The sequence below is a fragment of the Dendrobates tinctorius genome, unplaced genomic scaffold (genome assembly GCF_039654945.1).
Source record: "Dendrobates tinctorius isolate UK_male_01 unplaced genomic scaffold, ASM3965494v1 ptg000006l, whole genome shotgun sequence".
Lineage (NCBI taxonomy): Eukaryota > Metazoa > Chordata > Amphibia > Anura > Dendrobatidae > Dendrobates > Dendrobates tinctorius.
The window spans coordinates 2213814-2285902 of record NW_027361674.1 but is presented as its reverse complement, the minus strand read 5'-3'; the positions used below and the strand labels follow the sequence as shown (position 1 = coordinate 2285902).

The 72089-nt window shown below is 43.7% G+C and overlaps 1 protein-coding gene across 1 annotated transcript; it reads left to right on the top strand.

Annotated features, from left to right (window-relative positions):
* The first annotated feature begins 12007 nt into the window (after nt 1-12007).
* LOC141084777 (uncharacterized) lies at nt 12008-70969 on the top strand. Its single transcript, XM_073569697.1, has 11 exons — nt 12008-12388; nt 20679-21207; nt 24144-24240; nt 26641-26742; nt 27544-27644; nt 39347-39442; nt 63667-63790; nt 63919-64020; nt 66202-66345; nt 68079-68203; nt 70621-70969. The coding sequence occupies exons 1-11, from the start codon at nt 12136-12138 to the stop codon at nt 70799-70801; spliced, it is 1854 nt and encodes a 617-aa protein (XP_073425798.1). The 5' UTR covers nt 12008-12135; the 3' UTR covers nt 70802-70969.
* Nucleotides 70970-72089: the final 1120 nt, after the last annotated feature.

The window sequence follows — 72089 nt, the reverse complement described above, 5'->3', positions numbered from 1 at the left end:
TTGGATCTTGGCAGGATCCATACGGAAGCCTGTGCTTGAAACCACATATCCTAAAAATTGTACCTCCTCCGCAAAAAAAAAAACACATTTCTCCAGTTTAGCGAACAGGGAGTGTTCTCGCAGTCTCTGCAGTACGGAGCGAACGTGCTGAGCATGTGTCACAGGATCAGCAGAATAAATCAAAATGTCATCTAAATACACGATGACATACACCCCACAAATGTCCCTGAAAATGTCATTTACAAAGTGCTGGAACACGGCAGGTGCGTTACTGAGTCCGAAGGGCATTACCAGGTACTCAAAGTGGCCAAGAGGGGTATTAAAGGCTGTCTTCCACTCATCGCCGTCTCTTATGCGGACTAGATTGTATGCCCCCCGGAGGTCCAGTTTAGTAAACCAACGGGCTCCCATTAGCTGATTAAAAAGACCAGGGATGAGTGGAAGCGGATACTGGTTCTTAATGGTGATTGCATTCAATTCCCGGTAATCAATGCAGGGTCTGAGACCACCATCTTTCTTTTCTACAAAGAAGAAGCCAGCTCCAACTGGTGAAATGGACGGTCTAATAAACCCCTTTTTTAAGCTATCTGCTATGTACTCGTTCATAGCCTGACGCTCTGGACCTGAGAGATTAAATATTCTCCCTTTTGGGAGACGGGCATCTGGAATCAGATCTATAGGGCAATCATACTTTCTGTGAGGGGGTAGCTTTTCAGATTTTGCAATAGAGAAGACATCCTCAAAATCTCTGAAGGCAAACGGTATGTGGAGGGGTTTAACTTTAACTTGGTTTACTGTTAGCGACATGCAGTTTTCCTGACAGTGTGAACTCCAGCGTATAACATCGCCTAGGTGCCAGTCGATGACTGGGTTATGCTGGCGTAGCCATGGCATCCCCAATATGACTGCAGCAGACAAATTATCCATCACAAAAAATGACATAACCTCGGTATGCAATGCTCCCACCGACATAGTGATTTTGTCAGTAACAAATTTAACCCCCTCCTGGACAATAGATGTGCCATTAATAGCCATAGTTTTTATAGGGGCATTAAGTTTTAATAGGGGTACACCGAGACTTTTAGCAACCAAAGAATCCATAAAATTCCCTTCAGATCCACAATCCACATATGCGTTCACACACTGAGATTTCTGACCAAAAGAAAGGGCAATAGGCAATAAAACTTTAGCCGCATCTGCGGGCAATACCTGTGCCCCTGGGCAACCATAGCCAGAGTTGCCCAGAGGCCGATGTCTCAGTAGTATGGATCTCTGACGCTCAGCTCTCTCTCTGAAGGCTCCAGACTGCAGCATACTGGTGCAGGAAGATGAAAGTGCTCCTTCAGGCTGTGCACTGAACCAGGTGTTTAGGCCAGAAATCAGCTCAATCAGAAGAAGGGAGAGAAAAAAAAAAAAAAAAAGTTCAGGGAGACTGCTTTTGTATATGGTGGATATATACACAAGAAGCAGTTTTTTTGTATGTGGCCGGATATAATGTGACGTCTGCCTGCGGGTCTGGGCTGCAGCCAGGCAACACCCCGAGAAACACTGATACCCTTTACCCCTATACAGGGATCTGGATTTATAGCAGAGCCCAGGAGGCGCTGTCTGAATAGGAGCAGTGACCAGAGCAGGACGGTCGCCAGAAAGGTGTTCCAATACGGGACACAAACGTGGAGATATGCAAGTCTAAACCAGTCGGACAGCAATGGTACAAAAACGGTAGACAGAAGCAGAGTCAGATTCAGGCCGAGAGTCATAAACCAGGAGAGTAGCAGAGGTACAGAATCGTTAGGCAGAGGCAGAGTCAGATTCAGGCCGAAAGTCATAAACCAGAAGAGTAGCAGAGGTACAGAATCGTTAGGCAGAAGGAGAGTCAGAAGTCCAGGTCAAAGTCAGAGTCAGTCAGAAAGTAATTCACACAGTAACACACAGGGGAACCAAGAATATATCCGGCGGCTTGCAAGACCAGTCCCAAGGTATTTCAGGGTTCAGGTCACCCCTCATAGGTTTCTGAACTGATGATGTCATCAGTACCGCCCCCAGGACCAGGCCAGATGGAGATGCAGTAACCTCTTGATGACTGACAGAGGGGCGGAGCCTGCGTCCACCAGATGCCTGCGCAGGTGCCCTTACTCTGTCAGCACCATAACTCCCGGGCGAGCCATAGCGCCTCCTAGTGACCACGACAGGAGCAGCAGACCCAGAATTTAACGGCGACGTGACAGACCGGCGCCTCCTAGAGGCTAAAGCCGGGACAGTAGGCTCTGAGCCTGACGTGACAGAACCACGGCCCCTTCCAGTGGCCGAGGCAGGAACAGCCGTCCCTGAGTCTGACGATAAAGTGGCGGTACGGCGCCTCCTAGTGGCCGCGACCGGAACAGCAGGCCCTAAGTCTGGCGGAAACGTGACACATGGTATAATACAGCCCACCATGGTATAATACAGCCCAACATGGTATATAGCCCCCCAGAATGGTATAATACAGCCCAGCATGGAATATAGCACCCCGGAATGGTATAATACAGCCCAGCATGGTATAATACAGCCCAGCATGGTATAATACAGCCCAGCATGGTATATAGCCCCCCCAGAATGGTATAATACAGCCCAGCATGGTACAATACAGCCCACCATGGTATATAGCCCCCCCAGAATGGTATAATACAGAACAGCATGGTATAATACAGCCTGGCATGGTATATAGCCCCCCCAGAATGGTATAATACAGCCCAATAAGGTATAATACAGCCCAGCATGGTATATAGCCCCCCCAGAATGGTATAATACAGCCCAGCATGGTATATAGCCCCCCCAGAATGGTATAATAAAGCCCAGCTAGGTATAATACAGCCCAGCATGGTATATAGCCCCCCTAGAATGGTATAATACAGCCCAGCACGGTATATACAGTGGGGCAAAAAAGTATTTAGTCAGTCAGCAATAGTGCAAGTTCCACCACTTAAAAAGATGAGAGGCGTCTTTAATTTACATCATAGGTAGACCTCAACTATGGGAGACAAACTGAGAAAAAAAAATCCAGAAAATCACATTGTCTGGTGTTTTTTCATTTTATTTGCATATTATGGTGGAAAATAAGTATTTGGTCAGAAACAAGCAATCAAGATTTCTGGCTCTCACAGACCTGTAACTTCTTCTTTAAGAGTCTCCTCTTTCCTCCACTCATTACCTGTAGTAATGGCACCTGTTTAAACTTGTTATCAGTATAAAAAGACACCTGTGCACACCCTCAAACAGTCTGACTCCAAACTCCACTATGGTGAAGACCAAAGAGCTGTCAAAGGACACCAGAAACAAAATTGTAGCCCTGCACCAGGCTGGGAAGACTGAATCTGCAATAGCCAACCAGCTTGGAGTGAAGAAATCAACTGTGGGAGCAATAATTAGAAAATGGAAGACATACAAGACCACTGATAATCTCCCTCGATCTGGTGCTCCACGCAAAATCCCACCCCGTGGGGTCAGAATGATCACAAGAACGGTGAGCAAAAATCCCAGAACCACGCGGGGGGACCTAGTGAATGAACTGCAGAGAGCTGGGACCAATGTAACAAGGCCTACCATAAGTAACACACTACGCCACCATGGACTCAGATCCTGCAGTGCCAGACGTGTCCCACTGCTTAAGCCTGTACATGTCCGGGCCCGTCTGAAGTTTGCTAGAGAGCATTTGGATGATCCAGAGGAGTTTTGGGAGAATGTCCTATGGTCTGATGAAACCAAACTGGAACTGTTTGGTAGAAACACAACTTGTCGTGTTTGGAGGAAAAAGAATACTGAGTTGAATCCATCAAACACCATACCTACTGTAAAGCATGGTGGTGGAAACATCATGCTTTGGGGCTGTTTCTCTGCAAAGGGGCCAGGACGACTGATCCGGGTACATGAAAGAATGAATGGGGCCATGTATCGTGAGATTTTGAGTGCAAACCTCCTTCCATCAGCAAGGGCATTGAATATGAAACGTGGCTGGGTCTTTCAACATGACAATGATCCAAAGCACACCGCCAGGGCAACGAAGGAGTGGCTTCGTAAGAAGCATTTCAAGGTCCTGGAGTGGCCTAGCCAGTCTCCAGATCTCAACCCTATAGAAAACCTTTGGAGGGAGTTGAAAGTCCGTGTTGCCAAGCGAAAAGCCAAAAACATCACTGCTCTAGAGGAGATCTGCATGGAGGAATGGGCCAACATACCAACAGTGTGTGGCAACCTTGTGAAGACTTACAGAAAACGTTTGACCTCTGTCATTGCCAACAAAGGATATATCACAAAGTATTATTGAGATGAAATTTTGTTTCTGACCAAATACTTATTTTCCACCATAATATGCAAATAAAATGAAAAAAAAACAGACAATGTGATTTTCTGGATTTTTTTTTCTCAGTTTGTCTCCCATAGTTGAGGTCTACCTATGATGTAAATTACAGACGCCTCTCATCTTTTTAAGTGGTGGAACTTGCACTATTGCTGACTGACTAAATACTTTTTTGCCCCACTGTAGCTCCCCTAGAATGGTATAATACAGCCCAGCATGGCATAATACAGCCCAGCATGGTATAATACAGTACAGCCCAACATGGTATATAGCCCCCAGCATGATTTAATACAGCCCAGCATGGTATAATACAGCCCAGCATGGTATATAGCCCCCCCAAAATGGTATAATACAGCCCAGCACGGTATACTACAGCCCAGCATGGTATATAGCCTCCCCCAGAATGGTATAATACAGCCCAGAATGGCATAATGCAGCGCAGCACGGTATATAGCCCCCCTAGAATGGTATAATACAGCCCAGCATGGTATAATACAGCCCAGCGTGGCATAATACAGCCCAGCATGGTATAATACAGCCCAACATGGTATATAGCCCCCCGGAATGGTATAATACAGCCCAGTATGGTATATAACCCCCCAGCATGGTGTAATACAGCCCAGCATGGTATAATACAGCCCAGCATGGTATATAGCCCCCCAGAATGGTATAATACAGCCCAGCATGGTATATAGCCCCCCCAAAATGGTATAATACAGCCCAGCACGATATAATACAGCACAGCATGGTATATAGCCCCCCTAGAATGGTATAATACAGCCCAGCATGGTATAATACAGCCCAGTATGGTATATAACCCCCCCAGCATGGTGTAATACAGCCCAGCATGGTATAATACAGCCCAGCATGGTATAATACAGCCCCCCTAAAATGGTATAATACAGCCCAGCACGGTATAATACAGCACAGCATGGTATATAGCCGGCCTAGAATGGTATAATACAGCCCAGCATGGTATAATACAGCCCAGCATGGTATATATCCCCCCAGAATGGTATAATACAGCCCAGCATGGTATAATGCTGCACAGCATGGTATATAGCCCCCCCCCCACAATGGTATAATACAGCACAGCACGGTATAATACAGCCTAGCATGGTATATAGCCCCCCAGAATGGTATAATACAGCCCAGCAAGGTATGATACAGCCCAGTATGGTATATAGCCCCCCCCAAGAATGGTATAATACAACCCAGCAAGGTATAATACAGCCCAGCATGGCATAATACAGCCCAGCATGGTATAATGCAGCCCAGCATGGTATATAGCCCCCCCAGAATGGTATCATACAGCCCAGCATGGTACAACACAGCCCAGCATAGTATAATACAGCAAAGCACGGTATTATACAGCTTTGCATGGTATATAGCCCCCCCAGAATGGTATAATACAGCCCAGCAAGGTATAATACAGCCCAGCATGGTATATAGCACCCCCAGAATGGTATAACACAGCCCAGCATGGTATAACACAGCCCAGCATGGTATAACACAGCCCAGCATGGTATAACACAGCCCAGCATGGTATATAGCCCCCCCCCAGAATGGTATAATACAGCCCAGCATGGTATATAGCCCCCCCCAGAATGGTATAATACAGCCCGGCATGATATAATACAGCCCGGCATGGTACAATACAGCTCTTCATGGTATATCGCCCCCCCCAGAATGGTATAATACAGCACAGCATGGTATAATACAGCCCAGCATGGTATATAGCCCCCCCAAGAATGGTATAATACAACCCAGCAAGGTATAATACAGCCCAGCATGGCATAATACATCCCAGCATGGTATAATGCAGCCCAGCATGGTATATAGCCCCCCCCAGAATGGTATCATACAGCACAGCACGGTATAATACAGCCCAGCATGGTATATAGCCCCCCCCAGAATGGTATAATACAGCCCAGCATGGTGTAACACAGCCCAGCATAGTATAATACAGCACAGCACGGTATTATACAGCCCAGCATGGTATATAGCCCCCCCAGAATGGTATAATACAGCCCAGCAAGGTATAATACAGCCCAGCATGGTATATAGCCCCCCCAGAATGGTATAATACAGCCCAGCATGGTATAACACAGCCCAGCATGGTATAATACAGCCCAGCATGGTATAATACAGCCCAGCATGGTATATAGCCCCTCCCCAGAATGGTATAATACAGCACAGCACGGTGTAATACAGCCCAGCATGGTATATAGCCCCCCCAGAATGGTATAATACAGCCCAGCAAGGTATAATACAGCCCAGCATGGTATGTAGCCCCCCCAGAATGGTATAATACAGCCCGGCATGGTATATAGCCCCCCAGAATGGTATAATATAGCCCGGCATGGTATAATACAGCCCAGCATGGTACAATACAGCCCAGCATGGTATATCGCCCCCCCAGAATTGTATAATACAGCACAGCACGGTATAATACAGCCCAGCATGGTATAATACAGCCCAGCATGGTATATAGCCCCTCCCCAGAATGGTATAATACAGCACAGCACGGTGTAATACAGCCCAGCATGGTATATAGCCCCCCCAGAATGGTATAATACAGCCCAGCAAGGTATAATACAGCCCAGCATGGTATGTAGCCCCCCCAGAATGGTATAATACAGCCCGGCATGGTATATAGCCCCCCAGAATGGTATAATATAGCCCGGCATGGTATAATACAGCCCAGCATGGTACAATACAGCCCAGCATGGTATATCGCCCCCCCAGAATTGTATAATACAGCACAGCACGGTATAATACAGCCCAGCATGGTATAACACAGCCTAGCATGGTATATATCCCCCCCAGAATGGTATAATACAGCCCAGCAAGGTATAATACAGCCCAGCATGGCATATAGCCCCCCCAGAATGGTATAATACAGCCCGGCATGGTATAATACAGCCCAGCATGGTACAATACAGCCCAGCATGGTACAATACAGCCCAGCATGGTACAATACAGCCCAGCATGGTATATCGCCCCCCCTCAGAATGGTATAATACAGCCCAGCATGGTATAACACAGCCCAGCATGGTATAATACAGCCCAGCATGGTATAATACAGCCCCCCTAAAATGGTATAATACAGCCCAGCACGGTATAATACAGCACAGCATGGTATATAGCCGGCCTAGAATGGTATAATACAGCCCAGCATGGTATAATACAGCCCAGCATGGTATATATCCCCCCAGAATGGTATAATACAGCCCAGCATGGTATAATGCTGCACAGCATGGTATATAGCCCCCCCCCCACAATGGTATAATACAGCACAGCACGGTATAATACAGCCTAGCATGGTATATAGCCCCCCAGAATGGTATAATACAGCCCAGCAAGGTATGATACAGCCCAGTATGGTATATAGCCCCCCCCAAGAATGGTATAATACAACCCAGCAAGGTATAATACAGCCCAGCATGGCATAATACAGCCCAGCATGGTATAATGCAGCCCAGCATGGTATATAGCCCCCCCAGAATGGTATCATACAGCCCAGCATGGTACAACACAGCCCAGCATAGTATAATACAGCAAAGCACGGTATTATACAGCTTTGCATGGTATATAGCCCCCCCAGAATGGTATAATACAGCCCAGCAAGGTATAATACAGCCCAGCATGGTATATAGCACCCCCAGAATGGTATAATACAGCCCAGCATGGTATAACACAGCCCAGCATGGTATAACACAGCCCAGCATGGTATAACACAGCCCACCATGGTATATAGCCCCCCCCCAGAATGGTATAATACAGCCCAGCATGGTATATAGCCCCCCCCAGAATGGTATAATACAGCCCGGCATGATATAATACAGCCCGGCATGGTACAATACAGCTCTTCATGGTATATCGCCCCCCCCAGAATGGTATAATACAGCACAGCATGGTATAATACAGCCCAGCATGGTATATAGCCCCCCCAAGAATGGTATAATACAACCCAGCAAGGTATAATACAGCCCAGCATGGCATAATACATCCCAGCATGGTATAATGCAGCCCAGCATGGTATATAGCCCCCCCCAGAATGGTATCATACAGCACAGCACGGTATAATACAGCCCAGCATGGTATATAGCCCCCCCAGAATGGTATAATACAGCCCAGCATGGTGTAACACAGCCCAGCATAGTATAATACAGCACAGCACGGTATTATACAGCCCAGCATGGTATATAGCCCCCCCAGAATGGTATAATACAGCCCAGCAAGGTATAATACAGCCCAGCATGGTATATAGCCCCCCCAGAATGGTATAATACAGCCCAGCATGGTATAACACAGCCCAGCATGGTATAATACAGCCCAGCATGGTATAATACAGCCCAGCATGGTATATAGCCCCTCCCCAGAATGGTATAATACAGCACAGCACGGTGTAATACAGCCCAGCATGGTATATAGCACCACCAGAATGGTATAATACAGCCCAGCAAGGTATAATACAGCCCAGCATGGTATGTAGCCCCCCCAGAATGGTATAATACAGCCCGGCATGGTATATAGCCCCCCAGAATGGTATAATATAGCCCGGCATGGTATAATACAGCCCAGCATGGTACAATACAGCCCAGCATGGTATATCGCCCCCCCAGAATTGTATAATACAGCACAGCACGGTATAATACAGCCCAGCATGGTATAATACAGCCCAGCATGGTATATAGCCCCTCCCCAGAATGGTATAATACAGCACAGCACGGTGTAATACAGCCCAGCATGGTATATAGCCCCCCCAGAATGGTATAATACAGCCCAGCAAGGTATAATACAGCCCAGCATGGTATGTAGCCCCCCCAGAATGGTATAATACAGCCCGGCATGGTATATAGCCCCCCAGAATGGTATAATATAGCCCGGCATGGTATAATACAGCCCAGCATGGTACAATACAGCCCAGCATGGTATATCGCCCCCCCAGAATTGTATAATACAGCACAGCACGGTATAATACAGCCCAGCATGGTATAACACAGCCTAGCATGGTATATATCCCCCCCAGAATGGTATAATACAGCCCAGCAAGGTATAATACAGCCCAGCATGGCATATAGCCCCCCCAGAATGGTATAATACAGCCCGGCATGGTATAATACAGCCCAGCATGGTACAATACAGCCAAGCATGGTACAATACAGCCCAGCATGGTACAATACAGCCCAGCATGGTATATCGCCCCCCCTCAGAATGGTATAATACAGCCCAGCATGGTATAACACAGCCCAGCATGGTATAATACAGCCCAGCATGGTATAATACAGCCCCCCTAAAATGGTATAATACAGCCCAGCACGGTATAATACAGCACAGCATGGTATATAGCCGGCCTAGAATGGTATAATACAGCCCAGCATGGTATAATACAGCCCAGCATGGTATATATCCCCCCCAGAATGGTATAATACAGCCCAGCATGGTATAATGCTGCACAGCATGGTATATAGCCCCCCCCCCACAATGGTATAATACAGCACAGCACGGTATAATACAGCCTAGCATGGTATATAGCCCCCCAGAATGGTATAATACAGCCCAGCAAGGTATGATACAGCCCAGTATGGTATATAGCCCCCCCCAAGAATGGTATAATACAACCCAGCAAGGTATAATACAGCCCAGCATGGCATAATACAGCCCAGCATGGTATAATGCAGCCCAGCATGGTATATAGCCCCCCCAGAATGGTATCATACAGCCCAGCATGGTACAACACAGCCCAGCATAGTATAATACAGCAAAGCACGGTATTATACAGCTTTGCATGGTATATAGCCCCCCCAGAATGGTATAATACAGCCCAGCAAGGTATAATACAGCCCAGCATGGTATATAGCACCCCCAGAATGGTATAATACAGCCCAGCATGGTATAACACAGCCCAGCATGGTATAACACAGCCCAGCATGGTATAACACAGCCCAGCATGGTATATAGCCCCCCCCAGAATGGTATAATACAGCCCAGCATGGTATATAGCCCCCCCCAGAATGGTATAATACAGCCCGGCATGATATAATACAGCCCGGCATGGTACAATACAGCTCTTCATGGTATATCGCCCCCCCCAGAATGGTATAATACAGCACAGCATGGTATAATACAGCCCAGCATGGTATATAGCCCCCCCAAGAATGGTATAATACAACCCAGCAAGGTATAATACAGCCCAGCATGGCATAATACATCCCAGCATGGTATAATGCAGCCCAGCATGGTATATAGCCCCCCCCAGAATGGTATCATACAGCACAGCACGGTATAATACAGCCCAGCATGGTATATAGCCCCCCCCAGAATGGTATAATACAGCCCAGCATGGTGTAACACAGCCCAGCATAGTATAATACAGCACAGCACGGTATTATACAGCCCAGCATGGTATATAGCCCCCCCAGAATGGTATAATACAGCCCAGCAAGGTATAATACAGCCCAGCATGGTATATAGCCCCCCCAGAATGGTATAATACAGCCCAGCATGGTATAACACAGCCCAGCATGGTATAATACAGCCCAGCATGGTATAATACAGCCCAGCATGGTATATAGCCCCTCCCCAGAATGGTATAATACAGCACAGCACGGTGTAATACAGCCCAGCATGGTATATAGCCCCCCCAGAATGGTATAATACAGCCCAGCAAGGTATAATACAGCCCAGCATGGTATGTAGCCCCCCCAGAATGGTATAATACAGCCCGGCATGGTATATAGCCCCCCAGAATGGTATAATATAGCCCGGCATGGTATAATACAGCCCAGCATGGTACAATACAGCCCAGCATGGTATATCGCCCCCCCAGAATTGTATAATACAGCACAGCACGGTATAATACAGCCCAGCATGGTATAATACAGCCCAGCATGGTATATAGCCCCTCCCCAGAATGGTATAATACAGCACAGCACGGTGTAATACAGCCCAGCATGGTATATAGCCCCCCCAGAATGGTATAATACAGCCCAGCAAGGTATAATACAGCCCAGCATGGTATGTAGCCCCCCCAGAATGGTATAATACAGCCCGGCATGGTATATAGCCCCCCAGAATGGTATAATATAGCCCGGCATGGTATAATACAGCCCAGCATGGTACAATACAGCCCAGCATGGTATATCGCCCCCCCAGAATTGTATAATACAGCACAGCACGGTATAATACAGCCCAGCATGGTATAACACAGCCTAGCATGGTATATATCCCCCCCAGAATGGTATAATACAGCCCAGCAAGGTATAATACAGCCCAGCATGGCATATAGCCCCCCCAGAATGGTATAATACAGCCCGGCATGGTATAATACAGCCCAGCATGGTACAATACAGCCCAGCATGGTATATCGCCCCCCCTCAGAATGGTATAATACAGCCCAGCATGGTATAACACAGCCCAGCATGGTATAACACAGCCCAGCATGGTATATAGCCCCCCAGAATGGTATAAAACAGCCCAATAAGGTATAATACAGCCCAGCATGGTATATACAGTATGTCATAAAATGGTCAATAATATTACATTTTCATGTTGTATTTCATTAGGGGAAGAACTGAAACCAAGGTGGGAAGTTCATCTTTATTTAGCCTTTTAGTTTTCTGCCTTGTGGTCAAAACCGTTGTCACAGACTATAAATTTCCTAGGCGTGGTTAATTCATTTCGGGATTACCTAGTATGTTGGAGAAGTAAATAGAGGAGGAGCAGACCCTGCGGGCGAGCAGACTGGCAACTGGCAGGCACAAGGACACAGCTTCAGTCTGCACAGGAAATCAAAAATGCCTCATCCAAATATGCAGATGGGCAAGAAGAAAAACCCAATCAAGAGAGTACTGAGTAAGCTCAAGAAGATTCACGCATCTCACCCTGAAAATGGCCCCCTACTGCCTCAAAAAGGCCAGCACAAGGAAAATCCTTGCCTGAAGAAATTTAAAGAAAGTTTCAGATTTGACGTCCCCGTCCCTAATTATGTCAAATTGAGAAACAAAGTGAATCTTGTTTCTGAACCTCCGGGAAATTGCAAATCAAAAGGTAAGTCTATTTTTTAATCATCTGTGTTAAACTTTGTAATCCAATAACCATTTTGAAAATCTCAGCTTGCTGTCAGTGAATGAGAAAACAGGCTGCAAACCCCTATAGATCTAGTTCTGATCACACATCTGAGGGATCCTTACAATTGTATCCAGCCTAGACAATGCTCTGTGAGCTAAACAGCCAGGACTGATACATTGTTGCTCACAGAGAAGTAGCCACTTCTCCACTCAGAGCCTTAGGCCGGGGTCACACTGGCGAGGAATACGGCCGAGTGAGAGGCGCTAAAAGCACGCATTAGACACGGACCAATGATTCTCTATGGGGTCCCTCGCACCAGCCGTATATTTCTCATCCGTATTCTACAGTCCGTGCCAATCGCAGCATGCTGCGAATGTCAGCGTACTACGCCCGTAATACGCCAATGCAAGTCTTTGGGTGCGCAAAAAATACGGATTACACACGGACCACACATGTGACCTGCGAGAAATACGCACCCGGTGTCTTTTAGCAAAGCCGGCAATTCAGTGCGCTATACAGTAAACTCACACTGACAGGTTTAATAAAGAAATGAAAGAATAGATATATATACACATAGAATACATACATATAAATATATATATATGCATTCTATGTGTCTATATCTATTCTTTGGTTTCTGTTAGAAACCCTGTCATAGGGCTCCATTATATGTCCATTTTGCAAGCCTGCGAGAAAATCTCGCCATACGGATGCCATACGGATTACATACGGATGCTGACATGCGCAAAATACGCGACCACACCTTGATTACGGATGACATACGGAGCAGTTTAGGGGCCATTCATCCGTATTACGCATGTAAACTACTGACCGTATTTTGCGTCGGTTAGTGTGACCCCGGCCTTAGTGTTTCATTCACTGACTGAAACAATGAAGAAAGTTGCAGAACTTTTTGTTTTTTAAAGTCAATTAAACATTTACAGAAAACTCTAAGGGTATGTGGACATGTTGCGGATTCATCTGCGGATTTTTCCATGCAGAATCTGCAGAATCCGCAGATCACAATGTCTGCGTTTTACCTGTGGATTTCCTGCGGATTTCCTGTGAATTTCGTGCGGATTTCGCCTGCGTTTTACCTGTGGATTTACTGAAAATGGTAATGAGTATGGTGCAGATTGTAGAGGTGATGAAAAGATGCAGCAGAGCCAGATTACTGATAACTGATTAGCAGAGCTGGAACGGTGATGGCAATATAGCAGAACAGGAACTGTGATGGCTGATGTAGCACAACTGGAACTGCGATGGCTGATGTAGCAGAGCTGGAACGGTGATGGTTGGTGTAGCAGAGCTGGAACTGCGATGGCTGATGTAGCAGAGCTGGAACTGCGATGGCTGATGTAGCAGAGCTGGAACTATGATGGTTGGTGTAGCAGAGCTGGAACTGCGATGGCTGATGTAGCACAGCTGGAACTGCGATGGCTGATGTAGCACAACTGGAACTGCGATGGCTGATGTAGCAGAGCTGGAACTGCGATGGTTGGTGTAGCAGAGCTGGAACTATGATGGTTGGTGTAGCAGAGCTGGAACTGCGATGGCTGATGTAGCACAACTGGAACTGCGATGGCTGATGTAGCAGAGCTGGAACTGCGATGGTTGGTGTAGCAGAGCTGGAACTGCGATGGCTGATGTAGCAGAGCTGGAACTGCGATGGCTGATGTAGCACATCTGGAACTGCAATGGCTGATGTAGCACAACTGGAACTGCGATGGCTGATGTAGCACAACTGGAACTGCGATGGCTGATGTAGCAGAGCTGGAACTGCGATGGTTGGTGCAGCAGAGCTGGAACTGCGATGGCTGATGTAGCAGAGCTGGAACTGCGATGGCTGATGTAGCAGAGCTGAAAATGCGATGGCTGATATAGCAGAGCTGGAACTGCGATGGCTGATGTAACAGAGCTGGAACTATGATGGTTGGTGTAGCAGAGCTGGAACTGCGATGGCTGATGTAGCACAGCTGGAACTGCGATGGCTGATGTAGCACAACTGGAACTGCGATGGCTGATGTAGCAGAGCTGGAACTGCGATGGTTGGTGCAGCAGAGCTGGAACTGCGATGGCTGATGTAGCAGAGCTGGAACGGCGATGGTTGGTGTAGCAGAGCTGGAACTGCGATGGCTGATGTAGCAGAGCTGGAACTGCGATGGCTGATGTAGCAGAGCTGGAACTATGATGGTTGGTGTAGCAGAGCTGGAACTGCGATGGCTGATGTAGCACAGCTGGAACTGCGATGGCTGATGTAGCACAACTGGAACTGCGATGGCTGATGTAGCAGAGCTGGAACTGCGATGGTTGGTGTAGCAGAGCTGGAACTATGATGGTTGGTGTAGCAGAGCTGGAACTGCGATGGCTGATGTAGCACAGCTGGAACTGCGATGGCTGATGTAGCACAACTGGAACTGCGATGGCTGATGTAGCAGAGCTGGAACTGCGATGGTTGGTGTAGCAGAGCTGGAACTGCGATGGCTGATGTAGCAGAGCTGGAACTGCGATGGCTGATGTAGCACATCTGGAACTGCAATGGCTGATGTAGCACAACTGGAACTGCGATGGCTGATGTAGCACAACTGGAACTGCGATGGCTGATGTAGCAGAGCTGGAACTGCGATGGTTGGTGCAGCAGAGCTGGAACTGCGATGGCTGATGAAGCAGAGCTGGAACTGCGATGGCTGATGTAGCAGAGCTGAAAATGCGATGGCTGATATAGCAGAGCTGGAACTGCGATGGCTGATGTAACAGATTGTAACTGAGATGGCTGATGTATCATAGCTGTAACTGCAATGGCTTATGTAGCAGAGCTGTAACTGTGTTGGCTGATGTAGCAGAGCCAGATTACTGATAATTGATTGCCAAAGCTGGAACTGTGACGGCTGATGTAGTAGGGGTGGAACTGCAATGGCTTATGTAACACAGCTGGAACTGCAATGGCTGATGCAGCAGAGCTTAGGACTTAGGATAACAGCCAAATCAGAATCTCAGTTTGCAGACACGGTGTTTCGAGCTATTGGCTCTCGTCAGTGCAAAGTATGAGAACTGATTTGACTAGGTGAGAGGCTCTGGCCTGAGGTCTAGGGGGTAAGGTTTCTCCTTGTGGAGAGTGATATACCAGCTCTGGCTTGTCAAGGTAAGGAGGCTTATTTGCCGTGCAATGCTCCTCTGGGAAAATAATATGCAAATTGCCTCTTCAGAGAAAAAGAGGACTTGAACTCTATAGCGCCACCTGTTGGTAGTAGCGATCCTACAAGTCACAGTCAACCCTTTAACGAGTCTTGTAATATGACTTAGGATAAATCTTTTCCTAAGCTTTTACCCTAAGTCATATTACAAGACTCGTTAAAGGGCTGATTGTGAGTTGTAGGATCGCTACTACCAACAGGTGGCGCTATAGAGTTCAAGTCCTCTTTTTCTCTGAAGAGGCAATTTGCATATTAGTCTGTGTACACACTCTATGTCTGCTCTTCATCAGATAATCTGCTTCCATTACCTGTTTACAGCGGAGGATGCCGCAAGTGATCCAATGCCCCTTGCCTTTGATCATTCTAACTAATAACTTATGACAGACAGGAAAAAGGATAATGATTAACAAGCCAGATCAAGTATCAAAGGTAACAGTCAGCAATATCAGTAGTAGTAACTATTATTGCAATAAAAATTATTTATCCCCAAGTTCAAATTCAATTTATTAGCATAATGTACAAACTTTCTGCTGTTTACAATAAACAAATCCATCTCAAGAACAATGTAAATAGCGCAACACAACTCATATAACAAGTGGCTTCTCCAAATTAATTACAAAAATGACACTTTTACTGACTACTACAGTCTCAGAATTATTCAACCACTTCATGTTAAGCGTCTTTACTACTTAGTACATCACTTTCTGGCTGTTATTATGACCTGCTACAAATGTCCCTCATAGCCAGAAACCTGTTTCCTCATCGGCAATGACCTCCAGGTTACTAAATATTCTAAGGTTTGCTGCTACAACCACCTTCTTCACATCCCACTAAAGATTTTCGATAAATTTCAAGTTTGGCAACTGTGATGGCCACTACAGAACCTTGTAGGACTTCTTTTGAAACCAAAAATTAGTGGACTTTAAGGTATACTTAAAATCATTGTCCAGAAGACATGACATTTTATTCTAGAATTTTCTGATACTTAATTGAATCCATCTTGACCACCAGAATGCTGCAGGTTTACAGTGCCAGAGAAAGCAAAGTAGCCGTAGAGCCATCACAATGCTTCACTGTAGGCATCACCGAGCCACTGCCATGCTACACTGCAGACGTCATTAAGACCCCAGCCTGATTCACTGTGAGTAGGCTGTTCTTTTCACCATAGGCCTGAAAAGTTCCAGTTTTGTTTCATTGCTCTAGGGCAAAGAATCCCCAAACCTCTGTGGGTTATTTATATGCCTTTGAAGCCAACTTTTCTTGTCCTTTTAGTTCAGTAGAACTGTATGTCTTGCAGTTTAGTCATGGAGATATTGAGAGTCTAATATTCTCCTTTATGGGCAAATGGAGACCTCAGTGCCTGCTACTACCAAATCTTGCTTCAGTTATTTTGCAGTCACTCAAGGGTTTTTGACCACCTGTCCACACAGTGATCCCGAGTATGAGGTTCTGGAACTTCGAGAACAGGACTCTGCAGCCCCATTGTGAATGGAGTGTAGATGCCAATCTATAGGTTCAGCTCCTGTCACTGTCTATGGGACTGCCTAGCACAACACTCGGGCTATTTCCATCAGTCCCATAGATGATGAGCGGAGTAGATCCCGCTACATGCAGGATGGGGCTGTAGTGCCCCATTCTTGGGTTCCCTGGGTGTCTGATGGCTAGGTCAGCAAGTTATCTCTTGTAAATTCTAAAGTGGCTCAGGATGGATGTGGGGAAGGTGAGTAAAGCGCTTTTAGTTTTTACATATCAAACTGTCTCAAGGGACTGGTATTTTCTGAAAGGTGACAACCCTTTTAAAGGGCTGAAGAAGACTTTGCTTTTTACACTCCAAGGGTTGGTCTTGCCCTCAAGTTGTGGCACAGTAATTGGCCTGATAGGTCCAGCAAAAGACAGAATTTTTGGATGCATTTCACTTGCAGCTAAGGATATTTCCTATAGAATGATTCCCCAAAATAATTTCCTCCTGGAGCATCCATCACAGAAGTGAAAACATTTTTTTTTAATATTTATCAATTATTAGGTGGCTAATCTCTTTGGCAAGTATTTTTCAATATCTCCACTGCATAGAAATACAGGGTGGGCCATTTATATGGATACACCTAAATAAAATGGGAATGGTTGGTGATATCAACTCCCTGTTTGTGGCACATTAGTATATGGAAGGGGAAAAACTTTTCAAGATGGGTGGTGACCATGGCGGACATTTTGAAGTCGGCCATTTTGGATCCAACTTTATTTTTTCCAATGGGAAGAGGGTCATGTGACACATCAAACTTATTGAGAATTTCACAAGAAAAACAATGGTGTGCTTGGTTTTAATGTAACTTTATTCTTTCATGAGTTATTTACAAGTTTATCTTTGTTTACAGCCATTGACATGTCGCAGAGGTTAAGACGTGAGGAATGGATAGAAATTGTGTTGATGTCTGGTGAATGCAGTACCCGGGTCATTGCAGCAGATTTCAATGCAAGACACCCTACACAAGAAAACTGTCACCATTCCTATTTTATTTAGGTGTATCCATATAAATGGCCCACCCAAAAAAGTTTGCCTCATCATTGAACATAATGTTCTGTGTAAACTGAGGGTCCTGTTCCAATTTTTGTTTTGCCCATTCTGCAAATTCAGTGCGCTGATCTGGCATCAGTCGAACATCCCTTCGGCGGATATTAGCTACTCTACTCACAAATGGCATCCTTACAAAATCCAGCTGCTTCAGCATCTCAACGAGGATGACCCAGAGCGGTGCGCTGAATTTGCAGAATGGGCAGGCGCAGTACGACGGTGTTCCGGTGGTGGTACCACGCAAGAGGCTGCGTGAGTGTGTGAGTATGTGTGTGTGAGTGTGACTGAGTGTGTGACTGAGTGTGTGAATGTGAATGTGTGTGAGTGTGTGTGGTGCGTACAGCATATAGAGTGTGTGTGTGTGTGGTGCGACGGTGTTCGCTGGTGGTACCGCGCAATAAGTTGGTACCAGCAGCAGTTTCCATATTGAGACACCATCACTTGGATGTCCCAATATGGCGGTCGGTGAACTTCCTCCACTTGGAATTCTGGGATACGGTGACATCTGGACAGAACTAGAAATGAAAACATTAGAAGACAATTATATAAATAGACTAGATGGAGGCCTGATGCTATCGCATTGGGAGGGCAGTAATGTCACGATGGGGGCAGGCTTTGCAGCATTGAGAATCTCTCCCCCCCATGTGCTCACCCACCTATCCACTCTCTCTTTCCCCATGTGCTGACTTCTCCCATCTGTGCTGTCTTCCTTGACCTGTCTCTACCACAGCTCCTAGGCAGGGGAGGAAGCAAAAGACAATACTGACAATACAGCAGGAGATCGCAGAGGATACATTTTGTGAGGTAAAATATTTTTTAAAAACAGTCAGTGAAATATTTTACCTCACAAAATGAATCCTCTGTGATCCCCTGCTGTAATGTCAGTATTGTCTTTTGCTTCCTCCCCTGCCCAGGAGATGTGGTATGCTCCGTACACGGTCAGACACAGACAATTTTTAAAATGAACTAGATGAAGAAGACTTTGCTTTTTGTTCAATGGAAAACCCCTTTAATGTGACCGGCTTCCTCTGCCTGTAGACACGTCGCGCATCTGCCGCCGGGATCAGCCGAATGATTCACTGCACTTGCGTGGAATTCGCGCAGGCACATTAAATCAGACAGACGCCATCTTTGTACAGACAGATAGCGGCAGTCACATTAAAACTCAGGTACAAAGATGGCGGTAGTCAGTGAATCATTCGGCTGATCCTGGTGGCAGCGTGTTCGCGACGGTGTTCCGCTGGTGGTACCGCGCAAGAGGCTGCGTGAGTGTGAGTATGTGAGTGTGTGTAAGTCTGAGTGAGTGTGAATGTAAGTGTGTGTGACTGTGAGAGTGTGAATGTGAGTGAATGTGTGTGTGGTGCATACAGCGTATAGAGTGTGTGTGTGTGGTGCGACGGTGTTCGCTAGTGGTACCGCGCAATAGGTTGGTACCAGCAGCAGTTTCCATATTGAGACACCCATCACTTGGGTGTCCAATATGGCGGTCGGTCAACTTCCTCTGCTTGGAATTCTGGGATGTGGTGACGTCTGGACAGAACAGGAAATGAAAACATTACAGGGCAATTGTATAAATAGATAGACCATTTTGCCCTGTCACATACTCCACTGCACTTTATATAATTAATTTCCTGGAAATAAGTTGCCAGTTAACTATATTTAAAAAAAACACAAATATACAAATTATATTCCCATGCACTTTCTACAGCTGATTTTCTACACATGAACACAGAAAAAACAAACGATCAAAAAAGTCCAGAAGACTGAGTTAATTCAAAAGATAAAAAATTCAATCTTTATTATAATATCACCAGGATATATGGAAAAGGGGATTAAGTCAAATATGACCATGGTAGCACGAGGGCAACCAAGTGGGGCATACACTGGGCAAATGGACAACAAAGGGAGGGCACAGGTGACTTAAACATGATTATGATGGTAACATTGAATATATGACACCTATCCCCAAACAATGCGTATTGCATATAAAAACCAAACAGGATACACTGATATAAAAGTTAGCACTGCAATACAGTAACTCTTACAGACATCTTTACCTGTTGGAATAGTATGTAGAGGTCCACCCGGGTATAACCCCCCCAACGCACGTTTCGTCAAATGGCCTTTCTCAAGGGGTGATGGGAAAGAGGAAATGAGGGGTATTTAAGATAGAGTCCACCAATGGAATTGTGAACCACACACATGTGACAAGTCAGGCCAATAATACATGCATCAAAGGTCATTCCCAAATATGGCGCTTGTAACCATGGTTACGACACACACACCAAGCAGCTCCACATATCACCATCTTACATATCAATATCCAGGATGGATGAAAGAGAAGGAAGACAGGTACCACGTCCGAATTTTATTATGATAAAAAGCGCCGTCGCTATATTATGAAAAAAATTCCGCAAAATTCTAGTTCTGGTGGTCATCACCATGTGTAGGTGGCAAGATATACATTGCGGGGGGTAAGTCGTCTCTCATTGATTGTATCTTACAGAACATTTGAAAAGTCTGATCGGCAAACAAGAATACTATGACGCCTGTTTATTCATCCATGATGTAGAACAAAATGGAAAATGTGATGGCAGTCAGCTGTATGAGGCCGTAGCCCAGGAGATGTGGAGATGCTTGACTCTGGCCCTCGATGGTGATTCCGATCAGACTGTGACTCTTCAGTCCATCTCTCAATGTATTCAATGGGCAAAGCAGCAACAATGCAACAAAGGTCCTGACTGGAGCCCACAAATGTGGGTCAATCACATAGAGAGTCTGTTTGAAAATTATGTTAAGAAACACAACGCAAAACTGGACCTCGAAAGTGGCCTGGGCCAATATCTGGAGGAACTTGAAAAGAATCTCTCAGAGGTTATATTGAGACTTGAACATTTTCCAGAGGTCCTGACCGCCTTGCACCTGAAGTGTCTACACATTGAGTTATTTAAACAACTCACATCTTTGGTCGATAAGAAACTAAAATATGAAGATCACGTGCTGCTGTTCAAATGGGCTCATAAGGAGCATAGAAGGTGCAGTATATATTGGTAATACAGATTTGATAAGTATTTTAATAAGCCATGTTGAAGGGTGAGTCTGGAATTCGAAAAACTTGCCTGCTTTCTTCCAAAAACAGTGCAAGAAATGCTATTTCCTACACACATTTATGTACACGTTACACATCACAAATACACACATTACTCCTATTTACATCTCCAAAAAAGCTGTCACGTTATAGCGGTGGAGAAAAGCTGTGGTGAGCAGAGCAGAGGCTGGAGATTTCTTACTTTTCCTCTTCTTTTAGTCCTGACAGAGCTGCTTCCCAGTCGGGTTCCAGCAGCTGGTAAGAAGCTATGGCTGTTGTAACTTAAAGTTGCATTCTCAAGTTCAAAAGTTATTCCCTATCAGCAGGAAAGAGGATAAATTTCCAATCGCTGGAGTTCCCAATGATCTCAAGTACTGGGATCCAGCTGAATGGAGAGGAGGTCAATCATGTTCACTGACACTCCGTTAATTCTACTGGGATTGTCGAAGACTAGCCAAGGTCAGTTTTCGTTAATCTTTCGCTCTGCCATTGTGAGTGAATAGAGCAGCAGTGTTTATGATTGACCACTGACCCATTCACACTGGGCACTTCAGAGTCCCAGTACTCTGTATTGTTGGGGGTCCAACGGTCAGTCCCCTACGTATAAAACACAAATTCTCGCTCATATGACAAAAACTGAGTTTACCCTTTATTAACGTCTTTATTCTCAAATTCTGAACTATGTTAACCACTGTAAAAATCAGTGACAAAGTAAGTTATAAGCCGTCACTAGATGCTCACCTTCACACTGATGGGAACGTCAATCACATCCTCAATCTTATGAGACCCCAGTAGTCTGGAATATTGTCATATGTCATTTTCCCTCATTTTCCCTGCATGGAAATCTTGGGACATTTTTTTCTTTTTATCTAAATGTTTGTAATTTTGGCTAAAAAGCAATTTTGCAATAGGGTTTTTTTTTATTTACTAATTTTTGAATATTTTTGGATTCTATAGTCTCTGTGTATCACTGGATATGTAGCAGATTACAGAGTGAGGCAACAGTGAATCTGTCAGTGAGCTCGTCTGACAGCTGGCTCTGTAAGCTTTATATTTCTTTTCCTGAACTGTGAAAGTTGAACTTTGAGTTGATCTCTAAAAATGTTTCAGCTTTCTGCTTCACTGCCATCAATTCTGCATAAATCAAGGGGAACTGTGCAAGGAATCCTCCAGACTGTTAACACTGAGCAATCAACGAAGTAATATAAAAAGGGAGGGGAGGAAAGGAGAAAACTTAAGGCACTGTAGAAAATGATAAAATAAAAATTGTGTTTATTTAGGAACTTACTCCATTAAAAAGTATGAGATTAATAAAATCATGGAAAAAGGGGGTAAAATGGGGGAAGTTAGAGAAGGGGTAGAAGTGCATATGGACCTCACCTTACGCGTTTCAGACTGACATGAGTCTTTATTCATAGGTCAAATAGGGACTAATGTCAGTCTGAAGCACGCATGGTTCATATGCGATTCTACTATCCTTCCTTAACACCTCCCTCATCTCCCAGTTTTCCACAATTTTATTGCTCTTAAACTTTTTAATTTTTTATTTTACCATTTTCTACAGTGCTGGAAGTTTTCCCCTTTCTTACCCTCCCTTTTTTTTTATTACTTCGTATCCTTAGGATAGGTTATTGATAGGTGGGAGTGGACACCCCCCGCCGATCAGGTGCTGGCCAGAACTGCTTAGTTGTGGAGTTGCACAGCACAGTTCCTTCATCTGCACATAGTGGCTGCAGTTGGGTACTGCACATCCACCTTCTGTTGATTCAATGCCAGCAGTGGGAACAGCTGATCATCAATGGTGCCAGGTGTCGCAACCCCACTGGTCAGACATTGATGATCTATCGTAAGGATAAGCGATCAGTGCTAAAGTCCCGGACAACCCCTTTACTTACCTTACAATGAGAAGAGTTAAAGGCCTTACCGCCGGACAAGCTCGCTGATGGATTCACTGGTAACTCAGTCTACAATCAGCTATGTACTGTGATGCATAGAGACTGTGGAAGACAATGGTCCAAAATTTGGAATATAACCCTGTTAACAATTTTTTTTTATTCTTTGCCAAAATTACTAGCCAGGAGTTATTCACAGATCAAGACTAGGATAACATGTATACTCATCCAGCACACATGTGATACCGTAATATCACAAAGGGAATGCCTGAGTATACGAGCATCTTCTCTGTACAAACAGAAAATGAAACTTTTTCATGCTTTGGAGTTTCCCAACGTCTCTGTAGAGTCGGGAATTTCCCCGTCTTATAAATTTACATTATTGCATGGAAACATTTAAAAAACATGGAATTCTTTCCAAGAGACGAATACCAAAGAACTGTGCCAGTAATACAGCATTCATGATGTGATACATTAGTCTTACTTTCTTGTTAATTTTTTGTACCTTGATCACAGCTGGAGCTCTATTTTTCTGATATAAATCTGCTTATGTCTCCCACAGACTCACACATTAATTACTTTTTTTACCCTACTGGCCACCTTTTATGGTGTGCCACACGCAGCACATGTATATCATAACCCCCTAGCAAATAGACCAGAAGGGACATTCCCACCATGTCCGACCTCCCTTTGGGAAACATGCTCCATACGTGCAGTGATCTCATCAGCTATATATATATATATATATATATATATATATAATGTATATATATATCAGTCGTTGCTAATGGAAATGTATGCCCGAGTTGGCCTCACAGGCTCAGTAGACCCAAGTACCTCCCTGGATTTGTTGAGTGCTAATGCCCTGAGCTCCCTCTATGCCTGCGAGTGACAATAGCCCCTTACTTTGTCTGTAGACTCTATCAGAAAAATTGAATACTTTGTATTGCTGTTTTATATATGATGTAATAATGCCTGCATCCACATACAGGCTGTGCAAATGCCGGGTTGGATCAGAAGATTTCGATCATATGCTGTTTGGAAACTGGTTCTACAAGAGTGGGGACAAGATAGCTGCTACTGGACGTGTAAGTTAATTTAGCATTACGTTCACAAACTTCAATGGGTGGGATATTTGCGGGACAGCCTTCACAATTGACTTTATGTTGCCTGCTACATTACACCCTTAAAGACTTTGCCATTGAAAAAAAACGATTTTTACATTTTTTAGTGGACACTTTTAATTAATACAATTGCATTAACTTTGAGGCTGCAAACTAATTTTTATCATTCATTTTCAAACCTCCCATTATGAAGTTTACAGCCTGATTCATGATTGAGATTGTTCTCTGGTAGAAGTGTCCCTCCCGGTAATATAGGCTGTATGTGAGGTTTATGTTTGCAGAGTGCTGCTGTTTTCACTTGCATCATGAATCAGTACCGCTTCTATCCTGCTCCTAGTTTCTCTTTATGTCCTTTCCTTGTTTGCAGCCTGAGTCTGTTTTCTCTGCACTCCATAAGACTTTAGATACTTTTTCCTCTGCCTATTGCAGATATTTTTACAACTCTCGCTCTTCTGCTGTTATACTTAACAGGGAGTGAAAGGAGAGCGAGAAAGAGAGAAAATGAGGAGTTGGATCTCTGATGGATTTGTAACAATTTTCCAAATCACTCAGCTAGATAAAGAACTGCCACAAGAATTTGTAAAGAAGACTATTTAGAAAGCTGCTTAACTTTGCATTTACAGTAGCAAGCAAATGAGCAATAAAAAGATTTTGCGCAAAGGTGTATACGCCCTCATACAAATTAGATTTAGGTCAACTGATCCCCAATATTGGACATGAGCAGTGAGCCATCTAAGGATAGATGGCTGATGTCAGGAGAGAGAAGAAGCAGACATGTTGGACTACAACTTTCCAGAAATGCTACTCCACTTTTGGTGAATGGTCTAGTCACACCTCCTCACCATCTTTGCCCATTTTGGCAGAGCCAATTCAAACTGGCGTGAAAACGGCAAAAGTTGCAAAATTTTTCTCAACTCTTCAATACATTTTATGCCAGTATTCTGGAGTAAAAACTTTAATGATCGCCCCCTATAATTTACTGACTACTATCATAATATGAGAACTGGAAACTAAGATGTGTATCTTCTCATACACCAAACTGGGCCGGGCTCTGATCTGGGCACTAATAAAATTGACACTTCAAAACTCTTACAAGAAGGAAGCATTGCAGACAAAGGGGCCTTCACCGTACTCTCTGATCACAGGTCACAGTCAGAAGCGTTGTATAGGAGTAGAAGAGAGACTCAAAAGCGCCGTCATCTCTCCTCTGACAGCGGTAGGCGACCGGGACTTGTTCTCAGAGTAAATGAGGCTGTAAGGGTATGTGCGCACGTTGCGGATTCGTGTGCGGATTTTTCCATGCAGAATCTGCAGAATTCGCAGATAAAATGACCTGCCTTTTACCTGCGGATTTATTGCACATTTCCTGTGGAATTTCTGCGGATTTAGGCTGAGTCAACACGCTGCGGATTCACCTGCTGATTTTTCCACGCGGATTACAGGTAAAACCGCAGGTAAAGTGCGGTTTTCCTGCGGATTTTCCAGCAATTTTCCCCTGCGGATTGACGCCTGGACAATGGAACAGGTGTCAATCCGCTGCGGAATCCGCAGAAAGAATTGACATGCTGCGGATTTGAAATGCCATTGACTAACATTGTACTGTACAATGTCTGCGGAACTGCTGCGGATCCGCAGGGCCAAATCCGCTGCGGATCCGCAGCAGAATCCGCAGCGTGTGCACACACCCTTAGTGCGGAATTCTCCTGCGTTTTTACACCTGCGGATTCCTATAATGGAATAGGTGTAAAAACGCTGCGGAATCCGCACAAAGAAGTGAGATGCTGCGGAAAATAAACCGCTGCGTTTCTGCGCTGAATTTTCCGCAGCATGTGCACAGCGGTTTTTGTTTTACATAGACTAACATGGTACTGTACGTCACATGGAAAACTGCTGCGGATCCGCACACAAATCCGCAGCATATGCACATACCCTAAGTGTTGGAAATTGTATTTATCCTACGTTTATGGCACAACATGCAGATTGGAATCGTCCTTAGAGGTTTCAACTCTCGTCCAGAGGTTGTCGCCTTTTTCTTTTCTTCATATGGGTGTTTGGCCAACAAGAATTCCTGAGCGCTGGGACTCTGCTCCTGAAATTTATCCAAGGGAGACTATGAATTTTCAAGTGTGCTGCAAGTCATATTAGTCTGTATTGGTATTGCAGCATTGACTTGAATGTGGCTCAACTGCAATTCCAAACGCAACCTATAGTCAAGAGTGGCACTGTGACTGAAAAAAAAAATTATTTTTTTCTGATAACATTCAATCCTTATTGTATGGATAGTACATAGAAATAATAAAGTAGTCCATTATTATTATTATTTACTTCAGTGAAATGATGAAACCTATAATCTCTCCATTACAGGAAGCAATGTACAGAACATTAGTTGAAATTCTTCAGAGTGAAATTGTGTGGAATTCATATCCAGGCCTAGAAGTTCAGTATTATTTCGCTGATGTCTTGCAGGTAACATTTGTGCTAGGTATTTTACTCCTTCTACATATTTGGCATTGCTTAAAACCAATTATTTTTGGGCCTGGCTGTATGTGTGGTTAGTGCCGCCCGAGAATGGAGATCTGCCATTTTTTTTACCGGAAATCTCAGAAATATTTCAGGAGAATTGTAAGTTATGGTATTAAAATGGGGAGTTGTCCCAGATTTAATTTTCGCTATTAAAGGAGGGAATGATACAAAATGCCTGTTAAATCTCCTGGTGTTACAGTGCATACACATTACATGAACGTTGGATGAACCTGACGATTTTGCCTTCTGACTAGTGTCTGATTTCCGACAGAACTGATATTGATGACCTGTCCTAAGGAAAGATCATAAACATTAGATGCTCAGATAACTTGTTTATTTTCTCTGTAAAATGCCACCATTCCCTTCCTGCCACCCTAGGCACTTGCTCTTTTCATCTCTGCAAATGGTCTCCTACTCATAAAAGGGATAGTCTAGATGATATCTGTGCACATATTATATAATGATGATCATTATGACATTTCCTAATTCATACATGCAGTATCTCCAAACCTCAACTTCGTCACAATAATGCTAGCTGAAAACATTTAAACTCTTTTTTTAGGGAAATTATCTGTTTTCGACGTAAACCAGGTAGTCAGAAACATGGTAGTCAGAAACAACAGGGGACGTTCCCATGTCCCGTACACACACGCAATGGATTTTTCACAACGGAATTGTAAAATAGGAAATGTGTAAAACTTAAGCCACACACTAACCTCAACCATGTCTTGTCTTCAAATGTAGGAATTAACCAGGATATCCAAGGCAGTCGAAGACCTTGGGGATACTTTGGTATCTAGGCTACAATCCTTAGTTTGGGAGGAGTTTTTGCATTTTGTGACCAGGTAATAATCTGTTTATAAGGCACATAGCCCCTATGTTATAATGTCTTTTACACCTCTTTAAGACATCCAACATTTTTCTTGTAAATCTTCACATGCCTCTGTATGAAGGAACATAGACACACTTTCTGTGGGAACCCGATTACTACGCCTTACACAACTGAATCATGCTATGGCTGCGATCGGGTTTTATCAAGTCTAATAAATGTGAATCTAATATATTCATCTGCCTGTGATACTCGTACAGTCTGCAGTTTTCATGTCTTGAAATCATGTGCGGTGCCCCCAGGAGTATGGTCGCCACAGTGGCATTACCTTCCTCCTAGGGAGTGTGAAGTCATGCTTGGAAGCAATAAAGGATCTCTCTGTCAGGTAAATTCAACACACAGCTCGGTTCCCACTCCAGGCCAGCAGAGGGAGCTCTGAACCAAAGCTGGGGGAGGAGCTGCTCTCTGGGGGCCGGGAAGGGGAATTTAGTTCGTGTGAGAAGGGCGAAGTGTTTGGACGAGAGGAGAAGAGCTGGAGGATTGAGCAGAGTTCAGGCTCACTTCTAGCGTAGCGCATGGTCCGGAGTCCGGTCTCCGAGGTTGTATGGATACTGATGTTCCTGCAGCAGAAACCGGAGGAATAGGAAGCTGTAAATGCTCTGTTCCCACATAAGACTCAGAGGCACAACAGCAACGTGTGAGCCAGTAGAAGGAGGCTACAGCTGTCTGCCATACGAGGGGGTTCTAAAAGAGAGCAAGCAAGAGGAACTTCAGTGTAACTCAGTACTGCATGTACCTCAGATAAGCGCTAGAAAGGAGACTACACAACCCATCTGCATAGAGAGATTCCTAAGTTGCTTCCAGGCTGGCCAACTCCTGTTCCATCTGTAATCTGGATCCTGGACTGCACTTGCAAAGCAAAGTAAAGGTAAAGGAAACTACACTCTGTTGTGTCATTGCCTTCTTCCTGCAACCCCTTCACCACTGCTACATCTCTGTGCCTAACACTGCACCCTCTTCCTCAACACCTATTCCCACTGCCCTGATCTTATTACACGGTACAAGATTTTGTTGTTTTGGCTTACTTTGTTGCCATGGTGGTGACTTGGGGTGTTGTTGATGTCATGATTAGTCCCGCCCCTATATTTGCGCATACTTTGGGTGTGCAGGTTGTGGCATTTAGCCAGTGGCAATGTTTATACATGACGGCACATGTTGTTATGTGATTGCTTACCAGGTGCTCGGTAGCTGATTAATGGCGGCCAATTCAGTTGGCTGTTGGGACTTTTTAAACCTTCCTCTTCCTTCACTGCTATACCCCTTGAGAAAGGCTTATACCGCCGAAACGCACGTCGGGGTGGACGCTCTGTGACTGGTTCCTGCTTCCCCATTAGGTACTATGCATGTTACTGTTAATTCTATTTGAATACATTGGGTGCAGTGTTTCTATAACTAATTAGGTTAATTGGGCTGTGTGCAATATATCATGTATGTACATTTATGTACTTTATATTATACATGTATAGCTATTTTGTATGTTTACATCTAATCATATGGCTGCTATGATATTGCTATATTGGTCACTTTGGGCGTCCTATCTCCACATGTGCCACTAGGTGGTACTCTATCCCTCCTTGTAGCTATTTACCCTAATAAATATTTTTGCATATTTATATGATTTCTATTGTATTTTTGTGATCATTTATTTTCTTTTTTGAGTATGTTATATAGACAGTTGTGTGTCTTTCCAAATCAAGTCCTATCAGCTTAATTAAACACAAATGGACTCCAATGAAGGAGTAGAACCATCTCAAAGAGGATCACAAGGAAATGGACAGCATGTGACTTAAATATGAGTGTCTGAGCAAAGGGTCTGAATACTTATGACCATGTAATATTTTGGTTTTTCTTTTTTAATAAGTGTGCCAAAACTTTTTTGAATTTACCAAATGGCTGCAATGAATCAAAGAGTGAAAAATGTAAATAGGTCTGACATGGTCCGTTGACAGTGTAGGCATGAATACTGTGTAGTTTCATTGCACATCCTTTTTTTAGATCTTCATTAGCTAAATATAATTGTTTCCATGTCATTTTTGCATTTTACTCTTATTTTGAATACTTCTGTATCTCTGTATGTCTCAATAGTTGTGTTTTTTCACACTCAGATGACTAATATGTATTCCAGATGCAAACAGAAAGGGTCACGATGCAGCTGATAAACTGTGTATCTATGTGTGTGTATGTGTACACAGGGCCGGATTAAGGTTGGTGGGGGCCCCTGGGCAGAAAATCTGGTGGGGGCCCCCATATCATTAACATTTTAGCCATAACAGTAGAGCGCGAACTGTAGCACTTAGATGTACAATCTAATCTTATCCTCTTGTTCTGCCACATTTCCACCACCACCATCATTGCATTCTCACCCACCACCCCATCATTGCCCTCTCGACCATCACCCCATCATTGTCTTCTCCCCATCACTGCCTTCTCCATCACCCCATCACTGCTTTCTCCCCATCACTCCCATCATTGCCTGCTCCATCACCCCATCACTCCCATCATTGTCTGCTCCATCACCCCCATCATTGCCTGCTCCATCACGCCATCACTCCCATCATTGCCTTCTCCATCACCCCATCACTGCGTTCTCCATCACCCCATCACTGCCTTCCCCCATCACTCCCATCATTGCCTGCTCCATCACTCCCATCATTGCCTGCTCCATCACCCCATCATTGCCTGCTCCATCACCCCCATCATTGCCTGCTCCATCACCCCATCACTGCCTTCTCCATCACCCCCATCATTGTCTGCTCCATCACCCCATCACTGCCTGCTCCATCACTCCCATAATTGTCTGCTCCATCACCCCATCATTGCCTGCTCCATCACCCCCATCACTCCCCTCATTGCCTGCTCCATCACCCCATCACTGCCTTCTCCATCACCCCCATCATTGTCTGCTCCATCACCCCATCACTGCCTGCTCCATCACCCCCATCATTGCCTGCTCCATCACCCCATCACTGCCTTCTCCATCACCCCCATCATTGTCTGCTCCATCACCCCATCACTGCCTGCTCCATCACCCCATCACTGCCTGCTCCATCACCCGGCCCCATCACTGCCTGCTCCATCACCCCCATCATTGCCTGCTCCTTCACCCCATCACTGCCTTCTAGACCATCACTCCCATGTCCCATCACTGCCTCTGCCTGCTCCATCATACACACAGATATACACACACACAGACACAGACATGCATACATACATACATACACTGATACACACATACATACACACACAAGACACCACCTCTCTCCTCTCACCTGTCCTCCGCAGCATCGCCAGCGCTTCCTCCCTCACACAGCAGCGGCCGCTGAATGATGACGTGTGAAAACAGGAAGTGCGGCCTCCGGGCAGGAAGCAGGACGGACCCTTGCCGGCCGCTCCGTTCCTGCTATTCACTGACGGCGTCTAATATTTATCCTCGCGCTGCGTTGGCGGTCGCTGCCCAGTGGTGGGGGCCCCCTTAGAAGCTCTTGTGGTGGGGGCCCCGGGGCTGAAGCCCTGCCTGCCCCTCCTATAATCCGGCCCTGTGTGTACATATATAAATACATACAACTAATATACATGCAGACAGTAAGTGCAGAAATACTTGGATAGTGACACAAGCTTTGCCAGTTTAGCTGCTTACCAATTTACCCAAACATATTCAAAATGCTGTAAAAAAAATCAATATGGGCTTAAAGTGTTGACTCACAGCATTTATTTGAGGGGATTCACATGCTTATTGGAGCAAAGGTTTAGGAATCACAGCTCTTTAATAAGTAGCTGCCTCTTTTTAACCCCTCTCTGACATTAGACTTACTGTTCCGTCCATGTGCCCTGGTCCTGTCTGACCATGGACAGCATAGTACGTCATCGCGATCGGCCTCGCACTAAGGGGGTATGTGGCTTATCTCAGCCGGGTGTCAGCTGATTCTCACAGCTAACACCCCGCAATAAGTGCCAGGAGTGGTCACAGACAGCTCCCAGCACTTTAACCCCCGAAATTCTGCGATCGAACACGATCGCAGCATTCCGGGAGCAGGCAGAGGGCTGACAGCCTTTGGATCAGAGACCGCGGCATGACGCGGGGTCCTGATCGCTGCCATGGAGACCTGATGTCATCATGACGAGATCCAGGTCTCCAGAGCTGAGAAACTTCCTGTCATGTTCAGTGATGATCAGGAAGTCTCTCAGGTCAGTGTGCAATAAGTGCAGCGCTGACAGCTTCCATAGCATGCAGATGCTGCTTCATCTGCATGTTATAGAAGCAATCAGCCTGCACAAAATGATTGTCCCATAGTGGGACAAAGTGTAAAAGATAGAATGAAGTAAAAATTGTTTTAAATAATTGTAAATGTGTGTATATATATAATATAAAAATGATAATAATTAAAAAATCTACATTTATTATAATTTATCGTGTTTAATGACGAATGTAATAGACTGGATTAAAAAAACGGGGCGATATACTAACTACAAATTGGAAATGGAATTTTGTGGTTTGTGGGACCTGACGGCGCTGCTACATACGCCGCTGTCACACATACCGCCAAACATTAAATATTTGGTAATAAGTAATGATACCATTGCCACATGGAAGGCAGTAAGAAAAAAACTAAAAATGTCGAAGCACCTGAATTCTTGGGCATTTCTTGCCTTTAGATTAGGAATAGAAAATAAATTATACACAGAGTGGTTGGGGAAAGGTATACAGACATTAAGGGACTTACTACATCTACAAGAAGGCCACTGGTTGACGGGATTGGAAGTGATAGACAAATTTGAGCTGCCGAGATTTCATTTGATGTTATATAGTCAGTTAAAGCACTATGTATTAGACCTCCTTCAGGATGTGAGGAAGGAAATCGATTCAGAAATATGGGAGGAATTGGTTACCAAAGACATTGGAGAAATATCTATCACCTCAATATATGGGATGCTGAGGGACATATTGCGCCCTTCAGGGAAGGGCAAAATATTTCACAAATGGGAAAAACATATACATGATGAAGAACTTGAGTATAAGATTCTGCGGGGCTGGGAATTGGTAAGAAAGCATATCATCAATGAACAATGGAGAGAGATAGTCAGTTCAGAATAATGCATAAAACAATATGTGGCTTCAATATACCTCCGACTCCGCAGAATCCTGAGAGGCAGCGAGTTACCCAAAATGTACAATGCCCAAAACAGACACAGAACATGGATTGTGGTCATGTCCCAGGACACAAGAACTCTGGTTAAAAGTCCAGGATATGTATCTGAAGATCTGTGGGCTATGGGTAGAAGTAGATCCATTATGTTGGTTATTTCACTTTACGACGGGTAAAACAAGAGGAGGGCGGCTACATGACTTGTTTCACACTATTGCAATGGTGACAAAACGTCTAATTCTGCAACACTGGCTAGCTAAAACACTCCCAGGGATAGATAAAAGAGATCAAGGAAGGTTTAACATCGGTCTTATTTTTGGAAAAAGAGAGAAACCGAAAGAAATAAAAATAAAATGACGAATTTTTTTTTAGAAAAAAATGGAGAGTGTTTATAGAAACGTCACTACCACCTGAGAAATTCAAGACTTAATGAGCGCCTTTGTGGATTCGGATTGGTATCTATTATAGGATTTGAGTGATAATCTGTGTAAACTGAAATGTGTTATATGAGCTATATGGAGGATAAGGTGGAGCTGGAGATAAGGTGTCTGATTTCAGTCAATGTAATCTATGAAAATGTGGACGTAAGGGGGTTTGATAATTTTATATTTGTTGAGTTTATTTTTGCTTCTATTCAGGCTTAGGTGATAATCATGTTCAAATATTTTTTTTGTAACAATTCAATACAACGTTTATTACTTGTAATATGCAACTTCATTACAAAATTAATAAAAATGATGTTTCAAAAAAAAATCTACATTTATTATATCATTAAATAAATATTTGAATAAAAAAAATCAAAACAATAAAAGTACACATATTTGGTGTCGCCGCGTCTGTAATGAACCGACCTATACAACTGTCCCACTAGTTAACCCCTTTTGTGAACACCATAAAAAAAAACATGGCAAAAAACAATGCTTTATCATCATACCACTGAACAAAAAGTGGAATACCATGCGATCTAAAAGACAGATATAAATAAACATGGTACTGCTGAAAACGTCATCTTGTTCCGCAAAAAACAAAACCCTATACAGTTCCATCACCGGAAAAATGAAAAAGCTATAGTTCTCAGACTAAAGCGATGCAAAACTAAATATTTTTTATATAAAATAGTTTTTATTGTATAAAAGCGCCAAAACATAAAAAAATGTAAATGAAGTATTGCTGTAATCATACTAGCCCGAAAAATAATTTTAGCAGACGCGGAACGGTATAAACGCCCCTCCCCCAAAAGAAATTCATGAATTGCTGGTTTTTGTTCATTCTGCCTCCCAAAAATCAGAATAAAAAGCAATAAAAAAAAGTCATGTGCCCAAAAATTGTACCAATAAAAATGTCAACTCGTCCTGCAAAAAACAAGACCTCACATGACTCTGTGTGCCAAAATATAGAAAAATTATAGCTCTCAAAATGTGGTGACGCAAAAACTATTTTTAGCAATAAAAAGCATCTTTTAATGTGTGGCAGCAGCCAAACATAAAAACCCGCTATAACGCCTCTTTCACACGTCATGATATTTCCGGTACCGGAGATGTCAGTGTCCGTGTGTGTAATACTTGCGGCACACGTGTGGCATGCGTGTGCCGCATCAGTACCACAAGGACAGGCGCCAGGGAACAAGCATTACAGTAAGCGCTGTTCCCCGGTGCCGGGTGCTGAACACGGCTCTCATCATTTTCCCCTGCTTGTGCCGATCACCGAAAGAGCAGAGAAGAATGATGAGATCCATGTTCAGCACCCGGCGCCGGGGAACTGCTCTTACTGTAATGCTTCTTTCCCGGCGCCAATGCGTGTCACATGGATGATGTCCATGTGTGTTATGCGTATGCCCATGTAATGGATGTTTTGTGGCTGCGCTGACGTTAAAAAACAGATATGTCAGGGTGTTTTGCCCATGGACACACGGCCTGTGGAAACACACAGACATGTGCACAGACCCATTCACTTGAATACGCAAATAGTGCTTCATTCCTCCTGAGTCTCTCTGCGTGGCTAAATAGTACTGTACAGCCACATAAGGGGTATTGCCACGTTCAGTAGAAATTGTGGGACAAATTTTGTTGCCATTTTTACCCACTTCTTGTGTGAAAATGTAAAATCTTTGACTAAAACAAAATTTTGGTGGTAAAAATGTAGTTATTTTGTCCTCACTGCCCAATGGTATAAAATTCTGTGACACACCCATGGTGTCAAAATGATCACTGCACCCTAGATGAATTCATTGAGAGGTGTAGTTCGTAAAATGGAGTCACTTATGGGGGATTCTGCTATTTTGTCATCTTATGGGCTCTCCCAATGGGTCATGGCACTTGCAAACCATAACAGTAAAATCTGGCGCTCCTTCCCGTCTGAACTCTGCCATGTGCCCAAACAGTGGTTTACCTCCACATTTGAGGTATTAGCATACTCAGGACAAATTGCAAAATAACTTTTGGGGTTCAATTTCTTCTGTTACCCTTGGGAAACTAAAAAATTAGGGGCGAAAAGATAATTTGTGGAAAAAATATGAATTTTTATTTTTACAGCTCTACGTTATAAACTTCTGTGAAGTACTTTGGGGTTTAAAGTGCTCACCACACATCTAGATAAGTTCATTGTGGGGTCTAGTTTCCAAAATGGGGTCAATTGTGGAGGGTTTCCACTGTTTAGGCACATCAGGGGCTCTCCAGACGCGACATGATGCCCGCAGACCATTCCATCAAAGTCTGCATTCCAATACGTCACTACTTCCCTTTCGAACTCCAACGTTTGCCCATACGGTAGTTTTCTCCTACATATGGGGCATCAGTGTACTCAGGACAAATTGGACAACAACTTTTGGGGTCCAATTCCTCCTGTTACCCGTGAGAAAATAAAAAATGGGGACTAAAAGATCATGTTTGTGGAAAAAATATGATTTTTTTATTTTCACGCCTGGGCACCATAAACTTTAGTGAAACACCTGGTGGTCAAAGTTCTCACCACACATCTACATAAGTTCCTTGGGGGGGTCTAGTTTCTAAAATGGGGTCACTTGGGGGGGTTTCTATTGTTTAGGCACAGCAAGGGCTCTCCAAACGCGACATGGCGTCTGATCTCAATTCCAGCCAATTTTGCGTTGAAAAAGTCAAACGACGCTCCTTTCTTTCTGACCTCTGCCATGCGTCCAAAAAGTGACTTACCCCTACGTAGGGGGTATCAGCATACTCAGGACAAATTGCACAATAACTTTTGGGGTTCTGTTACCCTTGGGAAAATAAAAATTGTGGGTGAAAAGATCATATTTGTGGAAAAAATATGATTTTTTAATTGTACAGCTGTACGTTATAAACTTCTGTGAAGCCCTTGGGGGTTCAAAGTACTCATCACACATTTAGATAAGTTCCTTGGGGGGGTCTAGTTTTCAAAATGGTGCCATTTGTGGGGAGTTTCCACTGTTTAGGAACATTAGGAGCTCTCCAAACGCGACATAGCATCTGATCTGAATTCCAGCCAATTTTGCATTGAAAAGTCAAACGGCGCTCCTTCATTTCCAAGCTCTGCCATGCACCAAAACAGTAGTTTACCCCCACATATGGGTTATCAGCGTACTCAGGACAAATTGCACAATAACTTTTGGGGTCCTGTTACCCTTGGGAAAATAAAAATTGGGGGTGAAAAGATCATTTTTGTGGAAATAATATGATTTTGTAATTTTACTGTTCTACGTTATAAACTTCTGTGAACCCCTTAGGGAGTTTCCACTGTTTAGGCACATCAGTGGCTCTCCAAACACAACATGGCATCTGATCTCAATTCCAGCCAATTTCGCACTGAAAAAGTCAAATGGTGCTCCTTCCCTTCTGAGCTCTGCCATGCGCCCACACAGTGGTTTCCCCCCACATATGAGGTTTCAGCGTACTCAGGACAAATTACACAATAACTTTTGGGGTCCAATTTCTCCTGTTACCCTTGGGAAAATAAAAAATTTTGGATCTGAAGTTTTTTTTGTGAAAAAAGTTAAATGTTAATTTTTTTTAAACATTCTAAAAATCCTATGAAGCACCAGAAGAGTTAATAAACTTCTTGAATGTGGTTTTGAGCACATTGAGGGGTACAGTTTTTAGAATGGTGTCACATTTGGGTATTTTTTTATCATATAAACCCCTCAAAGTGACTTCAAATGTGATGTGGTCCCTAAAAGAAAGGTGTTGTAAAAATGAGAAATCGCTGTTTAACTTTTAACCTCTATAACTTCCTAACAAAAAAAAATTTGGGTTCCAAAATTGTGCTGATGTAAAGTAGACATGTGGGAAATGTTACTTATTGAGTATTTTGTGTGACATATCTGTGTGATTTAAGGGCATGAAAATTCAAAGTTGGAAAATTGCGAAATTTTCAACATTTTCATCAAATTTCTGTTTTTTCACAAATAAACACACATCGTATCAAAGATATTTTACCACTATTATGAAGTAAAATATGCCACGAGAAAATATTTTCAGAATCACCGGGATCCATGGAAGCATTCCAGAGTTATTACCTCATAAAGGGACAGTGGTCAGAATTGTAAAAATTGGCCCGGTCATTAACATGCAAATCACTCTTGGGGGCAAAGGGGTTAAAGGGACCAAAAGTAATTGGACAATTATCTCAAAATCTATTTAATGGCCTGCATGGGTGTTTCCCTCTTTCATTCATTATCAATTAAGCAGGTAATAGCTCTGGAACTGATTCCAGGTGTTTCATTTGCATTTGAAAACTGTTGCTGTGAAGAGAAACAGATCATCATTAGGCTGAAAAAAAGAAGAGATTCATCACAGAGATAGCAGAGCTGTTAGGAGTGACCAAAGCAAGTTTGGTACATTGTGGGGAAAAAAAGGGCGCACTAGTGAGCCTGGGAACTCAAAAAAGGATGGACTTCCACAGAAGACAACAGTGGTGGTGTCACGGATGTGTCAGAGGCTGCGGACCGTTGCACTGCATATTGCTGCAGAAGGTCTCAGAAGTTTGCTTTGCAGACATCTGCCTGGTCCTTTTGACACTAGGACCCAGTGGTCACCTCCCCCGGCTCTAATGCCCCTAGATCTCGGTGTTTATAGTTCCCAACTTGCTGTTGGGAGTTGCAGGTGATATTTTCTATTTGCTCTTCCCTGTTGAGGCTTGAAGCTGTAGCAGTCTGCTAGCGTCCTGTTTGGATTTTGGAGGGCGTTGGTGTTTCTCTCTGAGTCTACTCAAGCTAAGTGTCTCCCTTGTTTCGTTTATCCTATATGTCTTTAGTGTTAGCGGGGTTTGACCAGCATTTACCCCCTTCTTTCCCTAAGTAGGGCTTACTGCTAGGGTCTGGCAGGGATTATGTATCCTTCTCGATGATAGGTGTGGAACCTATTTAGGTTCTCTTAGTGCAGACAGGGTGACATTATCTTTGCCTAGGGGTCTCCACCCCCTTCCCCTTATCCCTTTGTGTTGCACTTAGTCTGTCCTACACTGTGTGTGACAGGTGGATGATCTCTACAAAGTATTAAAAATTGACATTTTATTTATGGTAAAATAAACTTGTCCAATTACTTTTGAGCCCCTGAAATGAGAAGGCTTTTTAGAAAAATGGTTGCATTTCCTAAACATTTCACATGATATTTTTTTAACCCCTTTCATTAAACCTAAGAGTCTCCAATTGAATTGCATCTCAGTTGTTTAAAAAAAAAAAAAAAAAAATTAGTGACATGTAGAGCCTGAATCATGGAGATTCAGCCACTGTCAAAATATTTCTGGATCTAACGTTGCTGATATGGCTGCAGCGGTGGCATCAGGTCTACAGAACATGACTACTGAAGCCATTCACATTAGCAGTGCCGCGGCAGACATCTACAGAAATTGTCTACAGCCAAGTGCTGTACCGTAGATAGGGCTTCACTTTTGTAGCCCAATAATTAAAGACTAAGAGGATCCCCGGAAAGGCGACACTTGGGCAATAAAGGCGAGTAAGATGACTCTTTTTTTCAGACAAAATAAGTATGTGGTCTAAAAAACATAAAGGTTGACAACCCTATTAAATAAGCTATGGTGTGGAGCTTATATGAGGTGCAAAATTATAATCCTTAATGGATCCTGGTTTCTGAGAAGGCCATAAGCCCATCTACCCCATCAGAAGATGTCATCATTGTCCTAGATGTGTGTTGGCCCCTGGAGCTTTAAAGCTCAGAGGATAAGCTGGAGTACCAAACACAGCCTGTGGACAAGGGTGGTGCTGTTTATGAAACTGCACAGCAACCACTAGTGTCTAACAGTTACATATGCTTGTGGCAGGAGAATTTTGGCCTTGTTGTATAGAATACTGAAAGGGCAGTTTTACATGCTGTAAAAAAGGTTTTACATTATGATTTCACTGTTTGCTTTTTCTTATTTGGGATCAAACAAACACCACAAAAACACTCCAAGAGCATAGATGTAAAATAACCAAAAAGTTGTGACGTGAGAGTGCAGTGAAAATGGCAGGAAATCTCTGTGTGAGCCCAGATTGGACTAATATATATGTGTTTTTTTTATTTAGGTATAAATCATTCCTTATGGAGAAACTGGGTGGACCGTCCTCTGAGAATGGGATCTGCGTTGGGATCCGAATTGTTAAGAATTGCAGCATTTTACAGTAAATACCATATATTTTTTAGGAGGTTTCTAAATTTTGGGGGTTAGTCTGTCTCTCTGTAACCTACTGATTTTTCTATCTAATATACAGTGCAGAGCTGTTCTTCAAAAATGTAAAGGATGTTTTTTTGCATAACTGTCATGTTGGAAAAGTGCACGTCTACCAAGGGCACGGACTGATGGCGGCTCTATAGCGACAGAGAAGTTGACGCCATCAGTCTGTGCCCTTGGTAGACGTGCACTTTTCCAACGTGAGAATGATACAAAAAACTTGTCTGTTGCATTTCTGAAGAACAGGGTGAAACTGATTCAGTGACCAAGTGTCTCCTGATCTGATCCCAGCCGGACACCTATGGGGAATTCTGAAGAGACAAGTTGTCATTACTCTCCATCCGGCATCCAGGCTCTAAAAGAGCTGGTTCTTAAAGAAAGAAAAAAGATACAGTAGGTACAGAAAGTATTCAGATCCCTTTAAATTTTTAACTCTTTGTTTCATTGGAGCCATTTGGTAAATTCGAAAAAGTTCATTTTTTTCTCATTAATGTACACTCTGCACCCCATCTTGATTGAAAAAAAACAGAAATGTAGACATTTTTGCAAATTTATTAAAAAAAAAACCCTGAAATATCACATGGTCAAAATTATTCAGACCCTTTGCTCAGTATTGAGTAGAAGCACCCTTTTAGGCTAGTACAGACATGAGTCTTCTTGGGAATGATGCAAGTTTTTCAAACCTGGATTTGGGGATCATCTGCCATTCTTCCTTACTAATAAATACAGAACACCTATATATTATAGAGAAATCAACAATTCTAGAAGAAAATATACATAATAATAGAATATATAGCTATTAGTTGCCAGGTGTGTTGGATAAGAGGCGTGAAGAACCTTTCAAATTGAAATCAAGAAAGGAATATCCCACTCGTAACGGACAAAAGAAAATTCCAAATATATATAAACTTGGCACACACCAAAGGTTTCTGATGCAGAAAGGTGATTTTTAATTATACAACAGTACATACATACACAGACGTTTCGGTCTAGGACCTTCATCAATGTACTGTGAAATATAAATAAAGATGAAAATAATACAATTAAAAAAGAAAGTATATACAACAATATATGGGTTTTCTAGGTAAATACTTTTGAAAAAATGCTGAGACATCGGTCACATTATCGCACATAATAGATATTGGCAGAGAGTAATAAATAATCATGAAGAACAAGATCAACGTAGAAAAGAACACACATACCGATATATTGTACTGTGAGATTCTTAGTGACTGGGCTTTGTGAGATAGACCTGGGAGAAGATAAAGGTGCTATAATAGCCAATATAACTTAGTAAGTGATGAGATGGTTTGTGTTACCTAAGTTACATACCAATCCTGTGAGGAGGCAAATGAAGCCGTCCCACTGCTGAAGGCAAAGAATAGCACTAGAGTAATCCTACAGTGACGTGACTGTAGTATTACTCTAGTGCTATTCTTTGACCGAAACGTCTGTGTATGTATGTACTGTTGTATAATTAAAAATCACCTTTCTGCATCAGAAACCTTTGGTGTGTGCCAAGTTTATATACTGTATATTTAGTTCACGGATTGGGATCCTACTTGGGCACCACCTACAATTCTCAGGGTTGTGCCAACGGTTTTGTTCTTAAAAGAAAATTCCAGACTAAAATAATTTTGATTAAAAATTGCCTTTATTTATATGGCTAGCAAATAGCAGTATAAGTTTAACACCTTAACGACCAGGGGTATTTTTGGTTTTGCATTTTCATTTTTCCCTCCCCTTCTTTCCAGAGCCACAACTTTTTTATTTTTACATCAATATGGCCATGCGGGGGCTTGTTTTTTGCAGGACGAGTTGTACTTTTGAATGACACCATTGGTTTTACCATGTCTTGTACTACAAAACAGGAAAAAAATTCCAAGTGCGGAGAAATTGCAAAAAAGTGCAATCCTAGTTTTTTGCTTGGATTTATTCCTAGGTTCACTAAAATGCTAAAAGTGATCAGCCATTATGATTCTCCAGGTCATTACAAGTTCATAGATACCAAACATGTCTAGGTTCATTTTTATCTAAGTGGTGAAAAAAATTCCAAAGTTTGTTAAAAAAAAAAATGCGCCAAATTCTGAGACCTGTAGCGTCTCCATTTTTCATGATCTGGGGTTGGGTGAGGACTTATTTTCTGCAGGCTGAGCTGATGTTTTTAATGATACCACTTTTGTGCAGATACGTTCTTTTGATCGCCCGTTATTGCATTTTAATGCAATGTCACAGCGACCAAAAAAACGTAATTCTGGCGTTTTGATTTTTTTGTCGCTATGCCATTTAGCGATCGAGTTAATGCTTTTTTTTTATTGCTAGATCGGGCGGTTCTGGACGTGGCGATACCTAATATGTGTATCTGTGATTTTTTTAATTGTTTTATTTTGAATGGGGCGAAAAGGGGATTGATTTAAACTTTTATTTTTTATATTTTTTAAAACATGTTTTTATTTTGGCATGCTTCAATAGCCTCCATGGGAGGCTAGAAGCATCCCATACTTGATTGGCTCTGCCTCATATAGGCGATGAGCTGATCGCCTATATGTAGCAGAATTACTGCATTGCTATGAGCACCGACCACCGAGTGGCGCTCATAGCAATGCGGCATCAACATTATGCCAATGCATCACGTGACGGGGGTCAGCTATGCATTTCCGGTAGCGCTTGTTAAATGCCACTGCCAGCTTTTGACAGCGTCGTTTAACTAGTTAATAGGCGCAGGTGGATCGTGATTCCACCTGCGCCTATGGCGGGCACATGTCAACTGTTCAAAACAGCTGACATGTCCCGGCTATGCCCGTCATTGGACTTTAAGTGGTTAAAAACAAGTGCATGTGCTCGGAAAAAATATTATATATCAAAATACAAATACATTAAATATCATAATTGATATCACAATCCATTTTTGGATCTGTAACAGATCTGGGATTCTCAGATTAAAACTTTTTTCCATTCAGGCCATCGGGGGTTGATGTCAGTTTTTCCCCCCGGTGGTCGTTGGTGTAATTACATTGCTGCTGAGTTTGCTAATGCAGGTGGTGACCACTCCCACCTTCCTTCAAAATGTCACCTGATACATCAGCTGACCGTCGGTGTTAGAGTTCATTCTGCAGCGACCAAGCTGGGAGGAGGAGCTTGCTGGGAGCAGTTGTTCGTCAGCTGAGACCGGTGTATCTGGTGTTTCATTCCTGCTGTGCAGTGCTTTGCATCAGAGAGCTGTTATGAACAGGTCACCGAGGAGGATGGCAGGAATAGGCTAGGCCACCAGGAAACCAGAAAGGTTAGTCACTTAGTGAATTGCAGACCCCTAATTCTAACAACACAACTAACAGTAGTTGTGGAGCGTACCTACGATGCCCTAGATGCCTCGACACAGCCGGAGAACTAATTAGACCTAAAGCAAGAAAGGTGAAATCTAAACTGCCCCGGATTAGAACCCCAAAGAAATACATAGCCCCCAAACATTTAGTGTCGGTGAGACCAGATGAGGGACAAACACAGGCAGAAAATAGACTGAGCAAATGATGGGGCCCAAACTGTCTAGATAGGATAGAAAAGGAAAGACACTGTCTGCAATTACGCAAAAACCATAAAAAATCCAACATGTACAAAAGAACACAGGTCTCACGAACTCTCCCCCACTATATCAGCATTCTGGTGTAAACTGGCAGCAAAGCAAAAGAGACTAATATAACAGGGGACTGAACAAACTGACACAAGCTGTAACATATGGAGCGGGGTCCAGCACAGCCCCAGCAGGTAGCATGCTGAACCCGCACAGCAAAGCAGAAAGAGGCAAAACCAGATCAGATGCAAAGGATTAGCAAATAGACAACTTAACTGAAAAATGCAGGATCAGGAAGGAGACAGCAGACCTCCAGTTGCACAGGAAGAACTAATCACCAGCAACAATTGAGGGAAGCCTGCTCACTTAAATACTCCCAATCAGTAACCCCAGATTTCCAATCATCATCGTCAGGAGGCAGACCTCTGTCAATCCGGCCAGCTCTACTACTCACAGTAACCACCAGAGGGAGCCCCGACTCAGAAGTAACAGAATTCACAACAGTACCCCCCCTTGAGGAGGGGTCACCGAACCCTCATTCACGCCACCAGGCCAATCAGGATGGGCCTGGTGAAAAGCATGAACCAATCTCTCGGCATGAATGTCAGAAGCAGAGACCCAAGAATTATCCTCCTGGCCATAACCTTTCAACTTGACCAAGTACTGGAGTCTCCATCTAGCCAGACAAGAATCCAATATCTTCTCTACCTCATACTCCAGATTACCCTTAACCAATACAGGGTCAGGGGGCGCCGCCATGGGAACTACTGGCTCCACAAACCTTTTCAACAAAGATTTATGAAAAACGTTATGAATCTTAAACGTAACTGGAAGAGCCAAATGGAAAGAAACGGGGTTAAGGATTTCCAAAATCTTATAAGGTCCAATGAACCTTGGCTTGAATTTTGGAGACACAACCTTCATAGGAATATCTTTTAAAAACAACCAAACCATATCACCCACTTTAAACCGGCGACCAATGGTCCTATGTCGGTTGGAAAACCGTTGGGCCTTTTCCTGAGAGTGGGACAACTTATCCACTACTTGGTCCCAAATCTGCTGCATTCTCTCTACCACAGAATCCACACTTGGGCAGGCCAAGGGCAAAAATGAGACCCAGTCATCTTGATCAGCAAATATGAAACATCTCAAATAGGATTCCAGAGTCTGGTTTGTTCTCTCAGTCTGCCCATTGGTCTGAGGATGAAATGCAGAGGAGAAAGATAACTGAATTCCCAGTTTGGAACAAAAAGCTCTCCAAAATCTGGAAACAAACTGGACTCCTATGTCCGACACAATGTTCTCAGGAATCCCATGCAAATGAAACACCTGTTGTAAAAAACAAGGGCACCAACTCTGAAGAAGATGGCAACTTTGAGAGTGGTACAAGATGGACCATCTTAGAAAATCACAGATCACTCAGATCACCCAGATAACAGTCATTCTCTGAGAGACAGGGAGATCAGAAATAAAATCCATTGAGATATGGGTCCATGGCCTCCTGGGCACCGGCAGGGGCATCAACAAACCACTAGAACGAAAACAGGGCTTGGACCGAGAACAAGTCCCACAGGACTGACATCACGAGAAAAGGCAGGCCACCAAAAAGACAGACTCACCAAATCTCTGGTACCAAAAATACCTGGATGACCAGCTAATGCGGAGCAATGAATTTCAGACATTACTCTTCTCCTCCACTGGTCAGGGACATACAATTTTCCCATAGGGCATCGTTCAGGTTTGTCCTCCTGAAATTCCTCCAGGGCACGTCTCAAATCGGGTGAGATGGCGGAAAGAACTACACCCTCATTTAGAATGGTAGTAGGCTCCGTCACATCAAGAGAATCCACAAAGAAACTCCTAGAAAGGACATCCGCCTTAACATTCTTAGTGCCCGGAAGAAGGGAGACCACAAAGTTAAAACGCGTGAAAAACAAGGCCCATCTAGCCTGTCTAGGATTCAAGCACTGGCTAATTCAAGATAAATCAAATTCTTGTGTTCGGTGAGGACCACAACTTGATGTCTAGCTCCCTCCAACCAATGTCTCCACTCTTCAAATTCCCTCTTCATGGCCAACAACTCCCGATTCTCCATGTCATAATTACGTTCAGATGGGGAAAATTTTCGAGAAAAGAAGGCACAAGGATTCATGTTAGAGGTTACCGGATCTCTTTGGGACAAAACGGCTCCTGCACTAATCTCAGAAGCATCTATCTCCACCTGAAATGGAAGCGAAACATCAGGTTGCCGTAGAACCGGAGCAGAAGTGAATCTCCGCTTAAGCTCCTGAAATGCCGAGACCTCAGGAGACCACATCAGCGTCCTATTTGGTCAAATCTGTCAGTGGTTTAACAATACCAGAAAAATTACTTATAAATTTATGGTAGAAATTAGCAAAACCCAAAAACTTCTGGAGAGCCTTTAGAGAAGTGGGCTGAACCCAATCATAAATGGCCTGTACCTTGGCCGGGTCCATTTCAATAGCAGACGGGGACAAAATGAATCCCAAAAACGAAATCCTCTGTACACCAAAGAGACATTTCGATCCCTTAACATACAGAGTATTTTCCCTCAAAATCCGGAACACAGTCCTGACATGTTCCACATGAGAATCCCAATCACTGGAAAAGATCAAAATATTATCCAGATAAATGATCAAAAACTTATCCACAAAGTCCCAGAAAATATCATTCATAAAAGATTGGAAGACGGAAGGGGCATTAGTGAGCCCAAAGGCATCACCAGGTACTCAAAATTTCCCTCCGGGGTATTAAACGCCATCTTCCATTCATCCCCGTGCTTGATGAGATTAAGATTATACGCCCCCTGAGGTCAAGTTTGGTAACCCAACAAGCACTTTTAACTCTGGAAAATAAATAAGAAATCAGGGGTAACGGGTACTGATATTTAACAGTGATTTTGTGAAGGGAACGATAGTCAAGACATGGCCTTAATGAGCCATCTTTCTTGGCCACAAAAAAAACCCAGCACCTTAAGGTGAAGAGGATGGTCTTATATGACCCTTCTCCAATGACTCCTTGATATAATGATATAAGATCGCATAGCATCATGTTCAGGTACCGATAAATTGAAAAGCCGACCCTTGGGAAATTTACAACCGGGCATTAACTCAATTGCACAGTCATAACTCCTATGAGGAGGCAAAGACGTGGACTTACTCTCATTAAATACATCAGAAAAATCAGCCAAATAGTCAGGAACATCATGAGACTGGGGAGAGGTAGAGAAAACAGGAGTGTCACTAAGAATACATTGACAACCCCAACTCACCACAGACACAGATTTCCAATCCAAAACAGGATTATGGGTTTGCAACCAAGGAAAACCCAGTACAATAATATCATGCAAATTGTGCAACACCAAAAATTTACAATTCTCTTGGTGGTCCGGGGCGACCCGCATTATCACCTGGGTCCAAAACTGGGGTTTATTTTCCGCCAAAGGAGTAGCATCAATACCCCTCAAAGGGATAGGAGTCCGCAGGGGTACCATGGGAAAACCACAAGGTTTGGCAAAGCCAAAATCCATCAGGTTCAAAGCTGCTCCTGAATCAACAAAAGCCTTAGCGGAAAATGTAGACAAGGAGCAGATCAAGGTAACCGCCAAAAGGAACTTAGGCTGTACACTGTCCACTGCAAATGCGTGAGCAAAACGCTTTTCTCGTTTAGGACAGACAGAAATAGTATGAGAGGCGTCCCCACAAAAAAAAACACAACTTATTACGCCTTCTAAACTAATGACGTTGCGCCCTAGACAAAACCCTATCACATTGCATGGGTTCAGAAGTTCGTTCGAAAGGCGGCACCACCTCTAAACGTCGATCAATTTGAATGGCCAATGACATAGAGTCGTCAAGACCAGAGGGGACAGGAAATCCCACCATAACATCTTTTACGGTTTCTGCCAGACCCTTCCGAAAGAGAGCTGCTAGGACATCATCATTCCATTTAGTAAGGACCGTCCACTTTCGGAATTTTTGACAATATAACTGCAGAATCCTGACCCTGGTTCAATGCCAATAAGGTTTTCTCAGCTTGATCAATAGCATTAGGTTCATCATACATGTGAAAAAACACCTCCACATTAGCCAGAATAGGATCTCCGGGTGTCAAAGAAAAAGCCCAATCCTGGGGATCGCCGCGCAGCAGGGAGATGACAATTTTAACCTGCTGCACAGAGCTCCCCGATGAGTTAGGATTCAAAGCAAAAAATAGTTTACAATTATTCTTAAAATTCAAAAATTTAGTCCGATCCCCAGAAAACACACCAGGAGAATCTTTGGTTCTACAGCAGATGATTGAGCGAGATAGGCAGAAATTCCCCGCACTTCAGCAGCAAGCTGCTCAACACGATCGGACAATTGCTTAGTTTCCATTAGAGAAAAAATCCTTCTACGGCCCCAGAGCAAAAGAGGAAAAAAATATATTTAAAAAATTCGGACACTTTAATTTTTTTTTCTTACAATTCTTTCCTTCTTTAGAGTACCCTAGAGTCTACAGTATGGCGGTGATTCTGTTATGAATAGGTCACCGAGGAGGATGGCAGGAATAGGCTAGGCCACCAGGAAACCAGAAAGGTTGGTCACTTAGCGAATTGCAGACCCCTAGTCCTAACAACACAACTAACAGTAGCCGTGGAGCATACCTACGATGCCCTAAACGCCTCAACACAGCTGGAGAACTAATTAGGCCTAAAGCAAGAAAGGTGAAATCTAAACTGCCCCGGAGTAGAACCCCAAAGAAATAGATAGCCCCCATACATATAGTGTCGGTGAGACCAGATGAGGGACAAACACAGGCAGTAAATAGACTGAGCAAATGATGGGGCCCAAACTGTCTAGATAGGATAGGAAAGGAAAGACACTGTCTGCAATTACGCAAAAACCCTAAACAATCCAACACGTCTGATGTACAAAAAAACACTGAGGTCTCACGACCTCTCCCCCACTATATCAGCATTCTGGTGTAAACTGGCAGCAAAGCAAAAGAGACTAATATAACAGGGGACTGAACAAACTGACACAAGCTGTAACATACGGAGCGGAGTCCAGCACAGCCCCAGCAGGGAGCACGCTGAACCCGCACAGCAAAGCAGAAAGAGGCAAAACCAGATCAGATGCAAAGGATTAGCAAATAGACAACTTAACTGAAAAATGCAGGATCAGGCAGGAGACAGCAGACCTCCAGTTGCACAGGAAGAAATAATCACCAGCAACAATTGAGGGAAGCCTGCTCACATGTCTTGCACTGAGGAGAGGCTTCCGTGGGGCTACACTGCCATATAGGCCCGACTGGTGGAAGGCTGCAGTTATAGTTGACTTTGTGGAACTTTCTCCAATTATCCTATTGCATCTTTGGAGCTCAGCCACAGTGATCTTGGGGTTCTTCTTTACCTCTCTCACCAAGGCTCTTCTCCCATGATTGCTCAGTTTGGCTGGACAGCCAGGTCTAGGAAAACTTCTGTGGTCCCAAAGGTCTTTCATTTAAGGATTATGGAGGCCACTGTGCTCTTAGGAACCTTGATGTGACGTCCGTCCGCGAATCTGGGCTGCAATAGGTACAGCACCCCGAGACCCTTAACCCCTATACAGGGATCTGGAATTGTTGCAAGGCCCAGGGGGTGGCTGTCTAGAGGAGCAGTGGACCAGAGCAGGACGGTCGCCAAGGAAAAAAGGCAGGGAACCAAAAATGTAGACAGAAGTCGGGAGAGCAGCGGAGGCACCGAATGGGCAGGCAGTGGCAGAGTAGACAGTCCAGGCCAAGGTCACAAACCAGGAGAGTAGCAGAGGTACAAAATCATCAGGCAGTAGAGGGGTCAGAATTCCAGGTTGAGGTTAGAGTCAAACAATAGCAATTCACACCGTAGCACACAGGGGAACCAAGAATATATCCGGTGGCTTGCAAGACCAGTCCCAAGGTATTTGAGGGATCAGGTCATCCCTCACAAGTTCCCGGACTGATGATGTCATCAGGACCGCCCCCAGGACCAGGCCAGATGGTGATGCACCAACCCCTTCATGACTGACAGAGGAGCGGAGCCTGCGTCCACCAGATGCCAGCGCAGGAGCCCCTTCTCTGTCGCCGCCATCACTCGAGGGCGAACCACAGTGCCTCCCAGTGGCCAAGGCAGGAACAGCAGGCCCCGAGTCAGACGGCGATGTGACAGTCTGGCGCCTCCTAGTGGCCGAGGCCGGGACAGCAGGCCCCCAGTCTGACGGCGACGTGACAGTACCCCCCCCTCTAAAAGGGGCCTTCGGACCCTCAAAGCCCGGTTTGTCAGGGTGAAGGAGATGAAATCTCCTAATGCTTTGGCATGGAAGTCCCCGCGGGGACCCAGGACCTCTCCTCCGGGCCGTAGCCCTTCCAGTGTACAAGATACTGTACGGACCCTCTCACAAGGCGGGAATCAAGGACACCCTGGACTTCATACTCCAAGGTCCCCCTGACCGAAACAGGAGGAGGAGGGGACTCGACAGGATGAATTGGAGAGCGATGCAACTTGAGGAGAGATTTATGGAACACGTTGGGCAATTTGAATGACTGAGGGAGTTTTAAACGGAAGGCTACCGGGTTAATCACCTCTATAATTTCGTATGGACCAATAAATCTGGGACCCAATTTGGCAGACGGCACTTTAAGCTTGATGTTTTTGGTGGAGAGCCAGACCTTGTCTCCAACTCCCAGGTGTGGCCCCTTAGATCGCCGTCTATTCGCAGCCGAAGCCTGTCTAACCTGGGCCCCCTTCAAGTTCGAGTTTACCTCAGACCAAATCGTTTTTAAGTGGTGTATATTTTTCTCTACCCCAGGGAGCTCCGACATCCTGGCCGAGAATGAACCAAAGCGCGGATGCAGTCCATGGTTGCAGAAAAAGGGGGTAGTCTTAATGGAGTCCTGGTACTGATTGTTTAGGGCAAACTCAGCTAATGGCAGATGTTCCACCCAATCGGACTGATGTTCTGACACATAACAGCGAAGGTATTGCTCCAGAGCCTGGTTGGTACTCTCAGTTTGACCATTGGTTTCGGGGTGGTAGGCCGAGGAGAAGAACAACTCATTACCAATGTGTTTGCAGAACACCCTCCAGAACTTTGAAACGAACTGGGTACCCCTGTCAGACACAATATTGACCAGAGCACCGTGCAGACGTACAACATGCCTTGCGACAGCACTGCTCCCACTCCGACTTCACAGGCATCTACTTCTACAATAAATGGGCAGTCCAGATCAGGCTGAACCAAAATCGGGTTGGCCACAAAGCACTCCTTTAGCGTAGAAAATGCCTGAATTGCCTCAGGGTTCCAATTGGCCATGTCGGCCCCTTTCCGGGTCAAATCTGTGAGTGATTTGGCAATTTCTGAGAAACCCCTGATGAAGTTGCGGTAGTAATTAGCAAACCATTAAAATCGTTGTAGTGCTTTTAGCGATTTGCGTTGTACCCAAGCTTTAATAGGTTGGATCTTGGCAGGATCAATGCGGAACCCTTTGCCTGAGACCATGTACCCTAAAAACTGTAACTCCTCAGCAAAAAAAACACATTTCTCCAGTTTAGCAAACAAGGAGTGTTCTCGCAGTCTCTGCAGCACAGAACAGACGTGTTGAGCGTGTGTCACAGAGTCAGCAGAGTAAATCAGAATGTCATCCAAATACACTACGACATACACCCCACAAATGTCTCTGAAAATATCATTAATGAAGTTCTGAAACACGGGAGGTGCGTTACTGAGTCCGAATGGCATTACAAGGTACTCAAAGTGGCCAAGGGGTGTATTAAAGGTGGTTTTCCACTCATCCCCCTCTCTTATGCGGACCAGATTGCATGCCCCCCCGGAGGTCAAGGTCAAGTTTAGTAAACCAGCGGGCTCCCATTAGCTGATTAAAAAGATCAGGGATGAGTGGAAGCGGATACTGTTTCTATTTAGTGATTGCGTTTAATTCCCGGTAATCAGTGCAAGGTCTGAGACCACAAAGAAGAAGCCGGCCCCCACTGGTGAAATGGATGGTCTAACAAACCCTTTTTTAAAACTGTCTGCTATATAGTCATTCATGGCCTGACACTCTGGACCAGAGAGATTAAATATTCTCCCTTTTGGGAGACGGGCATCCGGAATCAGGTCTATAGGGCAATCATATTCTTTTTGTGTGGGTAACTTCTCAGATTCTACAATAGAAAAGACATCCTCATAGTCTCTGAAAGCAAACGGTATGAGGGGTTTTTTAACCTTAACTTGGTTTACTGCTAATGATATGCAGTTATCCTGACACTGCGAACTCCAGCGCACAACATCACCCAGGTGCCAGTCAATAACAGGATTGTGCTGGCGTAACCAGGGCATCCCCAAAATAACTGCAGCAGATAAATTATCCATCACAAAAAATGACATAAGTAATGTTCCCACAGACATAGCAATTTTGGCTCTAACAAATTTAACCCCCTCCTAAATAATAGATGTGCCATTGATAGCCGTGGTTTTAATAGGGGCATTAAGCCTTAGCAGCGGTACACCAAGATTCCTAGCAGCCAAAGAATCCATAAAATTTCCTTCAGATCCACAATCCACGTAAGCTTTTAAACACAGAGATTTCTGACCAAATGAAAGAGAGATGGGCAATAAAACTTTAGCCACATCTGCGGGCGGTACCTGAGCCCCTGGGCAACCCTAGCCAGATCTGCCCAGGGGCCGATGTCCCAGGAGTGTGGATCTCTGACGTTCAGGTTTCTTCCTGAAGTCTCCAGACTGCAGCATGCTTGCACAGGAAGATGGGAGTGATCCTCCAGGCTGTCCACTGAAGCGAGTAACAGGTGTTTAGGCCAAAAATCAGCTCAGGCAGGAGAAGAAGGGGAAAAAAAAGTTCAGGGAGACTGCTTTTGTATATTTTGGACATATACACAAGAAGCAGGTTTTTTTTTGTTTTGTTTTTTTATGACCGGATATAATGTGATGTCCGTCCGCAAATCTGGGCTGCAATAGGTACAGCACCCAGAGAAACCCCGAGACCCTTAACCCCTATACAGGGATCTGGAATTGTAGCAAGGCCCAGGGGGTGGCTGTCTAGAGGAGCAGTGGACCAGAGCAGGATGGTCGCCAATGAAAAAAGGCAGGGAACCACGGCACCTCCCAGTGGCCGAGGCAGGAACAGCAGGCCCTGAGTCAGAAGGCGATGTAACAGTCTGGCGCCTTCTAGTGGCCGATGCCTGGACAGCAGGCCCCGAGTCTGACGGCGACATGACACTTGAGTGCTGCAGAAATTCTTTTGTAACCTTGGCCAGATCTGTGCCTTGCCACAATCCTGTCTCTGAGCTCCTTGGCCAGTTCCTTTGACCTCATGATTCTCATTTGGTCTGACATGCACTGTGAGCTGTGAGGTCTTATATAGACAGGTGTGTGCCTTTACAAATCAAGTCCTATCAGTTTAATTAAACGCAACTGGACTCCAATGAAGAGTTGGAACCATCTCAAGGAGGATCACAAGGAAATAGCATGTGACTTAAATATGAGTGTTATGATTAGGTAGCCGAGGAGGATAGCAGGGGAATAGACTAGGCAACCAGATAACCAGAGAGGTTGGTAACTTAGCGTATTGCAGACCCCTAAACTGACAACACAACTAGAATTAGCCGTATATATATTTTTTTATAAGTGATAGTGGCCAGACGGAGGGATCCTCCTGGATCACATTAAAGGGTTTTTACAAATGCGGTGCAGCTAGATGTAAAACTTGTAATTTTGTACAAAAAGGAAAAACATTTTTTTCTATGGTAAACAAAAAAACATTTACCATTAAAAATTTAATAAACTGTAATTCTTCTTATATTGTATATTTAATAACATGCAATATTTGTAATATTCAATACACGGGTTGCACCACGGGACCCTTGAAGGTTAGAATTAGGAGGCATCTCTCAGATGTGTCTAATCACAATGCTGTTGCGGTTTCTGCAGTATCAAAGCATTTTGCCACAGTTCACAAAGGGGATGTTAGCGGCTTTCATTTCATGGGAATAGAACAGGTATACAGTCCGATTCGGGGTGGAGATCACAGAAGGAAACTATTGAACAGGGAGTCCTTCTGGATTTTCACCCTGGGCACTAGATATCCGGATGGTATGAATAGCCGACAAGATCTTATATTACATTATTGAATATGTTCGTTCCATATTTTTATTCTGAGGCTGTATTGTAACATATTGATCTAATTTTTAGTATATTATGTATGGGATATAAATATGTGATATGTACTTTGAAAAATGTTATTGCAATTATTATACTTTTTTTTTGTGTGTGTGTTTTTTTGTGTGTTGTTTTTTTTTTTTTTTTGTGTTTTTTTGTTTGTTTTTTTGTGTGTTGTTTTTTTTTTTGTGTTTTTTTTTTTGTATATTCATCTTTTTCATCTCATATTAGGAGTATATATATCTCCCTTTTAAATTATATATGTCATTTATGTTGTGTTGTCTACACTGACTGTTTTCTTTCCTTGTTTGGCTCTCCCACCATTACCATATCGGGAGCTGCTTTGGAGCAGTCCACGCATGTGCTTCTGATTTTTGCAGGTGGGAGAATCCAATAAAAGGAGGTTGGTTGCATTTAATGTCAGAACATGATTAAGACCTGAGGCGTCGAAACGCGTTGTTCTGCAGTCATCCGACTGATATGCTGTACTTGCTGGAATTTTAATATGCATTGGCACAATAAAATGGATTTTTAATTTTCCATTTCTGGCGCTGGAATTTCTCTTCTTTTTTTCCTTTCCACTATTGATTGACTGCCTAGTCAAATCCGTGTGCAGGATTTGGATTCTACCAGCAAGGCAGTACGGTGAGCTGGATTATATTTTTTTTTTTTTAGAATTAGCCGTAGTTACGGGCTGGCGGAACACACCAAATAAATAAAGATGAAATAATATAAGGGGTGCGTTCGCAGCCCGGACCCACCATGCAGAGGTGACCAACTGCTGCTAAACATTGAGGGGAAGGCGTGTAGGAGAAAAGCCGGACACCGGTAGGTAACCCCTGACCCGGTGCTAGCAGGCACGAACTCCGTTGCTTCACGTAGCACGTGCCAGCCGGCGAACAACCGCAACCTGTTTACGTCACAGGTCACAGTAGTGTGAACCACTGCTTATGACGGGTGCAATGTCCGCCCTGACTGATGCCACTAACCAGCCTAACAACGGTGCTGGAAAGCACACACAAGGCGCACAGCGTTACTGCGGCGGATGCTGCGGTAGCAGTGTCGAGGAGGCTAGTAATGGCCGACGCCCTAGGCGTTGAAGGTAGATGAGGATAACACTGCGGTGCAGTGCAGTGTCTGAGCTATTGAGCTGACTCTAATTCCTAACCCTAACTCATGCGTAATATCCAACGAGGGGGAATTATAATGCGTCAGGCACCAGGCTCATTCATCCATCATCATGCATACACTAAGTACTATAGCCTCAGAGTCTATCATAGTGCATGGCAGGGCGGCCATGTGAACCTTTTATAGCCGTGCCCTTCCGGGACCTTCCTGATCCTCCAGATGGACCAATCAGAACTGGAGAAGGACCTGATCATGTGACTCCCGATCCTCAATGGGAGATCGCCTCATGAGCATGCTCAGTGGACCAAAGGAAGGATTTAGACTCTGCTTTTGCTGCTGGCCAGGCTGCATTGCCATAACTAGACCAGAGGTGGCAGCAGCAACTGAACCCACAATGCTGGTTTGGGCAGAATGCCAGGATCATGGAGTCTGTTGAGCAGGCTCCACTGCGGCCAGAGGGGAATGGGAGACTGTCGATGGCAAGGCTCGGGATTCCCGCAGTGCAGCGCCTGGAGCCCGACACCTAACAGCCGTGGGACGTACCTACGATGCCCTAGACGCCTCGTCACAGCCAAAGAATTAACTAAGCCTTAAGAGAGAAAAGGGAAAGCTAAACTGCCCTGGAGTAGAACCCCAAAGGAATAGATAGCCCATGAACATATATTGCCAGTGAGACAAGATGAGGCACAAAACACAGGCAGAAAATAGGGTAAGCAAATGATGGGGGCCAAACTGTCTAGATAGGACAGGAAAGGATACTGTCTGCAATCACGCAAAAAACCCGAAGAAAAAATCCAACACGTCTGATATGCAAAAATACTGAGGCCACACAACCTCTCCCCCACTAAATCAGAACTCTGGTGTGAACTGGGCGCAAAACAAAAGATACTGATATAACAGGGGATTAGAAATACTGACAAAACTGACATGAGCTGTGGCATATGGAACAGAGTCCAGCACAGGTCCCAGCAGGGAACAAGGCTGAACTCACACCAGCAAAGCAGAAATCAGAGGAAAGCAAAAAATGGATCAAATGCAAAAAGATTCAAGCAGACAAATAACTTATCTGAAAGATGCAGGACAAAGCAGGAGGCAAGTAGACTTCCAAAATGCTCAGGAAGAAAACCAAATCACCGGCAACAACTGAGGGAAGGTTGCTCACTTAAATCTCTCCAGTCTGTAACACCTGACCTCCAATCATCCTCCTCAGGTGATTGACTTCTGTCAGCCAGACCAGCTCCATTACCAGCAGCAACCACCAGAGGGAGCCCAAACTCAGAAGCCAGGTCAAAAGTGTTCACAACATATGAGTGTCTGAGCAAAGAGTCTGAATACTTATGACCATGTGATATTTCAGTTTTTCTTTTTTAATAAAATTGCAAACATTTCTACATTTCTGTTTTTTTGCAGTCAAGATGAGGTGCAGAGTGTACATTAATGGGGAAAAAATGAACTTTTTTGAATTTACCAAATGGCTGCAATGAAACAAAGAGTGAAAATTTTAAAGGGGTCTGAATACTTTCCGTACCCACTTTAAATGTTGCAATAAGTCACCAACTTGTTCCTACAAGGCCTAGAAGACTTGGTGCTTGGTGCATACAATATGCTAGATGTAGTAGTTTTTGGTGTGTAGTGTTCTCATTTTTCCATCAATTGCCTTGATAAAACTGAAGATTTTGTTATGAAAGTTACTTTATTATTCTTAGTTTTCTGGTATTGGTTAATAAAATGTTCTATAAAACTCAGTTTTATCAAAATTGTAAAAATTATTTTTGTGCTCAGAAATATGTTGATTAATATCCTACTTTTCAAAGGGAGTGTACTTATGCTGAACAATCTATAGATCATTTAATTTAATATCTAATCACTTTCAATAATAATAATAATAGAAGACAGTAATGAGTAATATAGATTTCTTGTTTTTACTTTCCCCACATCCTGATATAAACAATGATCACATGAAAATATTGTGCAATTTTTCATTTCTTACTGATTATATTGGATCCTAACTAGAAATGAACTATTTGTATAAATATATTTCTGTTTCCAAAGCACTGCAATGACAGTCCAAGGTGCATTCACCAGATCCGCATTTCTGTATGGCCAGACAGGAATATGTAGGGGCACTGATGACAATGTACCCACATATGTGTTTGAGCTCTAAGTCTGTGAACCCCTTTAATGTCAGCCAGTCCTGACTATTTTAGCATAAGCCATGGACCGTCTAATCTGTTTAGGAGGATCCTGATATTACTTTGATGGCAGATACCAGAGGCAAAAAGTTATATGGCAAGGCTTGTTAAAGAGTTGAAATTGAGTTTTAGGATCGCTGCTTCCAATAGGTGGCGCTAGAGTTCTTGTCCTCTTTGAAGAAACAATTTGCATATTTAATTTCCCAGAGGAGCATACATGGCCTATGAGGCTGTGTGCACACGCTTCGATTTTTAAGCGTTTTTGCTGCGATTTTCGCCACGAAAATGCTTAAAAAACACATACAGAACGCACCCCATGCATTCCTATGGCATTCCGCAAATGCTGTGCTAATGCTGCGATTTTTTTCCGCGGCGGAATCGTATCGCGAAAAAAACGCAGCATGCTCATTCTTTTTGCGGAATCGCCGCAATTCCGAAAATAATTGTCGCGATTCCGCAATTATAGGAATGCATGAGATCCGCTTACTTCCCGCATGTGGCTATGCCCTCCATGCACGAAGTGAGCGGCTCATGTGCGGACGGTACTTATGGTGTGGAGGACAGGAGACTGTCCTCCGGGCCCTGGGTACCATATCCCTGTAAAAAAAAGAATAAAAAATAAAAAATCGGATTATATTCACCTTCCGGCGTCTAGCGCAGTCTTCCCGGGCCTCAGCGATGCTCCCGTTCCCAGTAATGCCTTGCGGCAAGGACCTGTGATGATGTACCATCTCGCGAGACCGCTACAGTATCGCGAGACTTTACGTCATCAAAGGTCTCACAAGGCATTACTGGGAACGGGAGCATCGCTGAGGCCTTGGAATGCTGCGCTGGACGTCGCAAGGTGAGAATATCACGATTTTTTTTTATTCTTAACATTCTATCTTTTACTATTGAGGCCGCATAGGCGGCCTCAATAGTAAAAACCTGGTAACACTTGTCAAACACTATGTTTGACGAGTGTGACCAACCTGTCAATCACATTCCAAGTGATGCTTCGAATCGCTTGGAAAGTGCTTGAATTTCGCATGTGAAAATCGCGAAAAAACGTGCAAAAACATGGAAAAAGACGCAAAAAAACCCGCACGTTTTTCCTGGGAAGAAGTGCTGTTTTTTTCTGCATACGTGGGCACATAGCCTACGGCTGTGTGCACACGCTGCGGATTAGGTGCGGATTCATCAGCGCGGATTTTGTAAAATCCGCAGGTCAAAAGACCTGCGGTTTTACCTGCGGATTGCTCTGCGGTTTTGCCCTGCGGTTTTCCATCTCCTCAAATGGAGGAGATGGCAAACCGCAGGAGAATCTGCAGAAAGAATTGACATGTCAATTCTTTCTGCGGATTGAAAACCGCAGATAATCCACGCGGAAAATTCCGCACCGTCTGCACTGCGGTTTTTGATTCCCATAGGGAATAATGGTACTGTACACCGCAGCAGAAACTGCTGTGGGTCCGCAGCGGCCAAAACCGCTGCGGAACCGCAGCAAAATCCGCAGCATGTGCACACAGCCTTAGTCTTCTCACTGTGACATGCCAGGCATATCACTCTCCACAAGGAGAAACATTACCCCTTAGTCCTCAAGGGAAGTAAATCTCCACCAGCGGTGTCCATCCCAATTGGGAGCACATGCATACTCCCATAACCTATCTAGTATGGCGCTCTTTATAATATATATCGAACTTGGATTCGGGTCTTCGCAAATCGTTTTAGTCTCATTCAAACAATTTATCGCTTGTGTGTTAATGTGATCACAATGAACCGAAAAAACTACAATTTCTGTAGAAAAGTTATAATGAATGGGTTGCAACCCAGGAAACGTTGGGTGTATTGTAAATCATTTACTTTTAAATGAATTTATAATAAAAAATGACCTATTGTCATTAAACCAAGTTTTTTGGTCACAGTTTGCTTCCTCCCCCCTCCCTGCACAATGACTTCTCCACAGGTCACTGAGCATGACCACAAAACTCCCATAAAAGTCAGTGGACATCTCCATCGTATTGGTATCAGAGGCCCACGTGCCTTCTGTAAGGCATATATCTAAATACTGTTAACAGAAGCTAAAGATGGCAACCTCCATAATCATTTACAGAAAACACAATGTAACAAAATGTATAAAAAGAATATGTATCAGTAACTGGTTTTAGTCATTAAAAATAGCATTTGATATATTTTATATTTCTCAAGACAGATAATTATTATGGCATTGGCAGGAGAAGAGTATTCTGCCAATGTAGACAGCATTACTGTATCAGATCACAAGTCACACCATTATGAATTTATGACTTGTTCCAACCTGTGTACAGTAGCTACAATCATGGCCAAAAGTGTTGGCACCATTGAAATTGTCCCAGAACATTATTGGAATTACGCATTTTTTATTATACACAGGTTTATTTCCTTTGTGTGTATTGGAACAACACAAAAACAGAAAGAAATGCAAATTAGACATAATTTCTCATAAAATCCCCAAAATGAGTTGGACAAAATTGTTGGCACCCTCAACTTAATATTTGATTGCACACCATTTGGAATAAATAACTGCATTCAATCGCTTCCTATAACCATCAACAAGCTTATTACACTTCTCAGCTGGAATTTTAGGCCTTTCTTCTTTTGCAAACTGCTCCAGGTCTCTCATATTTGAAGGCGCCTTCTCCCAACAGCAATTTTAAGATCTCTTCACAAGTGTTCAATGGGATTTAGATCCATACTCATTGCTGGCCTCTTCAGAACTCTCCAGCACTTTGTTTCCATCCATTTCTGGGTGCTTCTTTAAGCATACTTAGGGTTATTATCCTGCTGGAAGACCCATGACCTAGGACGCAAACCCGGCTTTCTGACACTTGACACTATATTGCAACCCAAAATCTATTGGTAATCTTCAGATTTCATGATGCTTTGCACACAGTCAAGGCACCCAGTGCCATAGGCAGAAAAATAACCCCAAAAAACATTTGTACCTCCACCATATTTGACTGTAGGTACTGTGTTCTTTACTTTGTAGGCCTCATTTCATTTTCAAGAAATAGTAGAATGATGTGCTTTACCAAAAAGCTCTATCTTTGTCTCATCTGTCCACAAGATGCTTTCCCAAATGGATTTTGGTGTACTCACGTACATTTTGGCAAACTGTGCCTGTATCAGCAGTGGGGTCCTCCTTGGTCTCTTGCCTTAGCGTTTCATCTCATTCACATGTGGATGGATAGTTCGCGCTGACACTAATGCACCCTAAACCTGCAGGACAGCTTGAATTTCTTTAGAACTTGACTGGGCTGCTTATCCACCATTTGGACTATCCTGCACTGCAACCTTTCATCAACCTTTCTCTGCCATCCACATTCAGGGAGATTAGCTAAAGTGCCATGGCCCATGGGATGTAAACATTTTGATTATGTTGCGCACCGTAGACAAAGGAACAACAAAATCTCTGGACTTGTAACCTTGAGATTGTTGAATAAATCACTTGTCCGTCAGGCTGTTTTTTCATCTGTTAGGCTATGTGCCCACCAGACTCCTTCCCAGAAAACACGCATTTTTTCCACATTTTTTTGCGCGTTTTCCGAGCTTTTTTTGCGAAAGAAATGTGTGTTTTTGATGCTTTTTTCCATGCATCCCCAGACACATAGAAAATAGCTAAAAACGCAGACTTTTCCACAAAATTAATGAGCATGCTGCTTTTTTTTTTTACCTCAAAGCGTTTTTTTGTGAAAAAAAAGCATCAATATGCACAAAAAGTGCAAAATGCATTAAAATGAATGGGATGCTTCTTTTAAGCGATTTTTGAGCGTTTTGCCACTCAAAAACGCAAAAAAAAATGCTTACATGGGCACACAGCCTTAAACTCCCCTGCCACCTGCACACCGCACTTTATCATGTTATCCTAATCATGCAATAAAGAAACACATCAGCAAGGATCGGGTGAGTGCTGCAATTCTTTACAATTTTTGTGATTTATTTATATATTCTATGTTGATGCACCACCCAGAAGAGATCCAAAAAGGAGGTTTAAGGCTAGTTTCACACTTGCTTTTTTTTGCGGCGCGTTTTTCCCGCAAAAAAACGCATTGAAAAAACGCATACAAAAGCATACAACTGCTGCGTTTTTTTCAAGCATTTTTATGAGCATGCATGAAAAAAACGCAGCGTTTTTATGCGTTTGTATGCGTTTTTAGTGCGTTTTTACCGCGTTTGCATTTTTTTCCAACATTAGGTGGCCCCTCACACTAACCCAAACCATGACTTTACTAACCCTAACCCTGACCCTAACCCTAACCCTAACCCTGACCCTAACCCTAACCCTGACCCTAACCCTTAACCAAACCATACTTAACCCTAACCCAAACCCTAAACCCTAACTAACCCTAACCCTGACCCTAACCCTAACCCTAACCCTGACCCTAACCCTAACCCTAACCCTAACCCTTAACCAAACCATACTTAACCCTAACCCTGACCCTAACCCTAACCCTAACCCTGACCCTAACCCTAACCCTAACCCTTAACCAAACCATACTTAACCTTAACCCTAACCCTAACCCTGACCCTAACCCTAACCCTAACCCTAACCCTGACCCTAACCCTTAACCAAACCATACTTAACCTTAACCCTAACCCTAACCCTGACCCTAACCCTAACCCTAACCCTGACCCTGACCCTAACCCTTAACCAAACCATACTTAACCCTAACCCTGACCCTAACCCTGACCCTAACCCTAACCCTAACCCTGACCCTAACCCTTAACCAAACCATACTTAACCCTAACCCTGACCCTAACCCTAACCCTAACCCTGACCCTAACCCTAACCCTAAACCCCCTTAACTAACCCTAACTTTACCCAAACCCCTAAATTCCATTGTCTAAACTAATGGTAAAAAAAAAAACGCATGTGCAAAAAAACGCATACATAAGCATGCCAATGTGCACATATGCGCACCCATAGGCTATAATGGCCATTTTTAGCGCAAAACGTGCGCACACGTGCGCATGCGCTTTTTTGCAGGACCAAAAAATGCAACATGCTGCGTCTGTAAAATACAAACGCATACCCCAAAAAAAGCAGCGCATGAAAATCGCATACGTGCGCATGCCAGCGCGCAGGTATGCGCACCCATGTTAAATATAGGGGAAAAAACGCATGCGCACGTATGCGTTTTTTTCCAGCGCAAAAAAACGCAAATGTGAAACCAGCCTAAGAGTTGTTTGTCTCAAAGACACTGTGCAGCTATAGTAATTGGTGGCTAGATCTCGTTCGTAAATATTTATCAATATATACCCTTGAGATTGCTGATATTGTTCAACAATTTTGGTTCTCAAGTCCTCAGACAGTTCTCCTCTCCTCTTTCTGTTCTCCATGCTTAGTGTGACACACACGGACCCACAATGCAAAGATTGCGTCAGCTTATCCCCTTTTTGTCTGGTTTCAGGTGTGATTTTCATATAGCCCACACCTGTTACTTGCCACAGGTGAGTTTGAACGAACATCACATACTTGAAACAAATAACCATACTGATCATACGGCATAAAGACCAAGAAGTATTTATGACAAAGCAATCTAAAAAAATCAACACCTTATTTATATCAACTGAGAAACATACATGAAAAATACGACATTCATGAGATAAAAAATTCTTAAAACAAAGTTGCTTACCCACAATTTTTTTTACTACAAAGTGCCAACAATTCTGTCTGGCCCATATTTGAGGTTCTGTGTGAAATTATGTCCAATTTGCCTTTCTCCCTGTTTTTTTGTGTTCAAATACACAAAAAGGAAACAGACATGTGTAGAACAAAACGTGTAATTGCAATAATATTCTGAGAGAAATACTTCATTTTCTGGAACAATTTCAAGGGTGCCAACATTGACTGTGTTTGTACCATGGAAAATATCACTATACAAGAGTGTGGGGGAGTTTATGTGATATTTAGAATATTTATTTTGGGTGTGTGAAAGAGTGATATAAGATTCAAAATGAATTGTGTTGTAGCTAATACAAAGATTGATCATGCCATCCCAAACCCACTGTAATTTATTTATATTTAGTCCATGCTAGGAAGACTGAAAGATGGCAGAAAGGATTTCCATTTATTTTACCATATAGGTGTGAATGAGGTTTGGCACTAATGCTGGGATTGCATTGGAAATTTAATTTAATACCAAGAAGGGTCGAGGTCAGTATGGATAAGCATGCTTTCCAACTGTGAAGTATCAGAGAACCCCTCTAAGCGCCATCCTGACACTTTTGGGTGCTCCTCATATGTCAGTATTGTTCCTGCAAATATTTTGGCCCCACCGTTAACCTGTTAATTAAAGGGTCCACAGCTGTTATCTATTTAATTGTTTATTGGTCAGATTTTCATACATTTGATTTTGGCATCTTCAGTCCACTGATCTGCAGCGGCACCCCTAACAAGCCTTTATGGATGACCCATTCTCAGGGTAGATGCAAACGAGCATATGTTCTCTCATCCAAGATATTTGGGTCAGTTATGTAAATCACACACTGATAAAAGTGTGATCCGATTCTCTCAGAGGAGGAAAAGGTGGGGAAACAAATTTCTCCATCTTTTCCATTGTCAGTCCATGGAATTTGGACTGCACTCAGATGTCATCCAAGTGCAGTCCGTTGTTTTCCATGGACTTATTGATTTGCATGGCCGAGTGCGATCCGGATTAAACTCGGGCATATGCACGGCTCCATAGAATAACATTGGTCCAAGTGCAATCCTATGTTCTATTGGATCACACTCGGACTGAAAATGTGCTCATCTGTACCTGCCCTAGGGATGGGTTATCAATATTTTAGGTCTGAAAAACCCCTTAGGCCGGGATCACACACAGCGAGATACGGCCAAGTCTCGCAGGTTAAAACCAAGCTCTGGCGCCGGCACTCCGGAGCGGAGCATGCAGCCGCACAGCAATACATGGAGCTGCACGCTGCGCTCCGGAGTGCCGGTGCCAGAGCTTGGTTTTAACCTGCAAGACTTGGCCATATCTCACTGTAGTGTGACTCCGGCCTTACTTGTCTAAGACAGGTATAGATATATCTTCAAATAGTAACATTTGTGTTCCACATATTTTCCCCCATATAGAAATACAATGAATAATTTGGGTGCAGCACAGGATCCGGAAATACAGAGAATTCAGAAACTTCTTGGACAATGTGAGCACAAAGGGATCGACCTTGTACTCAGCAATTTGAAACCATCATTAAAGGTAATGTTTCCATCACATTAGCGTGATTTTTTCAAAATATGCAATTATAAGCCTATGTATTGGCAAATCAATAGCACAAAAAAATTCCAAGTTTTCATTTATTTTGAAAATACCTTTTCTCACTTCAGGAAGCTTTCCAAAATTACTTTAAGAAGAGCTGCAATGAATATGAGACTGTCCTCCAGTGCTTAAAACGTGCATTAATAAAGGAGGATATTCACCATGACCAGGTAAATAAAAGATGATAATGTGGGATCATGATTAAAGGGGGTCTCTGGCTTAGAAAATGTATTATTAATATCCCTGTTGAGGATCTGCATCTGTTGGTGGGGTCATAAAAGATCAGAAATACAAGCCAAAAGGCAGGCATATGTACCCCCGATATAAAAAAAAAGATAGATAAAAACAGTGCCCTGAAAAAAAATTCATACCCCGTTAACTTTTCCACATTTTTGCACCCAAAATGTATTTTATTGGGATTTTAGGTGATATACCAACACAAAGTAGCAAGTATTTGCAAAGTATAAAAGAAATGATACATGGTGTTAGGCATCGGGTTCCTGCCTCTGCACAGGAAGAATCCCAACCCTTGCCTTCTGCAGTCTCCCATTCAGTCCCAGCCACAGTGGAGCCTGCTCAGCAAAGCCAGTGATCCCAGCGTCTTGCTCAAGCTCGTGCTGTTTGGTTGGTTGCTGCTTCCTTCCCTGGTTCAGCTATAGCAGCCTGCACTAGTCAGCGGCGAGCAGCTCCAGAGTCTGTCACTTTTGCAGCCCATTGAGCATGCCCGTGGGACAACCTCTCATTGGAGGTTGGAGGTCACGTACTCAGGTCCTCAAGCAGCTCGGATTGGACCATCAGGAAGGTCCCGGAAGGACACTGCTATAAAAGGGTCGCATTGCCGCTTGGCCATGCGCTAGTATAGACTCATTATGTTATTGGTATGTGTGATGAAGGATGCATGAAACTGGTGAATGACTTATTATATTACCCCCCTCCTTTGATATACATGCGTTGGGGTATCTGAGTCATCGCCAACGGGTGGCTATGTTTCCGCCACTGTGCTCCTAGCATTGTCACACACTAGTGTCCGGTGGTGTCATCCTGTACAAGGCACTGCTGTACCGCGCCAAGTCAGCACCCACCAGTGCAGCGCCATGCTCAAGTTGTGCGCTGTTTAGCCCAGCCTTGGGCGATTGGCGGCACGTGCCAGTGAGGCGCCTTGCACACTTGCGCGTCTCTCCCTCACCGCAATTGCGGTGCCGAGCGCTGCTGGTCTAAAGGGACCCTTTCCCTTGTCTCTGGGGCAGGGTCTTGTGACCGTATAGCAGCGCTTCCCCAGCCGAGTCCTGTGAGGTTAACAGGCTCTGGCTTTACTTCCAGCGGCTCTGTGAAGTAATAGAGTTCGCTCCTATACTCACCGGGTCAGTGGTTACCCGCCGGTGTTCAGATAAAACTCCGCCATTACCTAATAGCAGTATACCATCTCTGCACGGTGGACCCAGGGTTGCAATCGCCCTCTCTTATATTTTATCTTTAGTGCGATCTGCAACCCTAACACATGGTTTTGTAATTATTTTAAAAATATAAATCTGAAAATTATGCCGCACATTTGTATTTCGCCCCTTCTAGTCTCATACCCCAAAATTATATCCTTAGTTACCAATTGCCTCTAGAAGTCACATAATTAGTAAATTCAGTCCACCTGTGTGTAATTTCTTCTCAGTATAACTACAGCTGTTCTGTGAAGGTCTCAGGGGTTTGTATGAGAACATCTGGAATCAAGCAGCATCATGAAAACCAAGGAACACACCAAACAGGTCAAGGATAAAGTTGTGGAGAAGAGTAAAGCAGGGTTAGGTTAAAGAAAAAATAGCCCAAGCTCTGAACATTTGATTTTAGTAGAATCAGCAGACAATTAGCCAAGGGGGTAAGACAAAGATCCCATATGTTGATTTTTACTTTTCTAAGTGTCACCAAAGATGTCTGGCAACTACTTATCCTCCTCATAATAAAATAACAAAATAATTTGACCAAACCAAAGACAAGATCGGGAGCATTCCTAAAATCCAACACCACTTAAATCACGAGCTACCAATAGATTTTCAGGGAATGTGGAGAACTGTTGCAGTCAATTTCCTGTCAAAGTGATGCTCATTTATTTGAATAACCACCAACCATGTCATACTACATCTGCCCTGAAGTGGCCACTGTAGGGAAAACATTTTATCTTTCACAGCTTCCTCTTTCCTGATGACGATCACTAGGTTTCAGTTGCATTACCTGCCAGGAATGAGCTGAACACTTGGGTGGCTTGCAATTTTAGGGGACTTTGTTCAATTGGGACAGGAGGGAGCGCTGATTTTACATAAGCAATGGGTGTTTTAGTAATCCTAATACTTTTGTTTCTGCAGAAGATGGTAACACTGATTCACCACTGGCTCGTCGTCCTATTTATTCAGTCATTTTTACAATGCTCCAAAAATTTATCCCGTCAAAACTCGGGGGAAATTTTTTCTAATGGACGCAAAAAACTGCTGGATTTTTTTTCAGATATGGTAAGTACCATGCCAGTGAATTTGAAAGTCAAGTTCTTACTTTTCTCATTTGATGGTATTTTACATTATATCCAACCAGGAAACAAACAGGACTGCTCAGCGACAGACACAGAATTTACTCAATGTGAAAAAAATACCCATTGGGCGCCTTCATTTTCAACTGCAAATTTTAATGCAATAGCTTACCTGACGGAAACACAGAGAACCCCATTCATCATTTGGGGGGGGGGATTGGCACTCTTCTTTTTGCCTTGTGGTATTTCTTCCTCTTTTTTCATCAAATTTTTCAAAATGGTGCACATGGTGAATGAATTTTGCACAAAAGTAAAAAATGCTCTTTATTTTTGTCGTTAACTGTTGTTTTGCAATTTTTTACTGTAAAAAGTCATGTAGAAATCTGTGCCGGAATATATAGCATCAATAAAATCACTCCAGGGGTGGAGACTGAAGTAAATTTTGAGACAAATTTTGCAACTTGTCAAAAAGTTGCAAATAATGAATCAGGCGAAATATCTAGAAAAACTTGAATGGCTTTTCTGGGACTGTTTTTTTTTTTACAATGTGCTGTAGAACTAACAGGCAGGTTATTACCTACCTGCTTCTTGTGCACGGTACCTATCTCTGCCAGCACAGGGTGTCCACAGAGCGCTCCTGCTGGTGATTCAGCGGTTGATGTCACATCAACAGAGTAGCGGCTTCTCTTCCACTGTGCTCTGTTGAAGGGGCGTGACTGCCAAAGCCATGCTGATTGATATCCGGCTCCCCACAGACTACTTGCGGGGAGCCAGCTGTCAATCAGCATGATGACACCATCGACAGATCAGCTCGGAAGAAGAAGAGCTGCTCTGTTGACGTGGAGCAGCTGATTCAGCAGCAGGGGCAGTTGGTGATCGCTGTGTAGAACAGGCACAAACCATGGGCCGGTTAGTTTTTAGGCCCATAGTAATAGTTAAAGAAGGTCATGGACATTCTCTTTAAACTCTGCCAGTATAAAATAAAATATATATAAAACAGAGCAAATGAAAAGATGAACATAAACAGGTGCAAAACACTAAAACATAGGCAAAAAAAACAACCGCAAATGCAACAATTCTGATGTCACCTGACTAAGCCATCATGTTCTCCCTGCTGATCATTCCATTGGGGGCTTCCTTCTAAATAGCCAAAACATGGAATTGAGAAGTATTTCTGCGACACTTTAGCAAATTAAGAATCGCTTGTGATGTCACGGTAGCTTACCTAATTGAAGCTTAATTATGATGTCACCAAAAGTGACATCATATGACTTGAAATCAACAGCATTTACCCGCAGAGGACAGCTTTTATGGTAAACCTTAGAGTTTAAAATGAAGGTTGGTTGAACCCACCAATTTAGTCAAGAAATGTGTATAGGGACTCCCAACTCTCCACCAACAAATTACTTCAGGGAAGAAGAGGATCAGGCAGTTTAGCTCTAATCATCCGATCCTTCTTTTCTGCAGGCAGATAATCTGCTGTCAGTGGAGTCTGGCAGTGACTTACTCTTCTCTCCATAAAGAACATTAACGCTCTGCCGAGCTGAGCATTCATATGTACAGGGGAGTAGGGCTAATTATGTAAGGCATATTGGCACCTTTGAAGGTTGGAGGCTTGTTCTACAATTCATCCTCTGTGTGTGATCAATAATATTGATGCCTTGAAAATAATATGTAAAAAATACTTTGTTTAAAATATTTTTTTCTTTTATTACCAAGGTTTCAGATAATTACCTCCTTCCTAGTGATCCACTGGATTTCATATTTGAGATGCTGACTGCTAATGACTTTGCATCGCTACACATGACCACCGTCTTCTTTATTGAAAAACACCAGGACTTACGGTGAGTGATGTTGTAAACTCCAGTATTTATCTTCTTTATTTTATGAACTATAGCTGAAGAGCCCAGCGCTGCCCGGGCAGGGCATAGTAACTAACTGTGGTTAGTTATAGCAAATTATAATTATCCTTCATCACATAGTCCCGTGCCCATATACCCATCATACATATCCACGATCCCATAGGCCCGTGCCCATATACCCATCATGCATATCCTCCATCCCATATTCGAGTGCCCATATACCCATCACACATCCTCCATCCCATAGTCCCATGCCCATATACCCATCACACATTCTTCATCCCATAGTCCCATGCCCATATACCCATCATACATATTCGCCATCCCATAGTCGAGTGCCCATATACCCATCATACATATCCTCCATCCCATAGTCCCATGCCCATATACCCATCACACATCCTCCATCCCATAGGCCCATGCCCATATACCCATCATACATATCCTCCATCCCATAGTCCCGTGCCCATATACCCGTCATACATATCCTCCATCCCATAGTCCAGTGCCCATATACCCATCACACATCCTCCATCCCATAGTCCCGTGCCCATATACCCATCATACATATCCGCCATCCCATAGTCCCATGCCCATATACCTATCACACATTCTTCATCCCATAGTCCCATGCCCATATACCCATCATACATATTCGCCATCCCATAGTCGAGTGCCCATATACCCATCATACATATCCTCCATCCCATAGTCCCATGCCCATATACCCATCACACATCCTCCATCCCATAGGCCCATGCCCAGATACCCATCATACATATCCTCCATCCCATAGTCCCGTGCCCATATACCCGTCATACATATCCTCCATCCCATAGTCCAGTGCCCATATACCCATCACACATCCTCCATCCCATAGTCCCGTGCCCATATACCCATCATACATATCCGCCATCCCATAGTCCCATGCCAAATATACCTATCACACATTCTTCATCCCATAGTCCCATGCCCATATACCCATCATGCATATCCTCCATTCCATATTCGAGTGCCCATATACCCATCACACATCCTCCATCCCATAGTCCCATGCCCATATACCCATCACACATTCTTCATCCCATAGGCCCATGCCCATATACCCATAATACATATCCTCCATCCCATAGTCCCGTGCTCATATACCCGTCATACATATCCTCCATCCCATAGTCCAGTGCCCATATACCCATCACACATCCTCCAACCCATAGTCCCGTGCCCATATACCCATCATACATATCCGCCATCCCATAGTCCCATGCCCATATACCCATCATACATATCTGCCATCCCATAGTCCCGTGCCCATATACCCGTCATACATATCCTCAATCCCATAGTCCAGTGCCAATATACCCATCACATATCCTCCATCCCATAGTCCTGTGCCCATATACCCATCATACATATCCGCCGTCCCACAGTCCCATGCCCATATACCCATCATACATACCATATCTGCCATCCCATAGTCCCGTGCCCATATACCCGTCATACATATCCTCCATCCCATAGTCCAGTGCCCATATACCCATCACACATCCTCCATTCCATAGTCAACCATTATGACATCATAATGAGCGGCGGGGCTTGCAACCTATGATGACATCAGCGTCGCCATGGCAACCATTATGACATCATAATGAGGGGCGGGGCTTGACGCGCACACACTGTTTCCCCAGTATGTAGATAGGGGCATTATGACATCATAATGAGGGGCGGGGCTTGACACGCACACACTTTTTCCCCAGTATGTAGACGGGGCAAAATTGTTTGGTGAATTGGAACGCGCGGGGTTAAAATTTTGCCTCACAACATAGCCTAGGATGCTCTTGGGGTCCAGACGTGTGACTGTGCCAAATTTTATGGCTGTAGCTGCGACGGTGCGGATGCCTATCCCGGACATACACACATACATACATACACACATACACACACTTTGAGCTTTATATATTAGACTAGACTCACATTATTGAGGTCCTATGCTAATTATGGAAATTGTCTCTTCAGAGAGGAAGAGGACTAGAACTCTAGTGCCACCTATTGGAAGTAGCAATCCTAAAAGTCAGTGTCGACCCTTTAACGAGCCTTGTTACATGACTTAGGATAAAAGCCAAGCCAGAATCTCAATTTGCAGACACTGTGTTTCGGGGTACTGCCCCTCGTCAGTGCAAAGTGTGAGATCTGGTTTGGCTGTGAGGTCCCAAATGCAGCTCTTAAAGGGGGTTACCACCACATCAGAACAGACCTTTTCTTTGTACCTTATTAAGACATATAGGCCCTGAGGTCTTTTCTTAAGAGTAACAGGCATACCTTTAAGGGGAAATTGCTACATTACTGCTTAATCCATTTGGTCAGTGACTACATTGACTTTTTATTACTTTGCTTAAAAGGGAGGAACATCTTAGTGCCATCTTGAATATCAAAGGAAACCTGAGCACTAAAGAAAAAAAAGATCTTTTATATTACATACGCAACAGGCAGACGGACCGCCACCAGAACAAACTGTGTTTCTTTGAAGGTATTAAGTTGGGCAGCAGTAAATTTAGGCATTTCTTGTGTTGCCTTTGTTAGTTTGTCCGCAACCAACATGAAGCAATTGAATGTATGATCTGAATGTATAAATTATTTCATATTTAATGTAGTGATACTAAGTGCACTATGTACAGATACAGAGATATTGTGTATTGTAATGACTCATCTGATGACCTTGAGAAATAAATTTTGTTGTTTTTTTTTTCACATTTGCCTAATTGTTTTCTGTTTTTGTCAGCAGAGTTATGACATATGTAAGTTTCACCTTAGAAGCAATACATTATGTAATTGGATCACGGGTGCACAAACTTTTGTGAGACTACATATACACACAAACAAGCACACACGTTGCTGCACAAACAAAAATTGAAGACCAGCGGTATGAAAATGGAAATGTTATTTTTGTTATTCCCATGACTTGTAATATTACTACACAATTACTGTCTCATTTCCAGAAGTACACGCCCTAGAGGAACTTTCAGTCTAACTAATTTCTTTACAATTTATGCACGCTGATGTTTATTTTTTTTACCTTAGGCCTAGTGCATATAGTGAAACATAATGAGGGGCTGGAGCCTTAAAGCTCATTCAGACTACTTTAATTAGTATTTTTTATCAGAGATTCATCTGATTTTCACCAGTGTCATCAGAGTTTGTTACAAGTTTGCTTAGTTGTTCCTCACATGTCAGAGTGAGGAGACTTATAAGCCATGCATGCGCCTTTGGGAAATTAAATTTCACGGTCCTGATGGCGTCTCCCTGGCGGAGTCTCGACTCCGTATGATCAAGCAGAGGAGTCTTCTGGCTGAGGAGTGCTGCTCAGAGTTTCGGAGATGTGCCAATGACACGCAGTGGAATGACCCTGCTCTTAGGAGCCATTTTTGTCAGGGTCTGTCAGCTAGGCTTCAGGATACTCTGGTGCAGTATGCTACTCCTGGGTCGTTGGAAGCTGCCATGGCAATTGCTATCCGGGTGGAGAGACGCCTCAGGGAGAGACATAAACCGAATCTATCCCCATTTTTTTTTTCTAGGGAGGAGCACACGCTGGTGCTGACTTCCGAACCTATGCAGGTGGGAGGAGTCTCTTCTCAAACTGGGTTGCTTTCAGTTCGCCGTGTGATGGAGGCATGTTTCTACTGTGGTCTTACGGATCATTACATTAATGTTTGCCCATCTCGCGCCAAAGTTGGTACTTCATCACCAAAGCCACGTTCCCCTGGTTGTATGGCGAGAGGTGACCAGGGTGTGTACATTCCATTCACCTTGACCTCTAAGTTTTCTATCCATTTGTGCTGAAGTGGTGGTTATTATTATTGAGGGAGAAGGG

Coding starts and splice junctions, on each gene's coding strand:
- LOC141084777 (XM_073569697.1), top strand. CDS start 12,136: ATGCCTCATCCAAATATGCAGATGGGCAAGAAGAAAAACCCAATCAAG. Junction 24,241..26,640: donor AGATAGCTGCTACTGGACGT/GTAAGTTAATTT, acceptor TCTCCATTACAG/GAAGCAATGTACAGAACATT. Junction 27,645..39,346: donor TTTTTGCATTTTGTGACCAG/GTAATAATCTGT, acceptor TTTTTTATTTAG/GTATAAATCATTCCTTATGG.